The sequence below is a fragment of the Aotus nancymaae genome, unplaced genomic scaffold, assembly GCF_030222135.1.
Source record: "Aotus nancymaae isolate 86718 unplaced genomic scaffold, 86718_ANA_hifiasm-v0.15.2.pri h1tg000019l, whole genome shotgun sequence".
Classification (NCBI taxonomy): domain Eukaryota; kingdom Metazoa; phylum Chordata; class Mammalia; order Primates; family Aotidae; genus Aotus; species Aotus nancymaae.
In genome coordinates, this window is record NW_026988431.1 from 39,077,416 (window position 1) to 39,149,504 (window position 72,089).

The window sequence follows — 72,089 nt, forward strand, 5'->3', positions numbered from 1 at the left end:
TTTTCTAGAACTTTATGTTGTATATATTTAGGTCTATTTTGAATTTGAGGTAATTTTTGTATAACATGTGACGTGTCCAGATTGATTTTTTTGCATACAAATGTTTACATGTCCCAAAAACATTTGTTGAAAACCTATTCTTTCTTTCAATTTCTTTTGCATATTCATTAAAAACATTATTTGGTTATTATTGAGTGTGTGTGTTTCTGAACTCTGTATTGTAATTCATTTATTTCTGCGTAAAATTTGAAATCAGGTACTGGAATTCACCAACTTCATTCTTATTTTTCAAAATTACATTGATTATTTTAGTTGCTTTTGCTTTCCCATAATAATTTTAGGATCTTCTTGTTAATACAGGTAAAACACTACTATGTGATGATTGAGACTGTTGAATCTATAGATCAAACTAGATAGACTTTACCTCTTGATAATAGCTTCAAGTTCATCAACAGAGTATCTTTCTTTATTAATGTAGCTGTTCTTTAATGTCCTCCTCGGTGTGTTGTCACTATTATTCTATAGATAATTTGTTGGAGTTATTTCTTTTTCCTTTCTGTTCTTTTACTCCTTCTCTTTGTGTTTGTTTGCTAAGGCCATCTTAACAAAATACCACAGACTAGGTGGCTCAACATTATGAATTATTTTTTCCCAGTTCTGGAAACTAGAAGTACACGATCAGAGTGTCAGCAGGTTTCTTCTGAGGCCTCTCTCCTTGGCTTGTAGGTGGCTGCCTTCTTGCCGTGCCTTCACATGGTCATTCCTCTGTATAAGCCCTGTTTCCTGTTTAGGGGTACATAAAACACATTTAGAAGATTATGAAGAGTTATTTTTGTTGTCTACTTTTTGTTAGTTTTATATTGTCTTACATCATACTGTAATATAGAAGTTCTTTTGCTCAATGTGAAACAATTTTTAATCCTTAATTAAAAGTTTAGAAAATTCAAATCATTTGTGTTTATTTTTCATCTGTTTCTTTTATCCCACATCTACTTTTTGTTATTTACTTGCTTTTGTTGTGTTTGTTTTGCTACAACATACCTTCAAATGTTTTTGTTTTACCTGAAAGGGGAGTGAATCTTTAAGTTATTCTACTTCTAAGGTAGAATATTTTGCGTTTAAAATTAATTGATGCTTTGCCTAGATAAATAATTTTACATGAAATGAATCTCTCAGAACTTTATGAATACCACTATCAATATAATAAATACTTGAAGACAAAGTTGAACATTATACTTACTCTCTTTGTTTTAAATGTCTTCTGTCTTCTGGCCTCATTTTTTACTTCTTTGAGATGCTCCATTAGTAAACTATATTCTAGTAAGATTTGACACAATCTACTCCAAATTATCTATTAATATTGTCTGTCAGGTAGAAGAGTAAGTTAAATGTCTTCTGCCCATAGACTTTTATAAGCGATGAATATTAAAAAATAAAAAACAAGCGTATATACTTTACAATTTATCTAGCAGAGACTCTTTCCTTTTTTCAGAAATCTATTAGCATTCAATATTTAACAAGGGAACATTTTGTTAAAGCAATATTACGTATTTCCATGTGCTACATTTTCCACTCTAGTTTCTAGTTATTTTTAGAGTGGAGCAAAATTTTACTTTTATTGTATCAAAGATTGCAAGAATTCCATGCTATTAATACTTTATAATTCTATTGAGGTTTTATTTCAAGCCAATGGAATATTCCACTATGCACCCATTTGTATACGCTGGTAGGTTTTCAACAACTGACAAATTCTGTCTATTCAATTCAAAATAAGTTCTAAAGTTACACAAAACATAGGAGAAATAAATTCTATTTTTATTCTTTGTTGCTTCATTTGTTTTTTAAGATCTCATAAGGTGTCTATTATCAGACATACATGATAATATTAATACAAAAGCATAATAACACAGCATTTTGATGAATATTTGAATTCAGAAGTAGCAGTTGTCCATGTTTGTTACTAATTAGTAGTGAAGTGTCATTGTTAATTCTCTATAATGTACTTTAGAGCTCTCAATTCCATTGCATTTCTTAGGATTAAGTATATAGTTTGACTTGTATTTCATGAAAACTACTTGAAACTTCAAAGATGCTGAAATAAATAATAAATTACTATCTTCATATTATATATATTATTTTAAGTATTGTATGTATATTATATATAATATATATAATTTATTAGTATATACTATAAAATACTTTATAAATACAAATATATTTAGAAATATATTTTAATTCTTTTAATCAGTTCATGGTTACTGTGATCAGAGTTTTTAGAAATTTTTTTTAATGCTCTGATGTTCTCTAATGAATTCTTCTTATATCCCTTAACTGATTTTTAAATCAATATATTAATAGAAAAGAAGCAAAAGTGTAGTTTGCTTTTACATGAGTATAGTAAGGAAACTCAGAATAATAAAAATATGCTAAAGATTTTACATGGCATTATTCTGAAAATTTTGGAGGGTTGATTACATGAACTGAAAATAGCTGTAGAAAAATGCCAGCAGTGTTTGGTGGTTGACAATGAGATATTTAGAGTGGTTAGCCATATGGATGCCTTGCCCTTTGATCTAATAGAAAGATGTGTAAACATTTGGCTTCCAAAGTCAGAATGCAAACTTCCAGTTTAGAATTTAAAATAAAATCACTTTGGTCAAGAAAATAAGTTTATCTCAGAGTATGTTTTCTTCTTGGCAGCACATCTCTACAGTTAAAGCCACTTGGGGGACTTCTATTTAGTGCCATACATTTTGCTAGAAGTGTTATATTTGTGATTTTATTTTATTTTCATAACCCTGAAAGAAAGGCATTATTATTCCTATTTTTTAGCCAAGGAAATTGATGCTCAGAGACAATGGGGTAACTTACCCATTTTCCTCGTAGATTTCACTTGTTGGAGTCAGTTATGCAAACCTATGTCTTTCAGTCAGTAAAATCCTTTTTTTTTTTTCTGCTACATGGTGCATATCTTTCATAAGAATGAGAGAAATTCAGAGCAGTATTGATTTATTTTGCTGGAGAATTCTCTGCCTGAGGAGGGCTCTTCTGTGTATTTTGTGTGTTTCAAAATGCTCAGCAGTGTGACTATCCTCTTAGATGCTATTAGCACCTCCACAGTGTGATAACCAAAAATGTGTCCAATAATTTCCAAATTCTCCTGGGATGAACCATCTTGGGTTGCAAACCATTGACAGGGAGAAGGCTGACATAGCACAGATCTGTTTGCTAACATGGCATTCCCTTTCCCTTATTTAAAATACTCTGAAAGCATTTTTAAATACATAGAATACACACTTTCTTAAGGTATTTTGAAGAAGTAATAAAAGTGAGAAAAGTAAAGGAAATATGATTGTGCAAGATATGTTATTTTTACTTACATAGATTGTCTTTTATAACCAAACAATGCCGTGAGATGTGAGTTAAATTATCAACATGTTACAGATAATATGTTACATACATGGCCCAATCAAACAGATAGTAAATGGTAGTAAATGATAGACCGGTAATTTGAAATTTAAAAAATCTTTTTCACTAACAATGCCACATTCTTAGTGATTTAAATCTCTTTATGAATACATTTATAGAAAAAAATTTGATTATATTCAATTTGAACAGTCTCATTTGTTGAACTGTTGAACAATCTCATTTCAAGAACTACCTAATTCTGAGAGTTGTTTTCTCACATTGATATCCTCAATATTTGTGTATATCACTTATCAAAAATCTTGTTTTTCATTTGTTTTCAGTGATTTTTTTTAACTTGGCATATGTATTTCTTGTTTAAATTCTTTTAAAAAGTCCAAATTCTCTAAACTAGCAATAATTGCTTTTAATATTCATTTTATTTCTACAGTATGTCTCAAGATGATATTCATAATTTGGGGAAATTATTTAGATGATATATAACAATGAACAGAAATAGTTTTTCTTAAAACATTGTATACTTTTCAACAGTTATCAATGAAAATATTATTCAGACATATCCTAATGCTTTTTAAGATGGTAGATTTGGTAAATGTTAAGTGTAATTGGCCAATTATTTACTTTGTATATAACTAAGGTACATTTTTCTCTTTGGATTGGTATAATAGAGAACAGTCTGATAAAGAAATAATAAACATCTGTCCTCAACTAAACAGATTTTAAAATAGCTTCAGTCAGTTGTTTCTGAAAAAAACATGCATTTGTTGTAGTGTCCTCATTGGGAGACAAACAAACTGCACATCCTTACATTTAGTTGCAGTGTTTGATTTAGCCATGATTCACTGTCTGCTTCATGGAAAGTGGTATCAGCCCTGCAGCTGAGATAAGCAGTTTATGATATCAAATAGATAAATGTAGGGAAACCATCGTTCTTTGTCAGAAAGTAAGATTATGCAAACTAATTTCCATATATTACATTTCCCAGTAGCATTTTCATGTTTTCTAGCTTCTAACTTACACTGAAGCACTGACATTGAATGCATTTTTCCTCTGCTTATCTCTAGCTTGCATTGAAGAAGACCAAAGCCCACAACTATATTTCTCTTTGACACTTGCTGAACATTGACATATGATACCCATATAGAGTGACATTGAGGCACAAAAGAAACAACAATTTACTTAGGAAAATCTTTAGCTATTCTGCTTTTTAATGACCTGAAATAATTTACTAGATTTTTTATTATTTTTAGAATAATTATCCAAAATAATTGCATTTGTTATTCAGTTATTTGCACGAATGAGTTATTATTCTGACATATCTTCTGACATTATTCAGTCATATATAGGACTTACTTAGCTGAAAGTGTCAAACTGCCTAATCATTGGTATCAGTTTAGGGAATCATAGGAACAGACAACCTCAACATAGTTATTTGTATTTGTGATTTTTTTACTAGTTATAATTCAGTGAATACAATGAGCATAGTAACTTCACTGATATGCTGACAACTTAAAAATCTGAATACTAAAGCTTAATAAATTATGTCTGCATTAGGGTTCTGCAGAGAAGTAGAATCAATAGAATATACGTGGATATGTAAGAGGAGATATATAATGGCAATTAGCTTATGCACTTATGGAGGCTGAAAATTCCCAGGATCTGGAAAAGGACGTAGTAAAGACAATAGTACGATTCAGTCTGAGGTGAAAGGCCTATAAAGCAAGGGTGGGAGGGTTGGAGGGGGAAGGAATCCCCTAGGGGTACCAAGGCTCAATGGCTGTGGGCAGAAGAAGATGGATGTCACAGCTCAAGAAAGGTGACAATTCTCCTTTCTTCTGCCTTTTTGTTCTATTTGGGCCCTCAGTGGAATTGGAGGATGCCTGTCCATTGGTAAGGGTGGCTCTTTTTAATCAGTCTGTGATTCAAATGCTAATCTCTTCTGATACCCTCTTCACAGACACATCTAGGAATAATGTTTTACTGGTATTTGAGTGTCTATTAGCTCAAGCAAATTGATACATACAGTTAACCAGCACAATATTTATCTTTTTGTATGTAGCAGTTGTCAGGAAGAGTGGGGGATGTTTTCAGTGGATCATTTCATTAAATCCTCATCCCAGTTCTGTGACCCTTCTTTACAAATGAGGAAACTAAGGTTTAAGAAACTAAGTAACCGTCTTCTCTGCCTCAATCCTCAGCAGATACCTACTTTTAGAGTTAAATATATTTTGTATTTTTATCTTACTCTTCTGATATTTTAAATTCCTGTATCTAGGTGACATAGCTTTTCTGATCCTTTTTTTATTTTAAATTGTAAATATTTTCTATTGATTTTCTTTGTAAAATATAAGAATAACTGTCTTTATTATTACCTTAGAAAATGTAGATGTCTCTCATAATTCTAATATACCATAATTTTTGCCTTTATAAATATTCAGTGTTTGCATTAAGTATGTAAACATTGTTCACAGCTCAGTCTCCTGTGTACTAAAATTGAGTTTTATAATTTTAAACTAGTACAGGTTTTTTTTATTTCGAAGTCAATTCTTGCTAAATTTTTATTTAAATAGCAGTATAATTATCCATTGTGTGTGTGTGTGTGTGTGTGTGTGTATATATGTATTTCCCTATTCCCTGCCACAATTATTGTGTCTGCCTAGTCTAATATGATTAAACGGAATTCTCCACCCTCCTCCAAACTGGACTTGTCTTCCAGGCCTGCTTCAGAGCACTTCTCCTGGGACATCCCTTTGCCATCCCAGAAAGAATTCTTCTTTCTCTTCCATATTGGTTCTCATGTTTCTCGGACCCCATGGCATCATTATTTTCATTGTATTCCCTCATTTTGTGGAGCATATTCTCCTGTATCTTCTCAAGAACTGATCGATGGAAATTAAATATTTGAGTCATTGGGTAAATTAATGTATGTGTATTTGATCATCATAAACTCAGTCATTGCCACCTCCAAGTCCACTGTGAAAACCAAAAGGTTGCAATGTGACAATTTAAATGATCTCCTCTAGCTTCCAGGCAAACGACACTGAAAATCAGATTAATAACCTGATTTTAAGGGTAGAAAAAGCCACAGAAGAGAATTATTAGCAGTATCTATATCTCATTTGCCAAAATTACAGACCTGACAGGAAAGGCTGATTCCTTATGATCTTCTAGGCCTTTTTATTGATGAGTTTGAGAATCTCTAGTATGTGAACAGTTCAGGCAGGTAGAAAACCTTCCTTCCTTCAGCTAGTGAAAAGTAATCTTCTCTTAGCTTGAAACATTGGAGACTTCAATGCAGAAAGTTTTCTTATAAAGTGGCGCTCTCCCTCTTCACTGCATGTGCCTCCCACCCCTCATTGACTCCCAGTAAACACCTAGAGAGAAGTCGTAGCACAACTTTAGCAGAGAAATGTAGACTCTTCTCTGGAAATAGTTTTCAGTCAGAAAGAATTATATGATCTCACTGCACATATGCTAGTAACTTGGAAATAAAGTATGGGTGGCTATTGTGGATACTAGATAGGAAGGGACTTAATAAAAGGCTATCAGTGAGAAAAAAATTTTGACATGAGAGCACTGTACCATGAGTCAGAGTTGAAATTCCTGTCATGGACTTCTGTCACCAGTTGTAATATGCTGCTGGAATCACTCCTTGAAGCTCGACTATATCAATGGCCTATAGCAGAGATACCAGAACAAATTTGACCCAGAACTGGGGCAAAGTCTGAAGATTCGCTGAGTCATATGTTATAACGATTTTGTTATTGTAGACCAGAGAATCCACACTTTGCATAAACTTGCCAGAAAAAAGTCAGAAGAAACCCTATTCAATAAAAGTGAACCCCATATTTAGGAATATTAATGGAGGCATGGACCATAGATCAGGGTTGAAAGGTGCTGATATAGAACTAGATTCCTTAGCATCAATGAGGTTGGTGAAATTTTATAATACAAGAGACTGTCTTTTGTTTTGTTTTGTTTTTTTGTTTGTTTAGATAGAGTTTCACTGTGTCACCCAGGCTGGAGTACAGTGGTACAATCTTGGCTCACTGCAACTTCTGCCTTCTGGGCTCAAGCAAGCCTCCCACCTCAGCCTCCCAAGTAGCTGGGACAAAAGGCACGTAGCACCATGTCCGGCTACTTTTTTTGTTTTTGTTTTTGGTAAAGACAAGGTTTGCCATGTTGCCCAGCTGTTCTCAAACTCCTGAGCTCAAGTGATATGACTGCTTCAACCTCCCAAGTTATTGGGATTATAGGAGTGAGCCATCATGCCCGACCTGAAGACTGGTATAGACTGAATTTTTATATATGCCCCAAATTTAAATGTTATAAACTACTCCCCATTGTGATGGTATTTGGAGGTGAGGCCTTTCAGAGTTCAGTGGGTCATGACTGGGATTACTGCCATTATAAAAGAGAGCCCAGAGAGCTTTTTCACCCCTTTTATCATATGAAGACATAGAAAAAAGACTGCCATCTGTGAACCAGGAAGCAATCATCAGGCACTAAAAAGTCCAGGCCAGACGTGGTGGCTCATGCCTGTAATTCCAGCACTTTGGGAGGCAGAGGCAGATGGATCACTGAGGTCGGGAGTTTGAGACCAGCCTGACCAGTAGGGTGAAATTCTTTCTACTAAAAATACAAAAATTAGCCGGAGGATGGTGATGCACACCTGTAACCCTAGCAACTTGGGAGGCTGAAGCAGGAGAATTGCTTGAACCTAGGAGGCAGATGTTGCAGTGATCCAAGATCACAGCACTGCACTCCAGCCTGGGTAACAGAGCAAGACTCTGTCTCAAAAATAAATAAATAAAAATAAAAAAAATAAAAAAAATATAATTTTATTATAATTATATACATATATAATTATAATAATAATTATATAGATATATATTCCAGCACCTTGATTTTGTGTTTTCAACTTCCAGAACTGTGATAAATCTTTCTGTCATTTATAAGCTACCCACTTTATTGTATTTTGTTACGGTAGCCCGAGATGACTAAGACAGAAGTCAGGTGGAGTCGATTAAACATCAATGACAAAGAAGATATAATTACTCTAGTGGGCAGCAAACTTAGTGTTGCCTCCAATCTCCTTTAACCTGCTGGGGTCTGTATCATGGCTGAAACACCATAGTACTCTTAGAAACAAGGTGGATGAGGAGACAGACTCTGTTTATTTAACTATGGCACCAGAAAAGATGAGTTGGCAAGCAGAAGGCCAGTATCGGCCATCACAGTGGAAAATACTGCTCTCCTCTTCCATCTCCAGATGTGATCTAATTTCCACTCTCAGAATCCATCAATTTAACTTTTTAAGAAAGGACTCCTTAAGGAAGAACCCTTCAAATAGTTAAATAAGAACAGATTTATATATAAGATAATCACTACTCAAATAATTATCCAATTGGCAAATGAAATGACAAAGTTACCTATGGCCAATTTCCAGTCTAACAGTACAACCCTTGAAGAGCTGATGAATACAGAGTATGGCTTAATATTCATACCAGAAAACTCAAAATGCTACTTTGGGTCCTGGTAGGAGTAAAGTCTTAAGGAGGCTGTGTGATAGATGGATTCCTGCACAATAGGTACTATTGTACCAGTTTCACGCATAAGCATAAAGAGATCTCATAGATTCCACTTTTACTGCTCTTGGTACTCCATGATTGACACATGGACAAGTCTAGAATAAAAGACACTACATGCGGTGAAGCCCCTGTTCCAGGTGAGTCTGTCATATTCCAACTAGTTACGGTCAATTTGCAGGCTAATGGATATGTGGGTCCAGCTGACTATTAGTCTGCTGCAGGCTAGAAGCATCATCTAGCTTTTCAGCTGTTAGCCATTCAATCTCTCCAGGGAAAAGTCACTAAGATGTTTGACAGCTGACTACAGATACATGAATGATCCAAGCTGGACTTAACAGGCTCAGATTAGCTGAATGTATCCCAAATTGCAGATTCAAAAAATCATGGGGCACATAAATGACTGTTACATAAATCACTAAATTTTGGAATAGTTTGTTATACGGAAAAGCTAACTGATACAGACATTGGTCCTTAGAGTAGGGTGCTGCCATTACAAAAGCCTAGAATATGTGGCACTGTCTTTAGGAGACAGGAAAAATGGTGAATAAATTATAATAAAGTCTTTAAAATTACAATATGAACTGAAAAGCATCCTTAAGAGTAAGACATCTAGAGTATAAAATCTATGGATGTAATACAAGCACAACATTGTGTGTGATTACCTGTCTTAAATTTTTCACCATAGGTGTCTTGCTTGATTTATCTTAGTTCTGGCCAGAGCTAGTAGTGGAAGCTGTAACAGCAGAGATGAAGTTGCTATAGTAGGTTGAAAAAATGGCAACCCATGTTTTGAGATAGAACAAAAATTGCCTGCAGTAAATTAGAAGAAAATAAACCTACTGCATTTGGTAGTGAAGATGATTTCCAGGCATAATGTTTAAAATGTCAGTTGGATTCTTTTAGCTGTGTGTGATAAAAAACAAGAAGAGAGATGAGCTAAAGAAAGAACAGTTTAATTTGCATGCAGAATCTAGAGGGACTACAGAGGGACCAAAATTTGCTGTGTTAGAAAATAAAACTGCTCTTCAATTCCAGACTCTCAGCCATGAAAAGATTCTTAAAAAAAATGACCTCGGAATAAAAATTAACTCAACTACATAGCTGATGCTCCTTTTGTTAAATATAACAATTTGTTAAATATAAGTCCTTTTGTTAAAATCTCTGAAAGAATTAAAACAATGCCTACTATACCTTCTCAGTTTGATAAAACTGCTTCTATGGATCTTAAGGTCATTATCATCCCACTAAAGCTATATGCCCAAATTATAGAAAGGCCTGTTTCATTATTTTAAAAAATAGAAAAAAGAAAGAAAAACTATGGTTGCTTTTTTGGGGGCATGAAGAGAACACATATAAGATGCATAAAAACTCAGAATAGTATTTAAGAGAGTTTTATTGGCAAATACACTGCTAGCGTGCACTAAAATTTACAGAGATTGCTCAAAATGAAAAGAGACTCTGGATACCCAGACTCTTATGGCCAGGGACAAGATTCTGAAGCTATCAGATGCAAACATGGGATAATTTTTATGGAAGGTGAAGAATGTCCAAGAGAGCAGAGCTAAGGTCCCAGAAGTCAAGAGCCAAGAGTCATGGAGAACGATGATGAATGAAGAAGCCACTCCAGGAGAGCATTAGAGGGCGCTATAGTGATAATTTACTCCTAGGGAGCAGAACATAGTCCTAATAGAAAAATATGCTCTGTCCTTGAAGTAAGGGCATCTGCACTTGCTGTCTGGATTTCAAAATTGCCGTGAACGGTAATTGCAATGTGCCTCCCATTCTTACTTATTTTTAATAGGTGCGTATATTATATCTATTCTCCTAAAATATAGTGGTAATGTGGAAGAGAATAATTGCAATAGACCCACTTTGGGCTGAACAATGAGACAAGATCAAATGTGATGCAAACAAAGACCTGTAAAGTGCTGTCAATTGCAGATCTTGGAAATCCTCCACCATCCTATGAACAAGCCAGGACAGCTTGTTGGATAATGGTGGCGTATGGTTCAGTTGCTACCATTACACAAACAGACGGTCAATCAATTCATAATAGCAGCATTGTCTGATCTATTGGCAGCTAACTGCATGTGCAGAAGTAACCCACCTGGAAGAAACCACAGTCTCAAGAGCTAAGTAGTCATTTTATAAGCCATTAAGCTTTTATGCATTTTTTTTAACACAGGAAAACCTAAGTCATACAACCTACACATAAAATTGCACTTATTTATAAAACAACCTTGATTTATACATTATTACTTCTTATACTCTGACATAGTGTGATTATTACATCAAATGCTATTTTCTACAACACATATATGTTTCTTAACTTATACTTTCCATGGTTCAACACTATGTTGTTAAATGCATGAAGGTTCATGATTTGTTTTATCATTTAATGCTCTTCCTATTTAAATGCTCTTTAACTTAAATTATTTTCATTTAAAACTTTCACGTATTTAATTTGTTTCTTTAGCTTTTGTCAGATGTGACCTTTGTTTATATGTTATTTTTGAGAAAAATTGACAATTATACTTACTACATTGATTCATAAGTTTAAACGTCTGGCCATTTTTACTTACTTATTTTACATATTACTTATTTTACTTTTCACTCAAATATGAATTGTTCAGAAATAATTGGGACTTCTCATGAAAAATAATTGTAATTTTTAATTTTATTTTTAATCAAGTATGTTGTAAGATATATGTAATATATATAATATAGGTGTATAATTTTATTGTTTTAGGAGCTAATGCTAATTTTTTATGTCTACATATTCAGGTTTTTTACTGTCAATGTCTTTATATACACCATAGTTTTATAATATAAAACTGCAACATATTTTCACATCCCCTTTCAGATTCCCAACCAAATCTCTCATTAAGTGTTTATCTAGGGTTTTATTTGTTGTTTGTTCTAATAATTTTTTGCTACCATTAAATATTTGCTTTTGGTTATAAGTTTTACTGATTTCTGTCTTCATTAAAAAATTCTGTAATGCCTGAAAATTATTTGTTCTTCATTCTCACTTTCTCTTTAGTTAACTGGGTTTAAAGTTAGTAGGAAATATGGTAGATTCGAGTTGGCTGTCTAGCTGCCAGTCTCTCCTTCTTAACTGACCACACTCAGCTTTAGTAGGGAAAACCAAGTATCAAGTTACAAAGTTACTTTTCTCAATCTTCCTTAATGCAAGGAATGTCTATTAGATATAGTCTGGTCGCTGTACGGCCATTATAAATTGTTTAGTATTATTTTCATGAAAGCTTTCAGGAAAGAGAAAATCAGCTAGTAAATGATATTTAGTCCACTGTTCTTCCTCCTGCAAGGAGCTCATTGGTGATTTTTGAGTCAGCCATTTTGCATTTACTAGAGAAGGTCTAGACAATCAAAGATGCTCAGGCTTTTATATTTTGGACACATTGTACCTATGCTCATTTTAAGCTATTCAATGCATGAAAAAGATAAAATCTTCTTAGGGTAAATTTGATTTCTTTTTTTTTTCTTTTTTCTTCTTTTTCTTTTTTTTTTTGGAGACAGAGTCTTGCTCTGTCACCCAGATTGGAGTGCAGTGGCAAAATCTCAGCTCACTGCAACCTCCACCTCCTGGGTTCAAGCAATTCTTTTGCCTCAGCCTCCCAAGTAGCTGGGACTACAGCCACATGCCACCACGCCCAGATAATTTTTCGTGTTTTAGTAGAGATGGGGTTTCATTGTGTTGTCCAGGCTGGTCTCAAACTCCTGAGCTCAGGCAATCCACCCACCTCAGCCTTCCAGAGTGCTAGAATTACAGGCATGAGCCACTGCACTCAGCTGATTTCTTTTTTGTTATATATATTACTAACTATTACAGAGAATAATTTTGAATCATATGTATTTAGTTCTTAAAGTAGGCAAAATTCAATGGTTTTCCTCCATATATAGATTAACATAACTACATTCTTTTTCTTGGAGATTATACAATGAAAAATAAGTATCCATACAATAATTGACTATGAGATACAAATTTTACTATAAAAGACTCCAGAAAATCAGATTTATTAATACAATTGATTGAACTTTTCCATATAGATATTTTCATTGTGTAGGAAGAAAGTAAAAGTGACTAATATGATTACTTCCAAATTCACCTTCTGCTGTCAAAAGTGAAGAGAAATAACTGGCTTCTTCCATTTAAAATGTTGGAACTGGTCTTTGTGAAATTGGTAGGGTAATATTCTTCTCAGTGGCATTTCTCCCCCAAAAAGCTGGCTACATAAAACATTAGTCGCAATTTTGAAAGAGGCTGTGTATATAAATAGGAGAAGATAAATGTAAAATAAAGTGGCATCATAATTCCAATAAGTCTGTCTGCTTATCTATCAATCTATTCATTTATCTATTATCTGTTATCTGTTTGCTTGTTTGTTCGAAATAGAAAACACTTGCAATATTACTATTAACTGCATAGTGTTAAGATCACAGTAGAAAAATAAATTATTTGAGGAAGAGTTTTATTTATCAAGAAATACTTTAACAAAATCATCGAAAAATCAGTTTCTATTGTAAAAGATAGAAAAAAATTAAATATATTTTTTCACTGATCCTTCAGTTTATAAAATCACGCTGTTTAGAAATCTCTGTGGTTGAAGTTATACCTGTATTCTAAGTCCTTTCTGCCCTGAAAAGGTGTAAGACCTTCTGACCATGTCGAACTATGGATTTCCTCATATGGAAGAATCAGGGTTGCTAAGGCCTAATGTTCTTTTCCAACAATAAATTGTCCATTATTTTCCCATTAATTTGTCAGAAGGTTGAATTTCAGGATTGTTTTGCTCAGGCATCCTAAATCAAACAGGAAATCTATGTCGATATTTTCAAAGGAAGAGAAGATGAAAGGAGTACTACCTTGCAGTCAAAAAGTCCTTCTTAGCAAAAAAAAAAAACAAACAAAAAACGAGATGTTTCAGGAGGTAGACCTTGTTGGAGACAAGAAGAGGGAGAAAAATAATGTTAATTTTTTTATTTTGTCTACAGTTTTGAGTCATTATGCAAATGACTAAGGCTGAGGGAAAAGCAGGCACGGGAAGTAGTCTGGGTTGTGCATTGCACATTTTTTAGACTCAAAAATCTTAAGACAAAATAATTGATTTAATGCTGTGAATAGGGAATAAAAAGCTATTGATTTCTCAGTGTGTGTCTTTTCGTGACTGTGAACTGCACACTAAGTGTTGATATTATTTGTGTATCTTCCCTTCCCCTAGTTTAAAGATAAATTATTGTGGGAAGAAAAGTCAAAAAGGAGATCTTGTAAGCATTTAATGCATTCACGATATGATCAGTAGAGCCATTAAGGCTCACGCCAGGGCACTTTCTAAAAATGTCCAAAGGCAGTGTGAGACAGTGTCCCACTGCAGGTGATTGAGAAATATATTTTACTTGTGGTAAATGACTTTTGAAATACAAAATCTGAAATCTAATTTGAAAATTTATTATTAGGTCATGAGTAAAAATTGTTTATTTAAGAAGATGCTTACACTTCACTCATAGCTCATGAAAAATGTTTATGTATTTTAAAAATTATAGTATCTAAAAATACAGTTAATGGAAGAATTTTTTTCTTGAGTATCTTCCAACATTTCAAAGCAAAGAAGTAAAATATCCATGTTTATCCAGCTAGTTGACCTGATTAGCATTTTTTAAGGCAAAATGCTAGTTACTACTAATAGCTTTTTTCAGGGTTATAAATAACAAAGCTTTTTTGTTTTACTGACAAAAGAAGTGAAAATGTTCTCCAAATTCCCATGGACAGTGTGATGTGGGGCTCTAAGTATATGTCATTTCAACACTTGTAGACGTGATTCTTTTGTTTTAATACTAAGGATGATGTTCGGTTTATTCAACATCAAGATGGCCTCTTAATATGATGTTTGTCATAGTGAAAGAGCCTTCACTTGTTGATAAATAAAATAGTTTCCTACTGAAGAATTTTGGGCTCAAGCAAGGCCAGGTGACTTGAGGAAGTGCTCATGCATAGGTGCTTGATAACTTTTTGGTTCTATGTATTCAGTTCATAGTTTTCTGTTTAACTACATAATGAAACCATTATTTATTTAAAAGTTATTTTCAGAAGGCATCTATTTTCATTTTACTTTTACATATTTTTTCCCAATCATACTGTATTCTTCAAAGCTTAATTAATAGCTATTTTTCTAAACTACATTTTTGAGTCTTACTGATTTTTTAATAAAGGACTTCTGTGCTTTTTGTGAAAAAATGTTCTTATGAAACCACAAAGAAAATCGACTTTAAACTTGCCTTTTCTGTTACTGTTGATTTTAATAAAAACTTTATTGGGTTTTCTAATGAGAAGCTCAGCAGGAGATGCTTCCTTCATTAGAAAATTTGAAGTGCTTAAGGGAGTAGAATATGTTAGTCTCTTGTTTTCAAATTTATTATACTTTTTTTCTTAAATTTCAGTAGTGGGATTTTGGGGGAAAAATTCTCTTGCTTTTTCCTACACTTGATAATCCGTATTTCTATAGAGTTATCTTTGTACAATCTGATCTTAGAAATTTTATGCAATGCATAATAATTGAGAGATGTATAAAATATTAAATTCCTGTCCCAAGATAAGGAAAATAATAAACACATACACAATAGATATCTTATCTAAATTGCATTTTACCTGGTGACATTTTCACATTTCTGCAGCAGGTGCTGCACATATGAATTCACAGAGCTTATTAGATCTATAATCTGATTTTGGCTTCTGGGATTTTGTTTTTTTTGTTTTTGTTTTTCCTGAAGTTTTTATATGAGTACACTTTTATTTGCATAATATTCACAGTGTCTGGAGCTAAGGAAAGGATTCTTATGTAAATGAAATACTTAAAATTCTGAATAGCAACTTCAGACAAATGGAGAAGAAATGACAGGGAATTAAAACATTAGAAGAATATTTTCAATATGGTAATTGGATTCAAATGGTTTATTTTTCTACAGAACATCAAAGATCTACTCACAAGCCTGTGCCCAGATTAAGTGAAAGTTTAAAAAAAAACATACATTTAAATATATTTAAACTTTAAAAAGTTTTTACCCATTTACAAATATAACCCCTGCATTTATTATGCCCTCGTCTTCACTATGTCAGTCTTGTGAGCAGAGGTGATAATAAAAATGTTTATCAAATCCTTCTGACGTGGGCATTGATCATTCAGCAGAGACAGTTGGCAACACAATATGGGAAGTGACCAAATCCATCAGTTCAGATACGCCAGTACCTACTGAATTAAGCCTCAATCTTGGTTCTTACTAATCTTTTATTCATGTTTCATCATGGGTCACCATAAGGAATCTATGGCTCTTATGATACCTTCGGACCTAAGACTTTTTTTTTTTTTTTTTTTTAAATCTGTGCACTATTTGGATCTTAAGATATGTGGCTAAAATTTCTCTTTTTATCTCTTTGAATTTGTTTAGCAGCGAGAAGAAAAAAGCTAAGCAGACATCATTTTTTTTTTTTTTTTAAAAAGAACAAAATAGAGTTGTCAATAGTCTCCAAATCTGTTTTTTTTTTTTTTTCAAAAAGGGGGAAAAAAAAAAACATTAGTAAAGTACATACAGTTTTAACAAGTGTGGACAAAAATATAAAGTAAAAATGTTTAAATAAGCAATATATAAATCTGAAACTTGAGTTTGATTAGAGGTAAGGATGAAATTGAAATTTCTGTGAATACATATACGTTTAAAACATCACCTATGAAAACAAGATAAAATGAACAAACTTACAGAAAAATATTATTAGAAATGCACTCCAAGAACTAGAAAATCTAAAGTCACCGATAACCACACATTTTAAAATTGGTATTTAATTTCACAATTAGAAGCCAATCCCAGATTTTATTGACAAATTCTACTGACTTTCAAAGGATAGATATTTCTCAAATTATAAAATTATTACAATCTAATAAAAAACTGAAAAACCACTAAATGTACTTTAAGAAATAATAGTAGGATGCAACAAAGGGAAAATCTTAAAAAGACAAAAATACTTTGTATAAATATTACAAAATGTATTTAGCATTGGATAAAAATACATAGTAACCAACTAGAAATTAAAAGATTTTGCAACATTAAACAAATCTATTAATGTACTTCACATTATAAAAAATATTGAAGAAAACAAAATTCTACACATATATTTTATTCTATAAATTCTATTCTACACATATATTTTAATCTATAAATTCTACATTTTCTATCAGAAATATATATTTCTGATAATATATCTTAGCAAACAATGAAGAAATGTGAAGTTTGATTAAAACTTTTAAATATAGACTTACAGTGATCACACTTAAAAATTAATCCTAGAGAAATATTAAAAGCAAGTATAAAGCAAAATTTCAAAATATTTGCAGAGTTTCTAGTCAGCCCAAAAATATTTTAAAAATAGGAAAAGAAAGAGAGGTCTATCATTATTTTTTAGCAGTAATAATGTGTCTCCAGAAAATCAAAGGAAGTTAATGGCTAAATTATTATAATTAGTAAGAAGCTTTAGCAACATGGCTAGATGCAGCATCAATCCACATAAAATATATTTGCAGTAATTTAAAAAATAATACAAAATATTTATAACAGAAACAAAAATTAGTAGCAAAAAATAAACCTAAAAAAAGAATGAAACTTTGATAAAGTTATGTGTTAAAATAAACCAGATTAAATGGAGAAGTATATCATGTATTTGAATTAGTAAAACAACAGTTCTCCCAAAATTATTTATAAATTCAATATGATAAAAATCACCATCTCTATAGATTATTTCTAAAACTTGGCCAGGTGTTTCTGATGACTACAGGAAAATATAAATCTAAACAAAGCTTAAAATACAAAACAAAGCTTAAAAATACAAGCAAAAGAAAGAAGAATACTTATCAGATCTCAAAATATAATTATACTATTGTTATAATACAAATATATGTCATATATCATATTCATATATAAATTATAACTTTTAAATTAAACCATATGTTTTGCAGTCATGAATTTTAAAAACATACACCAATGGCATTTATTAAGCATCCCAGAAATAAGCTCATGAATATATGAGTAATTGGCATGTGATAATGTTGACATAGCAACACAGTTAATGAAACCGGGTTTGAGTTTAACAGTACTGGCCATCTATTTTGGGGAGAGAAAACAGAGTCTAATCTCTAGGCATTCTTGAATTTCAAACAGATTTAAGATCTAAGAGTTAAAAAAGCCTCATCACTAAAAATATCTACCTCATGCAAGTGATTGTTCAAATATTATGTTTTCAGTGAGCTCTACCATGACCACTCTATTTAAAATTGCAAACATCCCTTACTTCATTTCTATAGCACTCATCTTGCAATTACATTAAAATGAAAATGTTTAAACATTTCTGATTATTTCAGTAGCATACATGCATGTAATAAAATAGTTAATATAAAAGTTTAATTTTATTTATCTCTTCATACAGATTAAAGCATTTCTACACTCTTCCATATTACTTTACACATCCCTTGGTTTATTTTAGCAATTTATTTCTATATAAATACAGGAAATAATATTTATATACATACATATATATTAGGAAATAATAATAACATCACTCAATTCATTCTCACCAGAATTGAATACTTTTCATATTTATTTACCTTATAGGCATAAACTTTTATTTTATTATTTCTATTTTAAATTAGATATTCTGGTCATTATATTTCAACTCTTAATCTAAATTGATTTTGAAGAAGTATTATACCTTCTTTCTCTAACCATCTTTGTGAAAACATGCCTAAGAGTTTCGTTCTCACATATACAATTGTATTTGTGTAGATCGAAGAAATATCAATATAATTATTCACAAAAGCCTGCATATTATATGAATTTTGATATTTAATATATGAGTGCAGGTCATGATATATTATCTAATTCAATTACCACATAAAGCAAAAAAGAATGACAGACTATGTTTAGCATGTAAAAAAGTTATTTCTGTCACAACTATTGTTAATACATGTGACTACTTCTAACATGGTTGCGCTTATTCTAATATTTTAATTATAAAGTGTACTATTTAGCAAAGCATATTCAGAGGAGGGTTCATAAAGCACTCATTATGATATGAAGATCAATTATCAAAGCTATATTTACACTAATAAGATCAGCAAATTTTATGTTAGCAAGCTAAAATCAAAATCAAATAAATACAAAAGGCTCTCGACAATTTATATTAAAAAGACTAGAAGTGATTTTAAATGATGATATATATCTCTTAATATAACAACTATTTTCAACCCTATTTCAAATACATGGCAATTTTGCTTGTATTATTAACCCAACTTTCTGTGTTGTTTTTTTCATTAACACCTGGTTGTAGCTCAGGCATCCACTGGGAAACACCTGTCCACAGTTAACAAGGTGTTAACCATAAAAACAATAACTTGTTGAGTCAGGAAATTAGTTCACAAGTTCTTAAAACAAATTTTAAGAAATTCAGAAGAGTACAGAATAAAAAATAAAAATATATTATTTTGTAAGAATAAAAGGTTTATGGTGATTCCAGCTTTGTAATTGAGCAAATTATTAAACCTCTCATGGTCTTGCTTTACTTGAGATTGGGAATAATGATTATATTCATTTCATATAATTTTTGTAGAGATCAATATAGTTAATACAGGTAAATGTCTGGCACATGGCAAGCACTAAAACATATTAGCCATCCTCCTTATCCTTATTATTATCCACATATTACACATATATATTTCAATCAACATGTGGATAATAATAAGGATAAGGAAGATGGCTGATACCACACTGATCTCTCCAAAGTTCTATGAAACGAATATAATCATTGTTCCCATCTATATTATATATGGTATGTGTATATATATATATATATATATACACATATATACATACATGCATCCCAAAGGACAAGCTTAGAGAGAATGGGGGAGAAACAAATTTGAAAAGGTCATACTTAAAAATTTCCTAATATTGGTGAAAAATATGAGACTTAGCAAATTCCTAAGCAGAATAAAATCAAAGACACACCTTAACAGATTACAGTCACATTGCTCAATAATAAAGATTAGGAGAAATCTTACAAATAGCAAGAAAAAAACACAACATATTAAATATTAGGAATAAAACGTACAAATGATGACTGACTTTTAATTACCACCGATGGAAAAGGTAATACAATGGAATACCAATAAAATGTTAAAAAGTAAAAATGTTCCTCAAACATGCAGGTGCATTCAAGACATTTCAGATTTCAAAATAATGGAGATAAAATATTATTAGCATATCAAAGAAATTTAAATGAAGTTCTTTAGGAAAATTATGGCAGATGGAAGCTTTATTTTCAAAAAACATGAAGAATAACAAGTGCTGAATGTGTGGATAAATGTAGAAGATAATCTTTCATATACATAAATATATATATGTATATACATACATAATAGTTTCACATAATGAGAAGATAAAATAATTTTACTGATCTCAGGTTCTTACATGTTACCTGAAGTAGTACAATATTGTCCTTAAGTCAACAGTGATAACGTGTTATTACAAATTTTACTCCTTAGAGCACTTATTCTAAACAAGGTGTGGTTGTTTTCTTTCATAGGATATTTGAAAATATCCGGAAACATTTTTGGTTGTCACAACTGGAGGAGAAGTCCTGGCATCTAGAGAACAGAGGCCAAGGATGCTGATAAACATACTGCAATACACAGGACAGCCCCTCACAAAAAAGAATTATTCAGGCTTAAATGGCGACAGTGAAAACATTGAGAATGCTTTCCTAGAACACCCATTTAAAGAGTTATACAAAGAGGTTCTAAAAAGCTAGCATAAAGGAATTTAAATTAGCATGTGAAAGCTAATGAGCTTAGCCAAAAGAAGGCTTAAATGGAGAGGCAGAAGAAAAAAAACTGAAAATATGTGGCAACTGGAAAGCAAATAATAAGAGGACAGAATTAAACTTCACTGTATAAATAATGATATTAAATGTAAATAAATTAAGTACTCCATTTAATAGGCAGAGATTGTCAGTGGGATAAAAAATAAACTGTATGGTATATATAGGATACATAATTTAAATTAAAATAAGGAAGGATATAAAATGAATGTAAAATGATAAAAATAATAACATCAAACATAATTCTGGAGCATCTATATTAATATAATACCAAAAAGAGTGTTAGATAAAGAATATTAACATTTAGAAATTGAGATATATTATGATGATTAAGGGGCATTTGGAAGGAGGACATAAAATACGTATATTCACCTAATTGAGTTTCAAAATATATGAAGCATAGAGTGATCAACCTATAAGGAGATATCAGCAGATATCTCTGTAATCTCTGTAATCACATTTAGAGCACTTTATCATTATTCACACAGTAATATTTAGAATAATTAAATACAAATGTCACAAAATACAGAGCATATCCAAACACTATCAACCAACCTCACTTAATTGACCTATTAAACACTGCAATCTACTACAAAAAAAAATTAACTTTCCTTTCCAGTACACATGTGATACGGTTTGGCTCTGCATCCCCACCCAAATCTCACCTTGAAATGTAATAATCCTCATGTGTCAAGGGTGGGACCAAGTGGAGAAAACTGAATCACGGGGGCAGTTTGCCCATGCTGTTCTTGTGACAGTAAGTTCCCATGAGATGTGATGGTTTTTATAAAGGGCGCTCCCATTTGCTTGGCACTTTTTTTCTCTCCTGCTGCCCTGTGAGGAGGTGCCTTCTGCCATGATTCTAAGTTTCCTGAGGCCTCCCCAGCATACAGAACTGTGAGTCAATTAAACCTCTTTTCTTTATAAATTACCCAGCCTTGGGTATTTCATCATAGCAACCTAATACAGACTAATACAATATATAAGGATTGAACATTCAGATTATGTTCTTTAACCACAGTGAAAAAAATTAGGACTTTGTAGCAACACAACTATTAGAAAATTGCTGCATTTTTACAATTAAAAAAACACATTTCTAAAGAGCCGCTGGGTCAAAAACAAAATGATAAATTATATAAAACTGACTGCTTTTGGGGGTGTAGCTAAGCAGTGTTTAGAAGGAAATTTAAAACTTTGAAAGACTATATTTGAATAAAAATATTTAAAAATCCATCACCTAAATTTTTCCATAAAATTCAGAAGACACAGAACAGGTGTAATCAAAAGTAAACAGAAGGAAAATAATTAAGACCAGAGGAGATTCAATGAGATAATAAAAAAAGAGATAAGATATGGCAAGTTAACAAAGTGGACATCAGAAAAATGAATTTTAAAAATCAGTTTACAGTGAAAAACATTTTTCAAAAGTGAACAAAGTAAATTTTTAGGAATGAATAAAAAATGTTCAAGATTTCTACACTGAAAAGTGGAAAAAGACCAGTCATTATGATTCATGCCTGTAATCCCAGCACTTTGTGAGGCCTAGATGGGGAGATTGCTTGAGCCCAGGAGTTTGAGAACACCCTGACAGCCTGAGCAATATAGTGAAATCTTATCTGGACAATAAGTAAATAAACAAACAAACAAACAAACTAGCCAAACATGGTGGCATACACCTGTAATCCCAGCTACTTGGGAGGCTGAAGTGGGAGGATTGTTTGAGCCTGAAAGGCAGAGGCTGCCATGAGCCCAGATCACACCACTGCACTACAGTCTGGGAGACAGAGCTAGACTTTGTCTCAAAAAAATAAATAAATAAAAATTGCCAAATATTATGATGACCTAGATAAATGGAGAAAGAAACCATCTTCATTAATTTGAAAATTCAACATTGTCAAAGTGTCAATTTTTGTACATTGTTCCTTGTATTTTATGCAAATTTAGTAAAAATGCCAATGGGCTTCCTTGGAAAACATTGATATTTTTTTACAAGTACTCATGAAAATGCAAAGAACTTGAAATAGTCAAAACTGTCTCCAACAAAGGTCATTGTTATAGGACACATATGAACTATTATCACAACTTACCACAAACTTATAATAATCAATATAATATGCTAATGGACAAGAATAGAAAAGCAGATCAAAAGCATAATAGCACAGATAATCAAGTAGTAGATTCTCACTTATAAATTCAATTGATGTTTGAAAAAGTGCTGTGAAAAAAATGATAAAGAAGTTTTTCTACAGCAAATGGAGCTAGAAAAACTGGAGAAACATATTAAAAACATAATATTTGCCCTATCTCTTAAAGATAAAATATAGACATAAAGAGAAAGCTAACTTTACAGTTATTAAAAGACAATTTAGTGAAAATTTATTGCTTTGAAGTAGGCAAATATTTTTGAAAGAAAATGGAAAAAAAGGTTTACTATATACCATTAAGGAAATAAATGTCATGAACTGAGAAAAGCATTTATATTACATATGATAAACAAGGGATTTATATACAGAATATATCAGAAATTCTTATAAATTGGATAGTAAAAACATGACAACCCTTTAAAAACTGGTCAAACTATATAAATAAACACTTCTCAAGAAGGCATATAGATGGCCATTGTGTAAGAAAGTCATTAATATCACTTCTTATCAGAGAAATGCAAATTAAAACCGCAATGTGGTACATCTACTGCGATAGCTAACATTAAAATGAGAACAATAAATATTGGCAAGGATGTAAAGCAATTGGAACTCTTCTACAGTTCTGAGGAAGTATAAGATTATATACTTGTTTCAATGACATGTTATAAAATGAGAAGATAAAAATCAGTAGGCAAGTAAAAAATAGGACAAGTTTTCTTTTTGGCATTAAAAAGAGTATAGTAAATAATTACTCTCTTCCATCCTTAAAGAGTTGACCAATACTTGTATGAATGAAGACTAGAATAAAGTGAGCCTCAGCATATTTATGAAGTGTGAAATTTGAGGAAAACTGAGGCTAATTGTAAATATATAAAACCAAGAAATAGGATTTTACAAATCTCCATATAATGCTATTGGAAAAAATATTTAAAAAAAATATATTTTCCAAAGATAAGTGCTGAATGGGACATTGTTATATAATGCAATGGACTTAATATTTTTGTTTCCTTTCCTCCGAAATTCATATGTTGAAATCCTAGTCCCCAATGTGATGATATTAGGAAGTAGGGATTTTGGAAGGTAATTAGATCATTAGGATGGAGCCCTCACAAATAGGATTAGTACTCTTATAAAGGGGACTCCAAGAGTTCTCTTACCCTCTTTCTTCCATATACGGATACGATATAAGACTGCTGTCTGCCAAAAGCATCTGCACCAGAACTGCACCGTGCGGGCACCCTAATCTCGATTGGGACTTCCAGCCACCAGAATTGAGAGAAATGCATTTCTGTTTATAAGCCATCTAGTCTGTGCTACTTAGCTACAGTAGCTCAAAATGACTAAGACACATGGTGATTATGCATTCTGCTTTGTTTTTTGGGTTGTTATTTTAATTGGGTCAGAAGAGTAAGTAGGCAAACTCATGTGCTCTGCCCAGCATTAAGAACCAGAACTAGAACTCCTGTTTTAAATGCAAGTCTCCCTACTCTACTCTTTGCTTAAATTCTGGAAGATAAAGAGAAATAAGAAAGAAGAGGCCAAGGCAATGGTTTAAATAAGTAATGATTTTCCATACAATACAAATGGTCACAATAATGCTATTACACAAATACAAGAATAAAACTGGAAGCCAGTCTGAGATCTCTGCTGTTATATCTAAGTGTTTTCATTTGAAAGCATTTTATTTTGAAAGAATTTTGAAAATTCTCTATGCCCTCACACATTTTAAACTTGACAGCAATATTGTCATAATTTAAAACAGTCATTTTTACAGTTAATTTTAAAGGCTTTAGCATGTTTTTTTTTAATCCTACTTTTAACAGAAAATAAAACCCATTGATAGCACAAATTCGATAAAGTGTCATTGGTTTCCATACTTCACAGCAGCTTCACTGTGGTCATTTAATTAAGTTTACCATAATTCAGCTTTGGCTTTAGTAGAGTTTAAACATTTGAACTTCACTTAGTGTTACATTCAATGTTGAACCTCACTTACATTTTTTATTGAGACCAAGAATCTTCAGATGTAGTCTTTTCAAATTATGAGAAATGTCGATCATATGACCTAAATGGCAAAGGCAGTTCTTATCAGCCAAAATCAGACTGAATTTTCATGAAAATGTCTGCCTTCATTTTTAATTTATAGTTAAACATAATTGTTTTTTATTGCCGTGACTGAAATCTCACTACTGAATTCCAAGATAAATATATGTTAGATAATTTATAGAAAGCCCCACCCTTCTTTTTCATATGAATAAATTAGGGTGCTCCTTCTTAAATATTGTTCTCTTTATTTTGCCCTTACATTGTTCTTCTCAAAAGCAATGTATCTAGAATAATTGTTTGGTGTTTGACTGTATTTTTACCCTGTGCGAACATACTACATTAAGTAGGATGAATGAGATGCACTCTCTTCTTTTGTATAGTGAGTGGTAAAAGGACAATTTTGAAAGGAGAGACAGAAAAAATGATTTAGCAGATTACAGATGTTCCATGGCAGATTTTTTTTTTTTTTAGGAAAAGACACATAGTGAAGTTGTAGATCTGGAACTTGATTTTTAAAAAAGCTGTTTATGTGTATGCCCAGGTACCTCCTAGAAACTTTATGTATCCTCAGATGCTTAGGTAACCAATTTTGAAGACTACTGATTTATAAATTAATAGTTCAAAAATTTTGTCTTAGTGACATTTTTTTCACAATTTCTTTTCAACAGTAAGACCTTATGGGTTTTTCCAGAAAAAATTACAAAATAGAATGATTCAAAATAAAAACAGCAAGGCTGCAATTATGGATTTATTCTTTTTTAGTTCTCTAGTTAGTCTTTTCGTCTCTCTTGTATGTAAACACACACACAAACACATGTACCTAAACAGAAATGTTTCATTTCTGTTTAACATTCAGTTATTAAATAGAGTAATAAATAAAGTTATTTATACACCAGTCTCTTTGCTAGCCTGTGTGGATATAAATATTTACAACGTGTAACACTTAACCCAAAGGATGTACAGTCTATAGAGGAAGAAGCAATGACAGTTGTCACTTTGCCATATTCTGGATTGTCTCATTATGTAACAGTGATGTGTACATGTGTGGCTGCCACCAATGCTGATGGGAGCTACCAGGCTGCAGTGTCCTGCCCACCCAGCACAGCATGTGCTGCCATATTCATAGCTGCCCTTAAGGTCCAGGATGATGCTTTCTAGTAGTAACCCAATGCAAACAAAATGTTGATGTGCCTGGAAAAAATAGTTGTAATGCCTTTTTGTGTGTTCTGTATTATTTATTTAATCTTAATGGTAGCCCTAAACTCGAAAAGAACCAATCCCCACCCTAGACTAACCCCTTATGGAAGCATTGCCCTTTGAGTGCAGAAGCGCTGTGGAAGGTCTCTCCTCCAGATGTGTTCTTTATGAGGGCTGCTTTGTGTTATAAACATGAAAAGAAGCTATATAGTCTTAACTATGAAAGTTAAATTACGTATTTGAATGTCTGTAAGGCTATAATTCTAGTGATATCCATATAAATTAAGCCTCTAAAACTTCTTAGGGATTTACTTATTTCTTCTAATAATACATTTTTAAAAGCACATCTGACCTAAAAAGAATTGTTTGATTTTTTAAAACCTGTTCCTGTCATCAAAATTTATTGTCTTTAACTTTATTTTGAATATGCTTCATGGCCATTAAATGAAGCTATGTGTAGAAGAAAAGAAATGCTAGTAGGACATAAAAACTGCAACTTAAAAACAAAAAATAAACCTAAGTAGAGTTTGTATTTCATAGATTTTCTGGTGCTTTACTATGATTTAAAGGTTTTTTCCTTTCAGTCACTAAACATGTGGCAATGAGGTTCACTTTCTTGCCAAACAATAATTTTTATTTACCAAAGTGAGTCTTAAATAGCTGCATTTAAGACCTCCACACTTGAAGGTACTTAACTAGAAAAAAAATATTGTGTAAAAGGCATTTAAAAATACTAATAGCAGCAAAGAGTAGCTAGTGAAACTTTAATGAGATTTTATGTTTAGAAAAATGTTAGCATTCCTACAGAAAAAGATAAATATTGACTTATTTTATGTAGATATTTTGGAAGATTTCATAGCAGTGGTATTTTCATCATAGACTCTAAGGAACGCTTACAGTATATGGCAAAGGGGTCTAATAAAGACTGCCCAGTGCATACTAAAATTGACCATATTCAAAATATTGGCATGTATTCTTCCTAAATTTGATCTATAATGGTAAGAGTTTTCTGGACCAACCATATGAAGTGTTAGACTTGATGAAAATCATAAAGGAAAGATACCAATAAAATTCCAAAAAGATGCATAACAACACAAAATTCCAAATATTGTACCTGTTTGAATGTGCACATTTCTCAAAAGGATGCCTGCTTTTTAAATAAGAAACTTTCCTTTCTATTATAAAGTTATCTTTCCAGTAGATCAATTTTGAAGTTTTTAGATTAATGAACGTAAGTTATATTGTAGGGGCCTGGTAGACCCCAAGGACAATTTCATTGTAATTATTAATACTGTTAATATTGTTTTTATTCTTATTTATATATGTACTCTGTGAATTCTGTGTGCTAGATAATATCTTCCATACAAGTATAGATTATCTCAAAAACATCTGGGTTTTTGAGATATCTGGGTTCTCTAACATAGCTGCGAGAAGGTATTTTTATCTTTATAATTTTACAGATAGGTACACTAGGCTCGAAAGAAGTAAGTTATCCACTGCTGAACTATGAATAAGTATTTGATTCAAGATCTAACTCCAAATAACACTGGTGCCAAATCCTCTGTTATTACCACTGCTAGACGCTTGCAAGAGCTTCCAAATGAGATTTCAGTACTAGAACAGTTAAAACCCTCTAGAAATTCGTGAAGAAAAAAGTTATGAAATAATGTCTCCTATTTTCAAGAGTGGTATGCAGGTCCTTAGGATTCACAAACTGCAACTGTCATAATCCCTTAATAAATTTTAAATATTTGATTATGAGAGTCCTGGTAGAATTAAACTGTGATATTTCATTGGTTTACTCATCACTATGTGTTTTTTGGATGCTCTATTTCTTTTTGTTGTTGTTTCCTTTCCAATTTTTGTTTGAGGTTAATGGGGTTCATGTGTAGGTTTGTTACACGGGTAAATTCTGCATCATGGGTGGTTGGTGTATGGATAATTTTGTCACCCAGGTCATCAGCATCATCACCGATAGATAGTTGTTTATTCCCAACCATCTTCCTACCTTCCACCCTCAAGTAGGCTCCAGTATCTATTGTTCTCTCCTTTATTTCCATGAGTACTCTATTTTCAGCTTCTACTTATATATGAAAGCATGCAAGTATTTGATTTTCTGTTCAAACATTAATTCACTTAGGATAATGGCCTCTAGCTTTATCCATGTGGCTGCAAAGGACATAATCTTTTTCATGGCTGTGTAGCATTCCGTGGTATGTCTGTACCATATTTCCTTTATCCAGTCCACCATTAATGGACATGTAGGTTGATTCCATGTCTTTGCTATTGTGAATAGTACTGAGATAAATGCACATGTGCATGTGTCTTTATGGTAGAACAATTTATATTCCTTTGCGTATATACCCAGTAATGGAATTACTGGGTTGAATGGTAGTTCTATTTTAAGTTCTTTGAGAAATCTCCAGATTGCTTTCCACAGTGGCTGAACTAATTTGCATTCTCATCAGCAGTGTATGAAATTTCCTTTTCTCTGAAAGCTCACAGTATCTATTATTATTTTTTACTTTTTCATAATAATCATTCTGAGTGGTATGAGATGCTGTCTTATTGTGGTTTTGGTTAGTATTCCCTAATAATTAGTGATATTGAGCAGTTTTTCTTATGCTTGTTGGCTACACGTATGCCTTCTTTTTAGAAGTGTCATGTCCTTTGCCCATTTTTCAATAGCGTTGTTTGGTTTCTGCTCACATACTTGTTCAATTTCCCTATAGGTTCTGGATATTAGACCTTTATCAGATGCATAATTTGCAAATACTTTCTCCCATTTTTTTTGTAGGTTGTTTACTTTGTTGATAGTTTATTTTGCTGTGCAGAAGTTTTTTAGTTTCATTAGGTCCCACTTATCTATGTTTTTCTTGCAATTGTTTCTGAAGTCTTCCTTACAAAATTTTTGGCATGTCTGATGTCCAGAATGCTATTTTCTATATTTTCTTCTAGGGTTTTTATAGATATAGGTTTTATAGTTAAGTCTTTAATCCATCTTGAGTTCATTTTTATATATGCCGAAAGGTAGTGGTCCAGTTTCTACTTCTGCATGTGGCTAGTCAGTTATTCCAGCACCATTTATTGAATAGGAAGTCCTTCCCTCAATACTCGTTATTACTGGCTTTGTCAAAGATCAGATTACTTCAGGTGTGTGGGTGTGTGTCTTTCTTTCTGGGTTCTCTAACATGCTCCATTGGTCTATGTGTTGTTTTTATACTAGTATCATGTTGTTTTAATTACTATAGCCTTGTAGTATAACTTGAGTAGTGTAATGTCTCCAGGTTTGGTGTTTTTGTTTGTTTTTTGCTTAAAAGTTATTGGGCTATTTGGGCTCTTTTTGTTTACAAATGTATTTTAGAATAATTTTTTTCCTAATTCTGTGAAAAATTTCATTGGTAGTTTGATAGGAATAGCATTGAATGTGTAAATTGCTTTGGGTATTATGAGCATTTTAACACTATTGATTTTTCTATCCATGCAATGCTCCATGCTAATATTTAAACACATCAATTTGGTGATATGGAAAGAGACACTTTTCATGTACCTTAGAATAGGAAAGATACTGGTCATTGATCCAAATAGCAAATATAATTTCATTTCTTTTCAGTTGACTAATATTTAATTTTTGTCTATGACATTAAGTTTCTACTACTACTTACAATTAAAATCTACATCCTTGCTCATCAGTAGTCTCTTGGCTAACCCTATGCTAAGTAATTTTATTACACAATTTTAAAGCTGCAAGTGATACAATAGAAGCAACTGATGGAATATACTCCCTGCATATTTCCTGAAAATTTAAATTACATCCGTATACAATATTCAGATGAAAATTGTGCAATATATTGTGTTGGTGAATACTCTGAAGCACATTAAACTTTTTTCTTTTTTTTGCTAAATAAAAGTCTAACAGAGAGAATAACATTATTTGTGGAACCTATTAAAATTCAATTTGATTTACTAGTGTTGGTGGAGCTAAGACTTTAAGATTTTATTTCCTTAGTGAAAAGGTCCTTCAATATTCTCACATAATATTGGTTTGATTTAGAAGAGATGGGAGATTAATGAGATTCAGTGGATTCTTCTTGTAACAATCTAGATAGTATATGACAAAAGATAACTGTGTAACTATAAAGGAAATGTCCAACAGCACGTGTTTAATCCATGAAAGAACTGTTATTTTTGTCACAGAATAGTAACTTTTTGTAGAAATTCTGCTAAGCTTAGCTAGTATGTTTTCGTCACTTCCTAGAAGAAAAGCTTACATTATCTTTACAAAATATATTGATAATAATGAATAGTTATTAGTATTTAATAAAACAGTTTAGGTATAACAAAACAATATTTTAAGGTATTTGCCTTTAATATTGAATCAACAACTTTAATGTTGGCATACTCTGATGGTTTTCAACACTAATTTTTCATAGGAATTACCTGTGGATGTCTGGGCCTCACTCTAAAAATTGTTTTCATTTTGTCTAGATTTGAGTCCAAGCAGAAACACTTTAAAAAATCTCCCTAGTTATTTCTTATGTGCAATGGGGGTGAGAACTACTGTTTTAAATTAAAATCAAGAGATGAATTAAGAACAGCTCCTGAATCTTGGCAGAAAATGTAAAGTGATTATTTATTTATTTATTCATTTATTGAGATGGAGTCTCGCTCTGTCTCCAGACTGGAGTGCAGTGCAATGGCATGATCTCGGCTCACTGCAACCTCTGCCTCCTGGGTTCAAGCGATTCTCCTGCCTCAGCTTCCAGAATAGCTGGGATTACAGGCACGTGCCACCATGACAACTAATTTTTTGTATTTTTAGTAGAGACGAGGTTTGCCATGTTGGCCAGTCTGGTCTCTATCTCCTGACCTCAAGTGATCGCCTGCCTCAGCCTCCCAAAGTGCTGGGCTTACAGGCATGAGCCACCTCATCCAGCTGGAAAGTAATTTTTAAGAGAAATGTTCTCTTGATAAAACAAGGTTATTTACTGCCAATTTCAAATACCTGGTGATTTCCATTTTCATAGTAACCCAACTTTCATATTTTTCTTTATTAATAATTAATTTCTACAGGGAAATATATGTTTACTAAGAAGATGTTTATTTTAGAAACACTTAACAGAGGGTTCGCAGCACCAGTTCATTGATTTTGAAGAGAGAAACATTTTGGAGTAATGGCACAATGTCTATAAGTCCACCTTTATTCCTCAGAAGCCATGCTAATGAATTAACAAAAACCTGTTAATTCTTATTGAATTTTACAAATATGTGAAGCAAGCTGAACAGATACCCCCTATTTTATCTCTGGTGATGAGGTGGTAGTAAAATAGTTACAGGAGAGAAACAGAGGAAGCAAATGCTCTCTCACAAAAAGAAAAGTTTCTCAAGACAGTAAAAATTGGAATTCCAAAAATGTCTTTCCATTGTAATGGAACTTCACAAACTAGATGTTGGGAGCATAATGCTGGCCATTTTTTTTTCTTTTTTTTTTTTTTTTGGAGACAGTCTCCCTCTGTTGCCCAGTCTGGAGTGCAATGGTGTGTTCTTGGCTTACTGCAACCTCTGCCTCCCAGGTTCAAGCAATTTTTCTGCCCCAGCCTCCCAACTAGCTGGGGTTACAGGCGCCCACCACCACACCTGGCTAATTTTTTTTTTGTATTTTTAGTAGAGATGGGGTTTCACCATGTCAGCCAGACTGGCCTCAAACTCCTGACCTCAGGTGATCTGTCCACCTCGTCCTCACTAAGTGCTGGGATTACAGGCGTGAGCTACCATGCCCAGCCAATGCAGGACATTTACCAGTCTGTGACATGAAATAGGAGGCAAGCTACAGTCGAGGACACTGTCTGCCTTGACTGGGCTCCCCTTCACCTTCCATGGTGGTGGACGGAGAAAATGGGAAAGAAGAGGAGACAGAGAATCACAGGTCTTCAAACTGTGTCTTGGTTGTGGGGAGCTAGTCTGTAATTCTGTGATAAAGAACAGAAGAATTCACTGACTATATCAGATAAAAGAAATAAATGAACAAGATTATTTAAAATGTCAAGATTTTTTAAAAATGAAAGAAATCTATATTATCATAAAGCAAAAAATCCACCTCAAAAACATAAAAATACAAAAAAATAAATTTTTCAGACATTTTGGGATGTGGAATGAAATATGAATATGAATTCAATAGAAAAAAACACGAAAAACATATAGCTAAAATAGAAATAGAAGAAAATACATATTTAAAATATAAGAAAACACATTTATGACCAAAGTACATTATTACAAAAATGCTGAAAAAATTGAAATGACTAACATTGAAATCTGAAAATTAAATTACTTATATTGAAAAAGACTCAAGATAATATTGATTATACATAAAAAACACAGAGATTAAAGCTATCAGCAGGAAGCAGAATCATAAGGAAGAAAAAAAAATCTATACAACAGAAGCATCATTGAATTCCCAAGAATAGAAACCAAAAGACATGTATCAAAAAAATAGAAATATAAGCAAATTTCTCTTCAGTAAAGAACTCACCTGTAGTTTAGAAAAGCATTTCTAGTTCTAGAAAAAATTCTTATATGTAACATATTTTATAAAAATTTTTTAAAATTTATTTATGAAGAAACAATATTTTGGATATTTATGTAGAGAAAATAATTATTTGAAAATAGTAAAACCAGAAATAACATTCAATGCCCAATGCATTAGAGTAACAATCTTTCTTTCACAAGAAAGAAATAATGCTATACTTAGCTAGTATGCATTCTTCATTTCCTAGAAGAAAAGCTTACACGAGAAAGAAAAAATGATATCTAGCAAACAGAATACAGTTCAATTATAAGGTAAAAGTGAAAGAATTCAGAGTAGTCATGCTTTGTTGAGAAAGGAAAATACCTTATTAAAAAATCTAGGGCCGGGCGTGGTGGCTCACGCCTGTAATCCCAGCACTTTGGGAGGCGGAGGCAGAAGGATCACGAGGTCCAGAGAGCGAGGCCATCCTGGCCAATATGGTGAAACCCTGTCTCTACTAAAAACACAAAAACTAGCTGGGTGTGGTGGCGTGCGCCTGTAGTCCCAGCAGCCTCAGGAGGCTGAGACAGGAGAATCGCTTGAACCTGGGAGATGGAAGTTGCAGTGAGCCGAGATTGTGACACTGCACTCTGGTCTGGTGACAGAGCAAGAATCCGTCAAACACCGCATGTTCTCACTCATAGGCGGGTGTTGAACAATGAGAACACATGGACACAGGGAGGGGAGCACTACACACTGGGGTCTGTTGGGGGGAAACAGGGGAAGGACAGCGGGGGGTGGAGAGTTGGGGAGAGATAGCATGGGGAGAAATGCCACATATAGGTGAAGGGGAGGAAGGCAGCAAATCACACTGCCACGTATGCACCTAGGCAACAATCTTGCATGTTCTTCACATGTACCCCAAAACCTAAAATGCAATAAAAAAAATTGGAAAAAAAAAAAAGAATCCGTCTCAAAAAAAAGAAAACCTGAAAAATGATGATGTGATTATTATGCATTGTATACCTGTATCACAGTATCTCACATACCCCATACATATATACACCTACTATGTACCCACAAAACTTAAAAATAAAAAAAGAAATACTATGTTAAAAAAGTGTGTATAGACTATTTAATTTTCTAGGATGTAGAAGAAATTTTGATTAGTCCTGTGAATCCTGGGTCACCATAGGATGTAAATATTATAAACTGAATTTTATAAAGTCATAGTATAACAAAAAGTAAGCTACGCTTTCACAGGAGGAAGTTAACAATTACTATCTATAATTAAAATTAATACTTCAAACCTAATGACTTCAATATATTAATATAAAATATATTTTCTCAATTTTATAAATGTCTTTTAAGAATTATATCTGTTGAAGAAATATTTAAATACTAGCAATTTCTTCAGTTTTTAATTTTATTAATATCGAATAAAAATACTTTTTCATCTGATAAAAGTTGTATCTTCCCTGTGTAGGCATGCAAAAAAAGAATGACTGTTATAATGTTATTTTAGGTTTGCAGGATTTTGGATTGCTTACATTCCTTAAAAAGGAATGAAAATTTATTAGTTTTATTTCTTTTTCGAAAATATTTTTTAAAATATTGGTCTTGGACTTTTTTATTCATAAATTTTGGCACCATTTGATTACTTATATATCTGTGGATTACTCTAATAAGATAAACATAAAGAGTATGTCTCATAGATATTTTAGAATTCTAGGAAATAATAATTAGCAATATAGAAGGTACATTTATCATTATATATACTTATGCCGAACATAGCAAATCTTAGGAAAACACAGCACACATATTATTCACACTAACAAAAATCACACATAAGCATGTGGCATTCTCATTGGAGCCAAGGAAGTTCAACTGCATTAGTAAGATCAGCAGCTGCCTCTTGACCAGGTAGTTCCTGCTATGACAGAGTTGAGGCACTCCCTTATTTTTTTCCCCCTTGTTCATCTGGTTTATATAAAATCATATCAATTTCCTACTAATTCTGAGCCTGGTCTGCTAAATTCTTATAAAGGCTATGAGCCTCCAAAATTGTTCCAAACATTTCTCCCTCACTTCAATTAACTACAGCTGCTTTTACTTTTTGCAGTCATGGACACCGAATCAACTGTAGTCCAATACTCTTTTTCTTCCCAGTCTGAGAAGAGCGATCTCACTGAATTCAAAACTGTTTCCACAAAAAATCAATTTCTCTTCCTTCTCCATCTCTAGGAGTAGCTTCTTATTTCTTTTGTGAGGCAAAGTGCTCCTAGAAAGATCTGGGAGAAAGTTTTTCTTCAGCTTAGTACTTTCAATATTAGCTGAATCTTTTTTTCTACAACATCAAGAACAAGACTGTAAATCACTTTTCTACAGGTCATACACTTCTTCAACAGAAGTATGTTCATAACGCTTTTCAATTTTAGGTCAATAGATTGATATATATACACATGGATTATGGAAAGAGAGGTGGTGACAAGTAGAATGAAGAGCGGGTACTCTGAAGAAGAGGCAGATTCAAGAATAGGTCTTTGTGTAGAACAAGAATGGGAAAACAGAGCTTTTGAGTGAGCCGCTATAAATAGTTTCTCCCAACAGCTGATATAAGAACTCACTACTATTAATTGTCCTTTTAACTAAAATAGAAACATTGGATGACATATTTGCTTAGGTAAAAGTTAAGCCAATTTATCTGCAGTAATAGATTGCATATCTTAAATAGCTTCACAATATTTTACTATGACTAAATTTGGGTTCTAATGTAACAGAAATGGGCAAGTAAGTTATCAATTACATGACATAGAACATGGTTAAAATAGTGTTACTTTGAAGTTGAAGCCAAATGTTCATTTTTGTAATTAACCAAAATCTCAGGGTGGCATTTATGACGCATAACATCTCATAACCTATTCGCTTCTGCTCCTGTTCCATCCACACTGGCTTTCTACTAGTTTTTTAAGCATGCACATCAACTCTCCTCTTTGTCTTGCATGTTCATTGGTCTCAAATGTTTCTCCACTTTATTTTCTCATGGTGAATTTCCTTTCATAACTCAGCTTTCATGGTCAACTTAACTTCTTCAGAGAGATATTAGCTTGACCTCCTATCCTAGAAAGCTCCTCAATCACTAGCATATAAAACTTTCTCTGCAAAGCACTTGTCACCACAGAAATTTTCTTGCTTATTTATATACAAATGTATTTACTTACAATCTGACTCCCTCTACTTCAGTGTAAGAGGTTTGAAAGTATGGGATTTTGACTGTCAGATTCTTAGAATTTAGAGAGATGTAATAAATATTTGGTGCATCAATGAATAAAATTAACTTTCAGCTATGTAATACAAGTCCTCCCTTTAAGACAAATTCATTAGGAAATAACCCCCCTAGAAACAAGAATATATCCACTTTTTGCATAAAGTCTTTAGATATGAACCAGTTAAATCTTTAAAGATATCTGCCAAAAATATAGTTATATATTGTTTAGAGTAGTTGATTTCTGGACTTTTGCATCATATTTAATAGACTCTTGTTACTTTGGATAAGGTCATATAGTTCTGACTTATGAGAGTAACACTATTTAAGTATATGAAGAGGATTGTTTTTTCTCATATTTCCTATAAAGAGGATGTGATTATAAATCCAGGGCATCAAGTGTTCAGCTATTCCTACAAAATGCTGTCAGTATCCTATTAGATAGTGTTAAGATTCTGATTTCTCCAAATTGGTTTTGTGAAACAAGTTCAAGATGAGCACCTATAACCAGAGATTATAGTGAATTCATTCAATATGGCACATATTAGGTCTTGGCCACAGAGTCCACATTTTAGAAAGACCCAGTAAAGGCCACAAGTCCCCTTTGTTGCTTTCAGAATAATCTCAGAGTTATTATTAATAATAATCACCAGAACAGCGTTATGATTAAATAGTTATGCCTAACTATGTCACCTGCTTCTTTTGTGGAACATTGGCCTTAGAAGCCCAGTATTGCAATTTATCTAGTGGAAAACGTGCATAATGAGCTAATTGGTTATAACAAAGGAACAAATAATTGCCTTATTAAAAAAGTATGATATTGTGTTGGATAAAACAGATATAACTAAAACAGATTGAAATGATAATTATTGAGTCCACTGTCAATGCTGTCCATAAATATTTCCAGAGGCAAAAAATATTTCTCAAGTGGTATGTTGAGTTTGAAAATTTCTAATGATTCATACACTATTATAGGGTACAATAGAACTTATGTATGCATATTTTAAACTGTTCAATTACATGGTACATAAACTCAGCAGAAGGGATGGTGCGTAATAAAATACTGATTATGTACTTTTCCCAAGTAAGAAAAAACATCTAAAAGTTGGAAAGAGGGCAAAAAGGTAGATGTCACGTATTTCCTATCTATACTGGAGGATGGGCCCACCCAAGGTTTAGGAAAATATAATTTTCATTTGTCTGCATACTATTGATTAAAACACTTACTCTGATTTAGTAAAGTTAAATGGTTCTTTATTGATTTTTCTGAAATAGATATCGAAATAATTTGTATCTGAAAGAAGTATATCAAAGTTAGTTTACTACTCTTTTGGAAATGAACCAGTTTTTAAGCTAATCTAGCAATCTTAACATTCTTTTATTGTATTGTCTATTGCTTATACATAACTAGTGGCTCAAATGTTAATGTTTTCTACATAAATTACTTAGGTGAATAAAATATATTTTTAATTTCATTTTATGTTTTTACATGAGTTTTATAATTTTTCACTTGAAAAATTATACTTTAACAGCCCTAAATCCACACAGCAAATTAGTAATAGCTTCTTAATGTTCTACCTCCTTAAACAGCTTCCTCTACAACCAAATCCTGGTGCTTTATCCATGTTGCTATTGCCTTAAATCCTTTTTGCCTACTGCATAAAACACAAACAATTCCAGTCCAGAAAATGTAACTTCTGCCTACCTCACCATCATTTTATTTTACTGCATCTACCCTCGTATTCTATGCTCAAACCTACTGAGTTGTTAGCTATTACTCTGACCATGCCCAGCTGTTTTCTGGAAACCTTCTGCTTTTGCTATTGTATTATTTTTGTCTGAAGCAATCTTCTTCTGAACAGTTGACCCACCCTTTGCCATTTTTACAAAAATCTCAAATATAATTTTCTCAAAATACAATATTTCTGGACTAATCATTTCACTGCCCCAGGTAAAACTGGATTTCTTCCACATTTCCCTAATTCTAATTTAATAGCTCTCCGAGTACACCTGAAATGTTATGTGGCTTAACATAATGGGGTGAAAGCTGGGATAGATTTTATCCATCAGCTGGCTTAGAATTTGTAAAGAAATTATGGTTTGTATGAGTAAGTCATGTAAATTACGCATTTTAGACATAAACAAAAGAAGATAAAAAATCTGTTTGCTTGTTGAGAAACACTCAGTGATGCCAATCTCTCATTTTCTATGAAGCTGAGGCCCCCCAAATAAGCAAATTGTCCGTGTCTATACAAATCGATTTACTAACTTGGAATTAGCCCCTTTGTCTTGAATCCCAAAGTATTCTTATAACGAGTACTCAGGACCTGAAGTATTTTTTAAAAGGTCCTTTTTGGTTCTGATAATGAATTAGCCTTGCCTTTAGGGAACTGCATTTATAAGCAAAGTGAAGCCTGAGTAGAGGAATATGATGACTCCCTTACACCACATTGCTTTTTTCACTATCCCCAAAGACATTCTGACCTTTCCATTTCTGTTTCTTCACTCTTTGATACACTACATCCTCCTCGGAGTGATATCATAGGGCCATTTCAGTTTTCTTCTGAGACAAAGTAACATTACACAGCACGACTTTTGCTAATAACTTGACCTTTTCATTCAGTGATGCTCATATTAATAGCATAAGATATTTCCTTAACAAAGAAAGAAAAAAAAGAAAACATCAAGAGGTTTATGTTCTTCATTTAGAAATTCTGGCTAATTTACTACCATGGCATACAGTTACAAAGCCTAACAAAGTTCATTTTCCTTTTTGTATTCAATACTACAAAGCATATCTTGTTTATTTTAGGCAAATAATGACTAAATTAAAAAATAAAAATATTTGCCAGGTGTGGTGGCTCACGTCTATAATCCCAGCACTATGGGAGGCAGAGGCGGGTGGATCATCTGAGGTCAAGAGTTTGAGACCAGCCTGACCAACACAGAGAAACCCTGTATCTACTAAAAATACAAAATTAGCTGAGTGTGGTGCTGTATGCCTGTAGTCTCAGCTACTCAGGAGGCTGAGGCAGGAGAATCGCTTGAACTCTGGAGGCGAAGGTTGTGGTGAGCCGAGATCATGCCACTGCACTCCAGCCTGGGCAACAAGAGTGAAACTCTGTCTCAAAAAAAAAAAAAAAAAAAAAAAATTGTTCAAAGCAAATCAATTTTTTAAATAATAGAGTAGGGAAGACATGGTTGGAATAATCTTAACAAATGATATGGGGGAAAATGACCATCATTATTTACACAATAATAACCTAATGTTTACAGACCTGAAAGCTATTTGTGATGAAATCATTTTTTAAATAATAAAATACTTTTTCAAAATATTTTATACTAATATTTAAAATGTTTGTCTAATTCTTGGAAAGAAAGTTTCTTGGGAACTAAACAAGACAATATGCAGATTTTTTTTTTTCCTTTTCAGAAACAAATAATGGAAGGTAATGTGTTTAAAAGAAAGAGACATGTTTACCAACAGGCAGTGCAATTTGCCATTCTTAAAATGCAAAATATTAGTGATTTATTTTTCTTCTTTTCTCTCTTCCTTTTTTAATCCAACCTCTTTTCTATACTCCTAATTATTTAACTGTTCAAGAATGGTGTATTTGCTGCTAGTACATTTCCAGAGCAAACGAAAGGAGAAGGGAATAAAGAAACAATAATTATTTTTATTTAAGAAAATAATGAAAGATTTCATGGTTGCAAATATATTCATCTGTAAACTATTCTGTTGGCAACATACTAACTAAAATCGAGTCATACACCACTGAGAATATAGCATTCATACACTGTGATGTAAGTGGATTTGTAAACAAGATTATTTTTAAAGTTGTATTGACTTCATTGATTTTCATAAGGATATACACTGTTCTGTGTAATGGAGTTTTTATTGCAATTTACAGGTAAACAGCTGAAATACCTCAGGGCATTTTTTTTCCTTTCTGTAATAGTAGAAGCTAAAAGTAGAATGTGTCACCATTAACCTTGAGACTATTGGGTTTTACTGGCTTGTATTTCAACCATCCATTATTTAAATATGTCTGTGTGGTTATAATATTTACTCAGCACACATAAGACATTATGAATCCTCTATTTCAGGATTTATTTCAAGAGTCCTTTAAAACAAAAGATAAATACTTTTTATGTGTTTTAATAATAAATGTTACTTTTTGTCCTGTAACATGTCCTGTTTAAAATTCTATCATTGATTTAACATGCACGTATCAACATCCACAAATTTACACGCATACATTCCAGCTGCAAAATTCCCAGCAAATATTGAATTATTTCACTATTCTTGCCTTCTATGGTCACAGCCTCTTGAAAAAGAGTGATTACTAGGAGGTTTCTACAACTTTAAGCTGACATCTAGTTGCTGAAAGTTGATTCTCCTCACTCAGGCTCCTCCATGATTAAATATCTCAATATTTAAAGAGCTTTGGAATGAGACAAAGTGGTGGTTTTTAGGTAATAATGGAGAATCTGCTTGAAGATATGAAATGACAAAACCTCACTTGTTTTATGGGAACAGAACATATGTAAGAATCTGAACTAGTAAGTCCCACTTTGATTTCAGCCAAGATACTGGGATGAATTATTATATAAGTAGTTTAATACCTTCTACTTCAACTGCTTCTACCTAAAGCTATGGCTTGACTCCCTGTAAGGCAAGGCCAAAAATAAAAGGGACAGATCTATTTTGGGGCTTGGATAGCTAGATTTGAATACTAGGCTTAGAACTGTATGTTTATTTAACTTTCTAGATGAGTGCATTTCATTTGGCAAGTTAAATTATGTCCCTGCCTCATTTTCCTCTTATATAAAATGGAGACAATAATAATATCTTCCTCATAGTTAATGCAAGGATTATATTAATTCACATATGTAAAATACTTTAAAAGTTGCTAGTATATAGCAAGTGTTTAAATAGTATTTTCTATTATTATTGCCATGAAAGGCAGAATAATGATCCTTCAAAGAGGTCCATATCCTAATCTCCAGAAACCAAAAAATGTTACCTTACTTGGTAAAGGGGACTTTGTGATATGATTAAGGTTACAAACCTTCAGATGGGGGTATTATCCTGGAATCTCCGGGTGGGTCCAATCTAATCACAAAAACTCTTAAAAGCCAAGAGAGAAGCAGAGGAACTGATACATACAGATAAGGTCTTTTCAAATGATACAAATGATTAAAACTGACCTTCCTTGTTGCTTAGAGAGCTTTGGTGTCAAATAAGTAAATAAATTTTGATTGCTATAATCAACCTCATTCCCTTTCCTGCTATGTTTTCTCCCATTTTCAAGAACAGATATCTTTACAAAAGCCATCTCAAATGCTCCTTGACCAGTCACTGTTTAAAAGGGCTTCTGGTAGTGATTAGGTAATAAAGAACTTAGAATCTTTACGAAAATCCAAGGACACATAAAAATATAAATGGCAATAAGTACTTGAGATTGATAGAAATAATGGTTTAATCAGATTAACAATAATGCTTGAGAACTTTATTGAGGCCATAACAATCTCTTGCTATGATATGTATAGACTTTATTACACAAATTAAATAATAAAATAATATTATACACCATTATTGAGTAACATGACACTGTTTAGCATTATGCTGAACAACTACTCTATGAGGTGGCTCCCATTATTTCAATTTTACTCTTAGGAAAATCAAGTAACTTGTATATGAGATATGTGACTGATAAGTTTTAGAGTTGAATTTGAAATTAAGATTCTCAATTTTAACTCACTGATTCTAAATTTTAAGCTCTTTTTCTTGTACCGTGCTGACTGCCAATATCACCTTAAACTCAATTTGTCTTACTGAAACAAAGTAGTCTTATTTGGGAAATAATACAACCTTTCAGGAATAAAAGCTTGCGACAAAAGAGACCAAAAAAAAAAAAAAATAGTTTAGGATGAAGATCTCAAGTTTCCAGGCATACTGTTAGAGCCACTGCTTAGATGACCTATTTTTCACTGAACACTGGTCAGCTCTGGACAGAATGGAATCGGCTTAGAATTGCATTTGGCCCTTAACAAAAAGGCCAGAAATAACTATGACTTAAACATGACAGAGGTTTACATCTCTCTCTCATACAGAAAAAAAATAGAAAAATGCATCCATAGCTATTTTGACTGTTATGTAATGACATCAATCAAAAATGCAGATTGCTTCTATTTTTTCATTTTACTGTTCTTTGTGTGGTTCTTGCATCTTTAGGATCACTTCCAGATCCTAAATGGCTGATAGAACTCCAGTCATCGTATCTGTGCTTCAGAGAGGAAACAGGAATTAGGGGCCAGGCGTAAGCCAGATCTCTGCTTGCTTTTAAATGAACTTTCTTCAAATCCTATGTATCTGTTTGACTTTTTAATTATGTGAGTGATTCTGGTGTACAGCTAGGCCTGAGGACCTCCTTAGTATGATACATATAAGAAATATCTGCCTTTCACTTGTTTTTGATTAGCCACCTCTGGTAGCATGGAGATTGGAAAATGTAGTTATTTATGCACATTTCTAACTATAGAGGAATCTGGGTTTTGTTACAAGGAAGAAGGGAAAGGTAAGTACTAAGTAGCTATCTGGGACCCAAACACTAAATCGCCAAGCCAATGAACATTTCCAGGCATGCATTACCCATGCAATTTCAGAATCTTGGCTCTCTTATTAAGGTTAATTGGAAGTTAGTGGAATCTCCGTTGGGAGAGTCTCTAACGGCGTGATCTAGGAATTTACGCAGTCTAATCAGGTGAAAAATTCAGTTACACTCTTATGAAGTGCTCCGTGTCACAAAGCTGCCTCTGCTTACGTTTTCTTCTCAGCCCATCAAAAGGAATTAACTTCATCAACAGAGTAAGATCAAACTATATGCAATTTAATATTCTGAACTTTCCATCAATCTAGATGCCATATTCATGATAAATTCAAAATCAAATTTATATTTTTAAGGTCCACTTTTATGTTCATAATTTACATTTATAACTATATATTATCTAATAGTAACATGTTCTCATGATGTTCAGATATCATGTCCCACAGGAAACATTTCAAATGACACAATTTCCAATATGGAAAAAAAATCTGACAAGTTTACAGTCACTTCTGTTTTCTTTTTTTCATCTAAAGTATATGTAATCCTTAGTAGGAAAAAAAATGTTACAAAGAAGTAGTATAGCACCATTGAAAAAGCATGGACTTGAAACCTAAATAAATTCCAGTTTAAATTCCTTCTCAAACTATTATTTCTTGTTGTGTGACTTTGCAGAAATTATGTAAACTCCCTTGGCATCATTTTTAACTGTAATCTTTAATTGTATAATTATGATCTAATTGTGTAAATATCAACTTGTTACATAAAAAGATATATATGCATATATATATGTATATAAATATATGTATATTGAGACAAAGTTTCACTCTTGTTGCCCAGGCTGGAGTGCAATGGTGCAATCTCGGCTAAGCGCAACCTCCACCTCCCAGGTTCAAGCAATTCTCCTACCTGAGCCTCCAGAATAGCTGGGATTACAGGCATCTGCCACCACTCCTGGCTAATTTTGTAATTTTAGTAGAGACAGGGTTTCTCTATGTTGGTTGTAAAATTGTGATAAAAATGACCCTTATTTCTTAATTTATATTAAAAATTTTAAACTGTCTGTGAAACCTTAAGTCAAGATCCAAAATTATAATGGGATTTTCATATAGTTATTTTATGATGGGAAATTATACGTATTACAAAGTAATGTTACTTGTGCTTTAATCACACTCAATTTTAGATACATTTATAATAACCTTTGCCCCACAAATTAACCTTTGATTTTCTTCTTCCATGAAATATACAAAAATAACTTGTTTCATTTCTGAAGAACAGAAAGTAAATAATGTATATTCCATAGGAAGTTAATAACATTAAAATTTTTACTAAAAACCAGTGATGACCACCATGAAACGAGTATCTTTGTAGGTTAATGACATAGAGTGGACAATGGCATAAATTTTCCATCAAAAGTTATTGAAAATGTTTCTTTGTAGTAGCTTTGATACGTTTTCAAATTCTGAGTTGTGAATAAACGAACACCCAACTAACATTTTACATCCGCTCTATTTCCCTGATGACCTCAATCCATATTAGCCTAAATCTTCACCCTTAACCTGAACACAAGCCTTGGATGGGGTTCATTTGCTTATGTATACATAAAGGATTTTTTGCCCCCAACAAGTCTACAAATTCCTTAAAGTCAGTCCTAATGCAGACTTACAGTCTTTCAGAACAAGAAAAATTGTCTTGTTTAGAATGTATTTACTAAAAGTAAATTTGGACAATAACGAATATTCATAACTGAAAAGACCAAGAAATGTTATCAATGATCTAAATAGCCTCCTTTCTACAAGTCACTTCAGTGCCCTATATGCTGACCTGTATATATGACCCTTTATGTTGGCCTCATCAGACTCTGGCTCCCATGTTTGACTGTTTAATTATGTGGATGATTCTGGTGTATAACTAACTGGGCCTGAAGAGCTCCTTAGTATGATACATACAAGAAATATCTGCCTGTTTACTCAAATCATCAGCCTACCAACATGGCAACCTTCCTGTGTTACAAGGTAACCCACTTTCCAGGAATTGGGCACCTGCTTTCTCAAGCCACCAGTTAAGAGATTCAGAGAATGAGTAGCCAATGTGTGGCTTTGCCTGATTGAGCACATTCTGCAGTTCGGAGTCAGCACATTGAGTTTTTCTAACTAATTCTCATTTTCCTGAGAGGACTGGGAATCCTGGACATAGCACGGTGCCTATAAACCGATCTTGTTCTCAGGCTAGTCCTTCAAGTAGTAGGAAAGGAACAGGCTGTAAAAATAAAAAAAATGAAAACAGCAAAGAAGCAACGAAAAACTCGGTTGCTCCCTCTTGGAACATGGCAACTCCTGCTTTAGAACCTGTTGAAAATTCTGTAACCTAATGGGGAGAAATACATTATCTGTTTTATCATAAATTACAGTTTCCTATTTTACCTCCCAAATTCTTGTTTGAATATCTGGAAACTTGTGGAACAACTACTATACTCTCCATAAAATGTAGAACAACTGAACAAAACCGTATAGCAGAATGGCACAGTATAATGGATATGCCCACCATGATCAGCTCAAATGGCATGGCTCCTGGCGGAAAAGTATTCAGTGGACTATTTGGGAAGAGCTTCAATACGTGATACATGAGTGTAGGTACCTTTGGGAGTTAAATACCCTAAAGTCATCCTTCGAGAGCCTCCCAGAAAAATATACAGAGAACAGAAAATGCAAGGCATTCAGAATCCTGAAGTGAAATCAGTGGCTATTATAAGCCAGTGAAATTTGTTTATGTATGTCATGGTAACTAACTCATTTATATTTAGGCTTCTATTCGAAGTCTAGAAACCTATTGTCTGTCATATGTGAACTTTTTGTTAGTGAGCAGGAGTTGGGTGAAGATAAACCCTGGTTACTTTGTAATCCAGGAGAGCAAATAAAGCAAATTTCCTCTAAGAAGCAGCAGGGCTATGTTGATGTGTTAGGGCTCAGGATCAGACATCGCAAGGCTGAACTAAGGAATCTAGAGTATGAGTTAGGCAGCACACAAAAAGAACAGGTTGCCAAATACAGTGTGGTCACTGGAGAGGCTAAAATGATCAGGAAATCAAACTTGAATTTATAAATGCCAGAGTTATTTCTTGTAAACAAGAGAAACTACACTCTAGGTAGAAAGCAAGAAGTTGAAAGGTTGCCAGTGTGGTCAACAAGCAGAAAAATTAAGGAACAAGTTGTGAGGCAGCAGATATATGAATAGATACGACCATGTTTTATTCATTTTTTCTGACCACAGATAGAAACAAATATTGAAAGGTTTGGCTGGATTTTGTAAACAATGCTGAGCATGAACCTTGTCTTGAACCTATCTGTAATTTCAGTTCTTTTAAGTTGAGGCTACATGGCTATTGCCAGTTCCTCAGGAGGTTAGAATTATAGGACCTGGGCTCCAGTGACATTTATCCCAATAATTAACTGCAATAGCTTTCTTTAATGGCAACCATTTCCCAACTGCCCAATATTTCCTTCTTCCAGATTCTACTTTAATTTTTTACCATCTAATGACACTCACAAATAACCCTTGCTAAAATTCTCTGAAGATATCATAGTCTTGCCTGAATTTCGTGCTTTAGATATGTCCTACCTGCTTACTTGACAAATATTAATAGTGCTGGAACTGCCTTCAAGTATCTGTTCCCCTATATCATCTAGGTTCTATATCAGACTCTTCACTGCCTGTTATAATGATGTAGACTTTACAGAGAAAATGTCATTTGAAATGAACTTTATGTCTTAAAGGACTGGAAAATAAAACAAAAAAATACACCGAAATGTAAGTTTGCAAAACAACAAAAGTCTTGAGACTTAGATTTTCACCTCAAGGTAACCATTTGCTTTAATGAAGTGGTAGGGAATCTGCCATCAGGCCAATTTTCTGTGCATATGACATTGATTGGACAGCGATGTGCTCAGCCACATGGCAGGGTCTTTCCTCCAATCTTTGTCTGGAGTTGAACGATGATCTAGGACTTTTCACCTCCTGGAGAGTTTCTTCAGGATGTGGTCTCTCTCTCTATTGCATACTACTGTGTTCTTGAATTTGCAACCAAGCCTGTCCTTTTCTTTCTTACTTGATTTTGTCCATCACATCTCCTCTTGAAATAAGAGCTGGTCTGGAGTTCAATTTGAAAGTCATTAATCTCCTTTAAACTTGCTTGTTTTGGGTTTACCGTCACTTCTATTCAATAGAAGGAATATCTTTTTAGCTAGTATTTTTGTTATAACTGCCACTTCCTCTTCTGTGTTTCAAAATACAGTATTGACTATTTTCTATACAAGACTTCATCTGAAATCCCACTAAGCCAGGAACCAGGAACAGATGAGCTGGTTCAGCTAGGATCTTCTACCAATAATTATGGGGGATCAACATGGTCCAGGATCTGGTCCTCATTTTTTCAGGTTGAGAAAAATAATTATGTCATTTTTATAGAATTTTTCAGATTCTGGAAAATGAACTTATAGTAATATAATGAACAAAAATGACATTATTAGGTTATCTTGCTTAAGAAGTACATCTACAAAGAGTGGTTCACTCTGCCACTCAGGAGACTAAAGAACAAATCTGAAGGTAGTGATATGACCATAAAATAGAACAAGGACTGCTGGGTGTGCCAAAATATTTCATCAAATTACAGGATATGGATAACTCATCCTGATTTATAATGAAAGTGTTCTTGATGAATAACTGCAATTAGTATTTTAGGTCAAGCCATTATAATTATCCTGTGAGCAACATCAGGAATTTCGTTTTCCTTCTTTTTAGCTTCTCATTCTGAATTCCATTAAACTGATTCAAAAATGCCATAAACAGCACAATTCTTAATTCATGCATTTGAATATGTAGTGTCACACCCTTGTCCTCTTGGTTAGATAAAGGAGATATTTGGATGCCAATATAGTTATAAACCTCCCCTTTGGATATGTAATTGTTGTCCATTATGCTTTCAGGAGGTTAGATGTGTCAGAAATTATTCCCAATTCCTGAAGATAAACATAATAACCCCTATTGCACAGATAACATAGTTCACTCTCTAAATAAGACAAAATGATATGCAATGACCACTTTCACAGTAATTTATTCTTTTCTCATGTATCTAGTTTTTATTTCCAAAAGTAGCTTGCCTTGAAGTTTAAAGTGTATTGGCCTTAATTCTTAAAAATAAAATGTAGTGCTCTGGCAGATTTAGAAATGTCCTTGCCTCTGTGGCTTATTGTCACTTGGTAAACTCTTGAAGCTGATTATTCTAATTCAAGCCCTCAGTCATTCTTTCAAAAGTATGTAATATATGCAGTCCCATGCTTTATTGTGAAAAAAAGAATAATTTTTTAAAATTCTCAGACAATAAAATACTAGACTAAGAAGCACCCCTATAAATAACAATGTGAGCCTGACTTACCGAAGGATGCATCATTGTACATAATGGCACTCTGCAAAATGCTGTGTACTCATAATGGTTCCAATTGTATTGCAGAGACTTAAAATCTATCTTACTCAATAAAATACATTTTGAAAAATAGATCTATTTTTTCAATCCATGGGTAATTATTTAGATGCATTTTAAGCAATTACATTTTTTCTACTTAGGTCTATTTTCATTGAGATTAAAATGTTGGTAGTTTATAAACACACAATTTAGATCTGCCAGGTACACTTGTATTTTGTCATCAGGTAGAGAAGTTTGGTACCTTTGCTGCAATTAATTTTATGAGATTTGTAGAAAGATAAAGTATAAGTATTAAACAGAAATTAAATCTGAGCACTTTCTGTAATCTTTTTTATTCTTACACAGTTTTGGTTATTGGCCCTATTAAAATATTAACCACCTGGGGAATAGTATCATGTCTATGTTCTGACAAACAAAATCAGAAGGCTTATTTTATTAGCCCACCTGTCCTTAAGCACACAATTAATTTCCATTTACTGAAAACAATCTGAACTAATTTGCATGAGTTTTTTCCAAGGTGCCTTTTATATTTTTCTGTATTTGTTTTGTAATCCTGGTTATATTTCTAAATCAGAAAAAGGAACAGATAGTATTCATTTATGTAATTGATTATTTAGGCATTAATATTTAATGCTTGTCAAGAGCTGAATAATCTAATATTTTACCCTATATTTAAGCTAAGTTATCCTGCCACAGTTTCATGGATATTGATAGAAAACAACATATTCCGGAGTCAGACAGAGAACTTTTTTATAGAACAATGAAATAGTGCATGCTCCCTGTTGCTTTAGTTTCCTTTGCCTCTAAGTCTGAGAGGGAATATGGAATAACTCAGATGGACATTGCATACACAGCCATTTTGCATCATAGCTGATACAAACTTAAGCTTAGGCTACTGGAATGTTTCATAAAGCAAGCCTGCCCAAGCTTTTCCCTAGAGGGACACATTGTCTTTGTCATACTGTGCAGTAAACACACCTGCCCTTTTCTCAGGAAGGAACCACTATCTCTATCTTCCAAAGCTGTTCCCTGTACAGAAATCCTTGAAAAGGCATCTGGAGCAAAAGATACGCAGAAACATGAGAGAACCATGGAGAATTGTCTCCCAACAATATAGAGATATATTTTTATGGTGCCTAGTAGGGAAATATATTATTTACTAAGACAGTTTTATTATTTTTTAGATATAGTATTGAGAGACTGATTATATGAGTGGACAATGGCCAGATCATACATGAAAACAGAACTCTTTCTGATATACAACCTTTGCAGCAACCAGAATCAGAAGCTGAAATATCATCTCTGCGTAAATCAGCTCAAAACAGTTAGCATTTGTTCAATGACTGCCAGCTTATCCATTTTGCCTCCTGGCTTCTGACTAAGGATCCACTAGAGAAGCCAAATATGTTCCCCAAACTAATCACATGGGATGCCTTGGTTTAAGTTAGCCTACCCCCAGCTTCTTGCCAACAACCTCCAATTAGGCTTTAACTGAAGTTTTTCCTTCTATTTACTATGAAGCTTTCCCATTACTCTGACTGCCTTGAGTCTGTCAAATGCAAGTGATGAAGCTGTCTCCCTTGTTACAGTAGGCTCTAGATAGCCTCTATTTATTTTCATTACAGAAAGTGTTCATAATATACATACCTAAGAAATATAAAAATCATAACTGAATTCAAGAATAGCTTAACTTCTATAATAGAGACCAGATTAAGATATCATCACTGTGTGTATGTGTATATATACATGTTATTTAAAAATCTTTTTTCTAGAAATTAAAAAAAAAACTAATAACAGTAGAATCTTTGTGGACTTGTATATAGTTTTGATGTAGTATGGACACTCAACTTTAAAGAAAAAGCAAAATACTTCAGTTTTCTTATAGATTCAGTCACTAGATATTTATAAAATGGCACGTAGCTAGAGACACTCACTAGGAATAGCTTTTTAAAAAGCCCTGTACCATATCCATATAAATATTTAAAATCTATTAAAAGTTGTATTGCTTTTATAACCCTACTGCCCATGAAATGGTTTAGATAAGATAACCTTCTACACTGTTGTTCTTTAGTGCAAAAAAAGAAGCAATTTTTTCAAGCAGCAGCTGGCCTTATCAACATTGGTGACATTTTGCAGCAAACTGAAAGGTAAGAGGTAGAAAGATTTTAAAATATATTCTTGCTGTAAAGACCAAAGAAATGTAATACAGAATGTGCTGCTCTTTATAATTTTGGCTGTGTTTCACAGATACTAGGTTTTAAAACAATTTTATTTTAGTAGATGAGTGAGAATATTTTAGAGGTAGAGTAGTGAAGCCCACAACTTGCTCTTATGAAACTGAACATTAAAGGAGAAATGAAGAGGTGTACGTTTGGGATTAGCACCCATTCTGTAGTCCCCTAACTATGAAATGAAATTGCATGGAGATTCCATAATCAACATTATCATCTCTGTGAAGCACAAATTTGAAGCATTTGTATTTTTTTCCTCTGTTATCTATACTTTCCTATACTCCAAAAAATATCTCCATGGCAAATAACATTAATGAAATAATTGGGCTAATTATAGACTCAGAATAATGGATGTTCCAGCTACGCATTAACTAAAAGCAGAATAATGGAGAAGATTAGAATGGCTTCTGCTCATGCTTCAGAAAAAATCTTAAGAATGTATAGGGACCTTAGAAACAAGACTATTTCAAGACCCAGATCTGTAGCATTTCTGATATGTAATTGTCAGCCTCAAATTTCCTTTTCAAAAAACTTATTCATGGTAAAGAAATCCATTTTGTGTTTGAAAGGTTTAAATATTAAGAATATCTGCCTAATAATGAGGTAAAATAGGCTATCCATAATATCCACCCCTGTTCTTAACCTCCATGTAAATATGGCCACTCTTTAAAAACATTAAAAAACTATCTGACATGCCTTTTCCATATTATCCTTAGGTTCCAGAATAAGCATGCCTAATTAACTTGACCAGTCTACATGATGCCCTCTTTCCAATCTCTGAACATTCAAATTATCTTCTTTTGGATGCCATTATTTGTAGACGTTCTTTAAAAGGACGGTGTTGTGCCAGGAATTCTCCAGAGGGAACTATTTGATTCATAACTTAATAGGACCACTGACACTCGATACGAACATTCTGCCGAGTACGTATATATTGGCATTTTAAGCTATAAAGGAGTACTACTCCAGATTTATACTAAGCTAATTTGTTCCATATATATACAGCTAGCCGATTAAATCTTCATCTGGAAATTATGCTTTTTCAGGTCATTTCATTTTTCTCTGAATCCTGACTCTTTGGTCATTGTCTCTTGTCATTTAGTACGTGGATTTTCCCTCTTAATTTTTGTGTTAAGCTGTCACCAAATGACTTTATTTTCTTTGTTTTCTGTAACTTATTTAATAAGAATGTAGAAGATAGTAGAATGATGAGTATCAAACCATTCGGGAGCCAGCTGAACAGCTCTAAACTTTTCCCTGCCCAGCCCACTCCTACTCACACAGGCTGAGAGAACAGAGCCTGTAGTTGGAACCTCGTGGTTCAAGCAAGGAATGGTAAAGGTGATTTTCAAAAAAGGGGATAAATGCCTTTCCTAGAAGATTGGTGAGTTTGTTTGTTAATGCTTCTATTAAATATCATATACTGGGTGGCTTATAAACAACAGAAATGTGTATCTCACCGTTCTGAAGGCAGGCAAGCCCTAGATGAGGTTGCTAGCATATTCCGGGCCTGATGAAAACCCTTTTTCTCATTTTAACTTCAAAGAAGGGTGATGAATTTCTCTGGAGCCTCTTTTGTAAGGGCAATAAGCACTTAATGTCTTAATCATCTTCCAAAGGCCCCACCCCTAATATGACAACCTTGGGCATTAGACTGTCAACCTGGGAACTTGGAGGTGGGGTAACCATCCAGTTCATTGTAAAAGGACTTTTATACACCATGGAATATTATGCAGCCATCAAAAACTATGAGTTCACGTCCTTTGTAGGGACATGGACAAACCTGGAAACCATCATTCTCAGCAAACTGACACAAGAACACAAAATCAAACATCGCATGTTCTCACTCATAGACGAGTGTTAAACAATGGGAACACACGGACGCAGGGAGGGGAGCACTATACACTGGGGTCTGTTGAGGGGAGGGACAGCGGAGGTGGGAAGGTGGGGAGAGATAGCATGGGGAGAAATGCCACATATAGGTGAAGGGGAGGAAGGCAGCAAATCACACTGCCACGTATGCACCTATGCAACAATCTTGCATGTTTTTCACACGTACCCCAAACCTAAAATGCAATAAAAAAATAAAATAAAATAAAATAAAGAAATGAAGGAGAAGAGAAAGAGGATGTTGGAACAGAAATTTACCATTTAAGAGCAGAAATTTGCCCCTCAACTAAGTGCTGTATATAACACAGCATCCCAAAGCCCTATCTCAGGAAGAGCAGGGCTCACTGTGGTCAGAGGCATAAGTGGCATAATCACAAGGGAATCTAAGGCTACCTTCCAAAAACTGTGGCTTCATTATTTAGAAGACCTCAAAATTACCTGCTAAATAAGTAAATGAGACCTATGACAAAAAAAAAAAAAAAAAAAAAGTCAAAGAAAAGAAAGACGACATTTCTATATCAAGCTTAGGTTCAAAAAAGAATGGTGCTCTGCCAGAATGAGGTAGATGAAAAGAATTGACTTTGGGGAAATGAGTTTATTATAATACATGTTGAGTTTTATTAAAATTTTATATCTAAGTATTTTAGGCGGTTCTGTCTATAAATTGGCAATGTGTGTGAAACACTAAACCTAAAATTGTGTATTAACAGCCTATTATATGGAAATGATAGTTGATCCAAAGGTGTGAGTGAAATCAGAGAGAGGATATTAGTATAGAAAATAGGACAGAAGTTGTTTTATTTGAAAATTATCCTGAGAAGCAGTTCCTTGATGCTGATTATGGACAGCCACTGATGGAACTCTCATTAGCTGGAAAGAAAACCGCTAGATAATGCTTTCTTGTCCCACCTAAAATAACATCACAAAAGGTTCCAATTAGAAGCCAGGGCCTGTATTTCAAGGCAAATTCTTCTTTGTTTCTCTATTAAGCTAATTCTTGACAGTCACGTAAAACAAGCCTAAAGCGAATCGAGGTTTTTTTATACAGTTTTGTTTTTCCTGGTCTTCTACATTAGAGAATGTAAAAAATGAAACCAACCAAACAAAATCTTTCTTTCAAATAAACTACTATCTTGGATGTTGGATGTACATTTAGAAGATAAAAACCAAAACAAAGAGAACAATTTACTGATGTGCAGAATGAATAAAAGCATTTCTTTTTAAGCTTCTAGAATTCACTGCTGTTTCAAATATTTTTCTAGAATAATAAAGGTCCAAGTGGGCAGATAAAAATGCTAATTAAACTGGCTTTTAGCTCCAGCACTATGAGGTTTGTGATAATAATCAGCCAATCTCTGTCATACTAGACAGATGAGGCTTAACTTCAAAACTAGCAGGAGAAAATCAACATTCTTAGGAACCTGGTGCAGGTCCTCCTACTTTTTTTTTTTTTGATTAGTCATTTTCAAAGGATTTCTATTTGGCTTTTTGCAGGATACTCAAGTTTTCTGCAGTACAGTACCATTTGCCATTTAGTTACTGGGATGTGTGTGTGTGTGTGTGTGTGTGTGTGTGTGTGTGTTGTTGTTCTTTTAATTACATTGAGCTTATTAAATGAGGAGGGCAAAGACTTGTCAGTTATTTGAGATGCTATCTTTGGCTAAATTTAATTCATGTTATATCTGTGACTTTCTCAGGGTGAGAAAGAGTGAATATTTTAGTGAACTAAATGGTCAATTTGACTTGGTGAGAAGTTTGAAAAAAATTATAAAAAATTTTTACTGGATTGATAAAGTCAGATAATAATTTTGATGTCTTGGGAAAACAGATGAAGAGAGACTCAAGTAGTCTAAGAGAATCCCTGCTGAAACTATTTCCTTTCAGCAAGATTAATAACTTATTCTGAAAAAATGGAATCTTATTGTACCTCTATATTTGTGAAGAGTCTTGGACTAAACTATGTTTAAGATAGTTCTTATGGTTTATGTTTGTATATGAATTTTAAAATGAATCAAGTTTGTTATTAGGTTGTTACCCAAGAAAACCTTTGTTTGAATTATTTTCTAGCAGATATTACTGTTTGGTGTCAGATTTGAGTACTACTGAGAAAAAACATTAAGTTTTGTCAACTTCCTCAACATTTATTTCAGTTTTAATAATACACTGAACTTTGACTGTCTCAGATACCAATGTCCTCAAGCTGTTTTCCTGATTTTGCTGTTTTTACGACCTTTTGAAATGGCAACATCTTGCAAAAACTTAATCACAAAGGGCAGTCTACAACTTCAACCCTCAATTTTTATATAAATAGAAGCTTTTATCAAACTATAGTTTAGATTCTAGACCATAACTATTATTCTTAACTTTAGAATAAGACCTCAAACAGTCATAATACTGTGGTGAAACTGAATTATGTTTTTGCTTCACAACAAACTATATTTCAAATCAAATTTATAACTTACTTCATCCAAAAAAACTGTTTTTGAATGAGACCCAAACTTCCAAATCCCTGAAATCACTGTTTGATATTTCTAGGCCAGCTGCTTCTAGCCACCTTGCCTTGCCCGCAAACACACAGTCTTTACAACCTCTCTCTCTCTCTCACTCACACACACACACACACACACACACACACACACACAGTTGAGTGGTATTCTCACCTGTAAGGCATTCTCTGTGCTGTTTTTAAACTCTTTCACTTAAAAATGCACATCAGCATTAATATATGAGTCATGGTGTCCATAACAAAAGCTCAATGACTGCCTAACATATAAAGAGTAGAATTAGAGGTATTATTTGAAGATTGTAGCTTTTGTCTTTGGCAGCATTTCTCATGATTATGTAAACTTCCCTCGATGACAATGTTTCCCAGAGAGGGATGCATACATTTGCTGTAGCCCAGACCCCTGAAAACATCCTTAATTCCTCCCAGCCCATTGGCCAGGCTGTTAGCCCTATCTTCAACACTGAACTTGCCACCTCCAGGACCACCCTTCTCAGTTCTAGCCACTACATCTCTTGCCTAGGCCACTGTAACATTCTCCTCCCTGGGTTTCTTGCTTCCATTCTCAATTGGCTATGGTCCATTCTTCACCCAACGGTAAGAATGATCTTCTATAGGCAAATATCAGAGTGTGCATTGTTAAACAAAACCATAGAATTACACCCAGGTGTCTCTCCAAGTGTTGTAAGTCTTTGCATGGCCAGTTCCAGCACATCGCCCTGAGCCTTCTGTTCTTTGCTTGCTGGGCTCCAGCTGCACAGCTCTGTTCTGTAACAGTAAACACAGAGACTTTTTCTGACTTAGCACCTTCACCTGAATAGCCTATTTACCACCCCTGTCTCCAGTGATTCTCCTCATTACTTCCCATCACATAACCATGTTACTTCTTTCATAGACATTCAGCCAACACTGATGTTACTTTCTACTTACTGCGTGTTCATTTTCTTCCTGTGCCTGGTAAAATGCAAGTTTCTGAGGGTGACACCTTGCCTCTTTCCTTCACCATTTTACATATTGCATCTGAACTCATGTCTGATTAGGAAATGCTCAGTAATATTTATTGACTTGTGATCCATGTATTCATTCACTGAATAGTATCAAAAATCCAATTTCAGACACCAATTATTTACTTACAATATCAAGCATGTTTTATATATTCTGTTGTGATGCAATTTTGCACATTACAGAGCCCCCAACACATGTAAAGGATGATGATATCATGGAAAGAACATGGATTTCATCCATAGACAAAACTAGATTTAAATTTCAGCTTCTAGCACTTACTAACTCTGTGACTATCTGAGATGACTTTTTGGCCATTGGTGTAAGAAAAAGAATAAATATTGCCAACTTGAGAAGAGTGATCAGGCTGTGACTATAAAGAGCATGAATAAGGATTCCAAGATGTTTAAGTAATGTTTCATTTCTTAATCTGGGAAGTACACAAGTGTGTCCAATAATGATTCATTGATTTATACGTCTATAATAGATGTGATTTTCTGTGTGTGTTTATGTATGCATTATTCCTAAATTAAAATGTAAATAAAATAGTAAATTGTTGGGTCCAAGAGTCTGAAGCTCATAGGCTGTTATATTTAAATGTTAGACATTGAGTGTTTTAAGTTTCATTATGAGAGATTTTCCTGAAGATATCTATAGCTGAAATACTTGATAAATACATTTAAACTAATAATAAATGTTGAACAAAACTAATAGATTATTTTCCACCTCATCTTTAACATCTGAATAAAGTTTATTATGTACCACACCAGAAAGTAGTTATTAATTCTCTGTAGCTGAACATCTACCTTGCTGATATTTTTATGCTATATATGCATGCTGCAATGATAAAATATCATACTTTGTACCCAATAACATAAATACCTAGAAATAGAATGGCTATATATAAAGATATTTACATTTTAAGACTATTGACATCTAAAACAGTAATAGAATGTAACAGAATATCTTTTAGAAATAAATAAAATATTTAATGAAGGATCATTTATCCAGTAATTTAAATTTAGTCTCCTGGAAAAACATTCGTATCTAACAATTTTTTATCTGCTACATTCTATTTTTTCTTCCCATTTTTGTTGTTGAAAGTCAATAAGTTCAAAAGTAGAAAGAAAAATAAAGACTCAGTTATTAATGATAATTTATTTAAAACTTGTCACATTAAAGTCATGCTTACATTTTGAAACTATAATCTACCTTTTCTCATATCAGGTTATCTGCAACCCATCTATAAATCTTGAGTAGTTGGTATTGATTTTTTTTGGCATTATAATAGTGTTTTTGCATGTCTAACAGCTTAAAAGCAGAGGTTTGAGCATGGTTATGAATTATTATAATTATCATAAATTAAATGTCACTGCTTATCTTGCTTTATCATTAATTCATGCTAGGGATGGATAACTATAAATATAATTTGGGAACGCTTTTCTATATAACCTAATTTTATATCTAATTTTTAAGCATTGTTCAAGATTTAATAATTTTAAAAATTAAGTAATATTGTTAGATTACTAATTGACTCCTTAAAGCCTAGCCTCCTTTTCTTTCTTAATAAAAAGACCATAATATTATTTAGGATAAAAATGAGGCCTACTAAACGAATAGATTTCCATGGCTTTCCGGAAGCTAGTTGTAGTTACGTATGTAAGTTTTGCCCTATTAAATGCAGGAAAAGTACTGTCTGACACTTCCACTAATTCTCCTCTTCTCCTCATTTCTACAACTTGCTGCCTTGAGCTTAGGCAGTCATCTTTGACTGAAAGGGGCTGTTTTAAGTGGTGGCTACTTACAACAAAACCCAGGAACGAGTCCTTAAGTGTCTCTGTCTGGATTTGTTTCTACAAGTATTAGCCTTTGTGTTGGAGCAAAGTCTTTTGGTATATTTTGTGTATACAACCAAATTTAATTCTAAGTAAAACATTGATATTCACCTCAAATATCCAAACTTACTCAGAAACCAGATCAACAATTCAAGTGTCCGTTGCATCTATGAAATGTCTGTGATAATTGTTGAACTGTAAATTCTAAAGTAGAGGAGATAAGATGCATTTATTGTCCAAGACTGCAGACTGAAAGGTGCTCCTAAGGAAGTCAGTGCTTTCCTTCCACTCGCACCATTATAATAATGTCTTCTAAATACTCATTCTTTATTATCTATTACTTTAACTATCTGATAATATGTAAGAAATTACCAGAAACTGAGTGGCTTAAAACAACATATGTTTAGGCAGTTTCTTCAGATCAGGAGTCTGAGCATAGCTTTGGTGTGTTCCCTGCTTCGGGGTTTCCTCTGAAAGCAGCAGTCAAGACACCAGTATGGTTGCAGTCTTGTGTCGAAGATTAACTGCTTCCAAACTTACATGGCTGTTGTGGAATTCAATCTCTTATGGACATTGAGAGTGAGGTCTCAGCCTTTTCTGGGCTGTCAGCCAGAGGCTGCTCTCAGTTTCTGACTGGTTGTTGACCAGAGGCCACCTTCACTGCGTTGCCACATGGACTTACTGACTACTCACTTACAACATGACTGCTTACTTCATGCTAGACGGCAAGGAAGAAACCTCTACCGAGACAGTTGTGACAATCTTATGGTGTTCATCACAGGTTGAAATAATATATTTATCCCAATTGCTACAATGAACCTCAAAACATTTATAGAAACCAGAATTTGATTAAATACGCTCTTAGTTGCTTCTCCACATTGTGAAATTGTAATAACATTTTAGTCTTTGAAAACCCATTTCATAATGTACATTTATTTTTATCTTTTTAGTGCTCATTTGATTAAATACACTCTTAAAAGTTGTTTCTCCACATTGTGAAACTGTAATAAAATCTTTGTCCTTGAAAACCCATTCAATGATGTACATTTATTCTTATCTTTCTGGTCCTCACTTCTTATCAAGCATTTCATTAAAAAAATCATTTATAGTAGAATTAAATTATTCCTATACAACAGTATAATCTTTGAGTTTTATGGTTTTATATTAACTGTTAACTTCAGATATCAGCAAAAACCAGGACTGTGTTTATTTTGAATTTTAAAAATACTGGATGCTTTCCAGGATGCTTATTTTCTATCAGTGCATATGTAGAATATGCCTGAGAAGAAATTTACAGCCTGGATCCTGAGCTATGACAGAGATGTGCTAAGTATATGGTGACTATAAAATTAGCAATATCTGTTGCATAAAGTGGATATAGTAGCACATGACAACAATTATGTTAATTGCCTTGGTTATTTGGGTAACTGCACAAGAAAAATGAAAAATCTACTCTAACTAAATCTTGAAAAACGTTGAAAAAAATAAAACCATATATGATGAAATAATTAAGATAAGCAAGAGTTCTCCAGGCAATTACTGCATGGGGAAATTTCTCTAAATTTGTAGTCTAGTCATGTTATAGCTTTGATTGTCTAATAGCTAGCTGAGTTAAAGCAAGCAAGTCATTTAACATCTCCAAGTCACAATTTCTTTATTAGCAAAATAAGGATACTAATAATGACTACATATGGATGTTATAAAGCTTAAATTGGATAATGTGAAAGCCAATTGCAAATTGCTGGACAAATGTTACTCATTAAAACGTATATGATAATACTTTGTCTAATATGAAGCACCATTTATCCCCAAGGTATTTGAATTGAAATGAAGCATACAGATTTTTTCTATGTAGTATTATTAGTGTATATGTTGAAAGTTTGCTTATTCAGCAAATAGTATGGCTCATAAGCATGTATTTGTTATGGGGCTCTAAAAGGATACAAATAATTCTATTATTATCTGTATTAATTGTGATAGTCAGAATGTACCTGGCATAGTTGAGGTCTGCACAAATGCTGTTTCAGCAGGTAAACTGGCTGGAATTTGGTGAACTACAAATATGAAAAAATGCTGAGTTAACTGAGGTCTTCTCAAAAAGAGGGTTATACTTTTTGTTTGTTATTTAGGTAACTATTTCCTCTTGTTAAAACATTATTAGCTTGAGTTCACTTTGTTTTTGTCTTACTGGAATAATTCTTCCAGTAAGCCGGTATCTCAATTGCTGTCTTCAATATTCTTCCTTCTTCAGGAAACTTGGAGATAGCAGTTGGAAGAGTTCGTTTTCCTTAGTCTAATTATCAGTAGAAGAATTGTAGAACTTACTTTCATTTAGAAGTAGGCCGGGCGCGGTGGCTCAAGCCTGTAATCCCAGCACTTTGGGAGGCCGAGGTGGGTGGATCACGAGGTCAAGAGATCGAGACCATCCTGGTCAACATGGTGAAACCCCATCTCTACTAAAAATACAAAAAATTAGCTGGGCATGGTGGCGCGTGCCTGTAATCCCAGCTACTCAGGAGGCTGAGGCAGGAGAATTGCCTGAACCCAGGAGGCGGAGGTTGCGGTGAGCCGAGATCGCGCCATTGCACTCCAGCCTGGGTAACAAGAGCGAAACTCCGTCTCAAAAAAAAAAAAAAAAAAGAAGTAACCAGGTGAAGAAACAATATAAAAGATGTATAGAGAAGGAGGCAAAAAATATTACTCATATTTCTACATTGGCTGTGGGTGGATCACAGAGGACTGACCCACAGTCAACCTAGAAATATGAGTAATTTTTCCCATTGTGTTTTTTTTCTTCTAATTTTTAAAATCCATCTTTATTACTTGTGTAGAAAGTTTGTATGTGGAATACATTGAATGAAAGACTATGGATTCAAAAACTGATTTAGACACTAGATACAGAAACCCGAGCAAAACATATCTTTAAATCTTTGTTCTGCAACAATCAAATGGCAGGAAATAAAATTTGCTATAAAATTTGTTTAGAGTATTAATCAAAGTGTTCTTTACTGCATTTTAAATAAATTTCTTCAGCATTTTATCAAAACAGCACATGCTAAGGAGAATAATGATCTTTATGTCTGTATATCTAAAAGTATTTTAAAATCTTCTTCTGAAATTTGACCTCTTAGCAGTATTTGATTTTATTTCTTCCTTCACAAAACACTCTCTTCCATTAGCAAACATGACACCATACTTTTCCTATTTTTCCTCTGCTTCGTAAGTCACCCATCTCAGTCTCAAAAGAGTCATTATCATCCATCTAGGCAATAAATGGAGTTACCTGAGGCTCACCCTCCCTCCCTCCCTCCCTCCCTCCCTCCCTCCCTCCCTTCCTTCCTTCCCTCTTTCTTCCCCCTTCCTTCCTTCCTTTCTCTTTCTTCCTCTTTTTCTTTCTCTCATTCTTTTTTCTTTCTCTTATTCTCTTTCTTTTTCTTTCTCTCTTTTCTCTCTTTTGCTTTCTTTCTTTCTCTCTCTCTCTTTCTTTCTTTTCATTTTGTTCTCTCCTCTGTGGTAATTCATCTTTCTTTATATTATTATTTGTCATCCATATAATAATAGTTCAACTCATCAATGTACATAAGCAGATAAGATTTATTTCTTTGGAGCCTGATTCAGGGGTGTGTGTGTGTGTGTGTGTGTGTGTGCGCGTGTGTACATATATCACAAACTATGCTTGAATGTTTCTTTCTCATCTTAAATTTGATATACCCAAGACTAAACTGACATTACAAATAACTTTCTCCTAAAATAAAATAAATAACAAGTCATTATCCAGTATCATTCCTTGCTTTTACTCTAGAATGTCATGTCTTGATACGTTTCACCATATTCCATTGGGATATACAAGTCCAAAGCTTAGGAATTTTAATCAACACTGGCTACTGGCTTCTCTCTCCTCACATACTTATTCTATCATCAAGTTCTAAACATGTATGTCTTCAATACATTTCTTCTTTATCTACTTCTCTGCTACTAGCCCCCTAGGTCGAGCAACTATTTTCTCCCATCTAGACTACTACAACCATCCCCTGGTTCAATCTCCTAGAGTCCACTCTGGCTCCTTTTAGATCTGCTCTTCAGACTGTAATTATGTCTCAGGACACATTTCTGACATTGTCATGTCCCCCACCAAATTTATTGAAATTATTTAATTGGTTTCCCCTTGTTTTTAGAAGAAAGTCTAAAGTACTTAGTACAGGACACTTGTCTGGCCACTAGTCTCCTTTTGCAGCACTTTCCCTTGCTGTCTCAGCGTCTCAGGTTTGCTTTCAGTGTCCTCTGCCACAGGGAGCTTCACATGCTGCACTTTGCCTTAAGCATTCTCATCAACCTCTCCCATCCTGCCTATCTCTTATTCATTCCCTCAATGCTGGCTCAAACACATCTTCTGTAGGAAAGCTTGCTGTGGTGCTCCTGTGTATTTAGGTTTTCTAGTTAAAAACTCTCATCTGCAATGGTCCCTTCCTTTGTAACACTCTTCTCCGTCTTATTTTGTGTGTCTTTTTGGTGTGATTATCTGAATAATGTCTGTTTCTTTCTGTAGACTCCCTGAGAAGTGTGACTGTTTCCCTTTCACTCACCTGCAGTGCCCAGAGCATGGAAGCCTAAATAAATATTTTGTTCATACTTCTGTTAAGGTAAGGAGCTCCACGATATCTAGGCTTTATAATCCTATTCTTATTTAATGCCTGCATATCTGTTTATCTTTGTCCATATTCACTTTTTAAATTTGCATCAAGTTGATTGAGAAGTTATTTTATGAAGCATTTTTAGTAATAATGATAGTGAATTTATATAGCACTTCTTTGGAAAAGCAATCATGCACCTCAAGTAAAAATGATTTATATGTGTGATTTTTTTCTAAATCTTCAATTCACCTTTCTTTAAAATAAAGCATTAAAAGCAAAAGTACCTTGACTTGTATTATACTCCTAATGTTAAATGGAAATAAAATACTATTACACTGCCTTGTTCTTTAGGGTCTATTGGAGCATGAAATCAATATCACCATTAGCTCAAGTACAATCAAATATTCTTTCCAATTTCTGTCACTTGCTGTCACCTGCATTTTGAATTTCATGACACTTTTTTTCAAATACTGTGTTTCCACACACTTCTGAAAAGTTCTCACAACTGTCTAGAATTTTCAAAGGGTCACCATTGAGCTGAATAGGATTAAAATTTGAATATGAAATATAACTCATGTAATGGGAGCATGATTGTCTCACTTTCCTTTTAGACTCTGCCTGTAAATACTGTTTTCATAGAAAACAGGGAAGTGGAATAAAAAAATTCAAGTTTGTGCAGCAGATTTTGTAGTACAATGATTTAGTTATTGACAGCAGGGTGTGACACACTTGGAGAGGCTATAGTCACTAAAATATACCAACTTGCTGGAATGAGGCAAACAGTAAGCATAATAAATCATTAAGCAGCCTGATTTTAAAAGCTCAAAGGAATCATAAAAGAAAGAGCCTAGAAACATATTAGTAAGTTGAAATAATGAGCTCAGATGAGAAAAATAAAATAAAATTTAAATCGCAGAATAATAGAGAGGAATCATTATTTGTCAAAGAGAAGGTACTTAAAATAACCAAAAGAGCAAAGAGGGAAACATTAAAAAAAATAGTAACAACCTCTTAAAAACCTGAGAAAAAGCCAACATTCTTAGATTGAAATGATTTACCAAGCACTGAATAGAATAAATTTAAAAGAGAGTCACCTCTGGACATAGATTGGAGCAAATTTTAGAGTATTAAGTATTAAACATTCCCTCCTAACCCCTTCCAGTGAGACTTTATATATATTGACTCCTAGCTCTATTGGAAAGTTTTAGGAGTGAATGTCATTCATATATATATATATATATATATATGACAATCTAAAATTAGATTGTCATCATACATCTTATTGGCAACAGTAGATAAAACATAGCAAAACTTCTGAGAAAAAAATGTTACTGCTCACTTTTTCTAAAGGATATGCTTTAGCAAAATAAAAAAAAACAGGTAATGTGGTATAAATATAGAAGGAGTAATGCTATCTATATAAACCCTCTTAAATAAATTTCATTTAAAAATAACTATTCTAAAATATACTTTTATTCATTATATTAACAAGTTGAAACTTAATACTAATCTTAAAGTAAAATAGCAGAAGATCTAATAATAAGGTGTTTTATGGAACTGAACAGGGTTTACAACATTTGAGAAGAAGGAGAAAGCAGGTAAAAGAGTACTAATATTCTCATTTATTTTGGAGAGGTAACTCTAGGATAGAGAGAAGATGTGGGTCTAAGTTTTGTGTTAAAATTTTGAGAAACTTAATCTGCTTATTAGTATAACACATAGAATAAAATGAAAGATTAAGTCTGAGCAGATGAATAGTCACAATATATTAGAATGACAACCTATTGTTAGCTTCCTGGGACAGGTTGAAAACCATCACTGTTGTTTTCAAAGAGATGTTAAAAACAAACACAACATGTTTAAATCTTTAATCCATCTAGAGTTAATTTTTGTGTAAGGTGTAAGGAAGGGATCCAGTTTCAGCTTTCTGCATATGGCTAGACAGTTTTGCCAACACCATTTATTAAATATGGAATCCTTTCCCCATTGCTTGTTTTGTCAGATTTGTCAAAGATAAGATGGTTATAGTTGTGTGGTGTTCCTTCTGAGGCCTCAGTTCTGTTCCATTGGTCTATATCTCTGTTTTGGTACCAGTACCATGCTGTTTTGATTACTGTAGCCTTGTAATATAGCTTGAAATCAGGTAGTGTGATGCCTCCTGCTTGTTTTTTTTTTTTTTTTTTGTCTAGGCTATGTGGGCTCTTTTTTGGTTCTATATGAAGTTTAAGTTAGTTTTTTTTCCAATTCTGTGAAGAAAGTAATTGGTAGCTTGATGGGGATAGCATTGAATGTATAAATCATTTTAGGCAGTACAGCCATGAGGCCTAACACCATAAAAACTCTAGAAGAAAACCTAGGCAATACAATTTAGGACATAGGCATGGGCAAGGACTTCGTGACTAAAACACCAAAAGCAATGACAACAAAAGCCAAAATAGACAAATCAGATCTAATAAAACTTAAGAGCTTCTGCCCAGCAAAAGAAACTATCAATAGAGGAACCGGGAACCAACAGAATGGGAACAAATTTTTGCAAGCTACCCATCTGACAAAGGGCTACTATCCAGAATCTGTGGAGAACTTACACAAATTTACAAGAAAAAAGAAAATCAAAAAGTGGGCAAAGGATATGAGCAGACGCTTTTCAAAAGAAGGCATTTAAGCAGCCAACAAACATATGAAAAAAGCTCATCATCACTGGTCATTAGAGAAATGCAAATCAAAACTACATTGAGATACCATCTCACACCAGTTAGAATGGTGATGATTAAAAAATCAGGGGACAACAGATGCTAAAGAGGATATGGAGAAATAGGAACACTTATACACTGTTGGTGGGAGTTTAATTAATTCAACCATTGTGGAAGACAGCATGGCGATTCCTCAAAGATCTAGAAATAGAAATACCATTTGATCCAGCAATCCATTACTGGGTATATACCCAAAGAATTATAAATCATTCTATTATAAAGACATATGCACATGTATATTTATTGTGGCATTGTTCACAAGAAACAATAGAAATGACTCAGAACCAACCCAAATGTCCATCAATGATAGACTGGATAAAGAAAATGTAGCACATATACACTATGGAATAGTATGCAGCCATAAAAAGGATGAGTTCATGTCCTTTGCGGGGACATGGATGAATCTGGAAACCATCTTTCTCAGCAAACGGACACAAGAATAGAAAACCAAACACCACGTGTTCTCACTCATAAGTGGGTGTTGAAAAATGAGAACACATGGACACAGGGAGAGGAACATCACACACCAGGGTCTAGGGGGTGGGGGTGGGCTAGTGGAGGAATAGCAGGAAGTAGGGGGATTGGCGTGGGATAGCAGTAGGAGAAATACCTAATGTAGATGATGGGGCGGTGGATGCAGCAAACCACCACCATGGCACGTATATACCTTTGTAACAAACCTACATGATCTGCACATGTACCCCAGAACTTAAAGTATGATAATAAATAAAAACTTCATCCACCAAAAAAAAAAAAAAAAAAAAAAAAAACCACATACACACAACAAAAATTCTTTACTTAGGAAGTTTGGGAAAAGAGGAGGATTATGAGTGTGTGTGTGTGTGTGTGTGTGTGTGTGTGTGTGTGAAATAGACAACAGTTACCATCCAAAATAGAACTCAAGGCAAAACCAAATTGCTACAATGAGGGATATTTCATATCAACTTTCTACATTTAAGACATAATTATCAGGCTATGCTTTGTTTCATTATCAATTGCGATAAGGATTTCAGAAGATAAAGGAAATAACAGACTACTATATGTATCATTTGTAGTAAATTATCCTTTTATAAAAAAGTGATTAGATCACTAATTGAACATATTTTTAAAAATAAATTTCATATTGAATAAATCATAAGCATATTGAAATAAATCAGTAAGACTATAGAACTGGGAGTAAGTCTCAGGATTTTCAGAACCTTCTTAAATATGTAAAACCAATGCAAAATGAAAAAAATATTATCTCTATTGCATAAATTTGAAAATGATAGGATAAAATACAAAAGGTCATATAAGTATGTGAGAAGATAGTTGTAATACTTATGAGAACATTTATATTTGAATGTGTAAAATACTGTTATCGATTTATTAGAAATAAAAACATTATAATATAGAAAAACTGGCAATGTAAACAAAGATGTAAAACTTAAGACTATGTAAAAAGAGTATACAATATGTAAAGATTCTCAGATTTACTAGTAAACGGGAAAAGAAAAATTTAAACAACAGTATGGCAGGTGATAACATTGGAAAATGTTAAAAAGTGTGGGTGAGGTGGAAGATAAATATATTTTCATATACTGTCAAGTGGGATATTATAAACTGGTAAAGAATTCAAATGATAATCTGGAATATGTAAACATAAAATTTAATCATTTATGAAAATAATGGGACTATCTATTATACAGGAATGCTGTGCCACATCTGGCAGAGCCAACTGTGAAGTACTAAGCAGGAATGAAAAGAAAAATGATAGATCTTTGTGAACTGATAGGAAGAGTTCTAAGACGTTAAATAAAAAACAATCAAAGGTAGATTGATGTCTACAGTATGATATCATCCGTCTAAAATACACTAACAAACATAAACGTATTTTCTATGGGTACTATGTAGACATGTAAAACTTTTTTTTAAAATCTAGATTGATACACATAAAAATATATTAATGGTTGTATAGAAGAGACTGAATTGGAATAAAGTAGTAATTAATAATTTACTATTTCTGTATTGGTTAAATAATATTAGAGTACATGAATAAACAATATTATATAATTAAAAATTAAAGCAAAATGAGCAAGATTTAAAATAAAAGGCAAAAAAAGTGAAATTTAGAGGGTTGAGTCATCAGTTAGATTCAAGTCACTCTAACTCTAAGGAGAAACAATGTCCCTAATCCTTGCAATTAAGAATAAAAGGCATTGACATTATAGAACATTTAACTATCTGTTTAGACTTTTTAAAAAAAGGTTTGTATACAGCTAGGCAAAGAATAAATTAGCTATTTACACTTTTACATATAATTTTAATCACACTTGTATTTTCAAGATATTGCATTCTGTTTTGTTATTCTTGATATCAGTTGCTGTTATTATAGTCTTATAGGTGGTATTTGGTAAAAGGTATTTCTACATTCAGAATTTCAGATGCAGAATAGATGGATAAGAAAACTCTAATGTGGCCTCAATATGGAGCATTGTTACTTAGAAATAAAATTTCCAATATGAAGGTCAGTTTTTTAAAAAATATATATATATACTATCATTGAGAAGCATGCCTATACAAGCCATTTCATTTGGATTCATTTGCTTTATCTTTGAGAGCACAGACTTCTTTTGAACAAAGTGTTTTCCAAAAGACTGAATATGACATAAAAAACCTATCTTACATCTCTCAAAAAAACGCTGTAAGAACTAAATGAGTGTGCACATGAAAATGCATCCTAATATTAAGTATTTGAGCATTCAATCATTCATTTGTTCAACAAATATTTACAAAGTACCATACACTAGATTATAGGCTCATGATACAGGGATGACTGGGTAACAACCTCGGTCCTTTTGATGTTTGCAGCTTAATTACTAAATAAAATATGTTCTCAGGTAGATTGTAATATGACACAGTGTATAACAGAAATATATTACGATAGAAATATTTATTTGGCTTGGTGGTGTCTTTCTTTGAGGAGGTATTTATAAGCAAAGTCTTGGAGAATTAATAGGATGTGGAGAAAGATATCAAGTAGAAACTCCCAATCACAAAGGTTCCCCTATTTTTATACATATTGATGTCCTACTCTCCTCTAATTTTATGGCTTTGATCCTATTGTTTTCTTTGATCATGTCTTTGAAATGATCATCCTTTCACCTCGATCTCAACCCCTATCTGGCAGTTCCATCCAGCCACTCAGAGCCAGGTCACATGGAAATTCTGTATTATGACATCTCAGAATCATGATCTTTCCTAACCCTGTTCCATTACTTCTTTAAACAGTTTGTACTTGATAGGTAACCTGCACCTGTGTCACATTCTTTTTGGCTGAACATCTCTTTAAAAACAAGGCTTATGCTTAGTAGTTATTCCTCGTGTCATCAACAAATCTTTGCCCAGTTCTTTGCACAAGTTGGGGACTAAAAATATTCACTAATTTTTCCAAAATTAGGGGCTTATACTTTGAGTATGACTGGATCCAGTATGAGACATTTATGTGTAGTGATAAAAGGTACAAGTGTGTTTTGGGGGGTTGTCAAGTAAGATGGGCTCACTCTGTAAGTATATGGACATAGGTTTTAGCAAGTGCATAAAGAAAGGATGCTATACCAATTAGAAATAAAAAGTAAAATGTTGAGGGCTCTCTTATGTGGAATAGTCAGTGCTCTTCATGCACTTTACTAAGGGTTAGGAAAGATAAGATACAGAATAGTCAAAATGCCTTTTATTGGAATGTTACTTTCATTTCACAGTGCCATGGTAGTCATGCCATGTTTTACCAAGCCATCAGTTTTCCTGTTGCCATTCCCATTCAACACAGTTTAATTAGGAAGCAAACTGACTAGCTCATACTGGTATTACTTTTTTTAATTATGTAAATTATGTAGTCTTTGATTTAATAATCATCAACTATTTATTTGCACTATTTTAGAGTAAAATATTTTTAAGGAAATGCTATTCTTCAGAGTTAAGTGACATTTAATTTATTCAGGTTTCTCAAGTACAGAGTTAATATTTATTTATTTTATTTCTAATTTTGGAAAGGTAAACACTCAATAAAATTTTGTATTGCCTTGAGGCAAAATTATCTAATGTAATTATTCCCTGAGTAGAAAAAACTATCGGGACAAAATACACTTCTACTAAAATATGGGTGGAATTATCAAAGACATAAAATCATTCATTAATGCCAGGGCTACAACTTATCAAAATTTTTTAAATGCTCAAGGAAAAATTACCATGAAGCATGTAAGTATCTGAAATATACAAAGACTATATTAGGAACAAAAGCATCGACTTTATTCTCACTGGCTAAAGAACCATCTAGATAATTTGTTCTTCATAAACCTTTTGAACACCAAGAAAAAACACTCATGACATTTTCTCTTCAAAGGAATCTTAGGAAAGTAGGCTTTGAATCAATTTCTTTTTGAATGTTGAGCTAAATAAATTCTATTCTAAACTTCAGCTGTGCTGTGGGTGAAAAGGAAAAGCTGTTATCTGAAATGAGGTCAAGTTCATAGCTGGCCTATAGGCAACTGTTCTCAAGTATTCGAGAATTTTATTCCTGCACCTGCAATATGATAGTGCCAGAATTGCTAACTCGCCTGCCCAGCTGTCCTGTCTATCAGATGCCTAGGGTCTGCTTGTTATTATAGCACATCTAAAAAGTAGCCCAAGACAATGAAGAGAAGCCATTACCTATTTGATCTCGATTCACGTAATTGTTTGCCCACTGGTGCGATATACTATATTTAGATAGCTTTGGTATGTAAGAAGATGGTTCTGGATCATATAATGCAGCATAATTTATGATCAAATGGCTTGGTAATGCAATCCACATTAATCACCACTTAGCAGTACTTCAGAAGGATTTATACTATCTTTGACAATTTTTTGTGGTTTCTGATAAATAAATTTAGAAGACACTAAATGACTAAACCATTCATCTTGTGAAAACCAAATATGTTTCATTATTCAAATTACGGTTCAAGAAGTATTGAAATATGAGAGTGCTAGCAGTATCTGAATATGTCTGCATCACGAACATTCATAGGGTCTACTTGTCCAGGATAAATGACCAGTGTACCTTAGTGACCCCTGCTGTCCTAAAAGAGGCATGATACTCTATGAGTAAAAAGTCTCCTTTGGGTACTTGTGATGAAAATGTTTTGGTCAATCTGTGGCTGAATTAATCATTCACCCTCTGAGACCTACTACTTATCTAATTGTTTCTCAGCTGGCCTCCTTGCCTAGTCCTAGACATTGAGGTTATTTACATCTCAATGTACTTGAACTATCTTTTACATCTGACCTTACTGTCCTTATCAAAACTGACTTTTCTTGGTGTCGGAGACACAGGATCATCCTGGTTGATTTCCTACTTTATTGACTGCCCTGTTCTTTCTCCTTCAGTAAAATTTTTCCCTCTTTCTCCAAGAAGTGGGGGCATGCAAGAAGGGAGTGTAATCTTCAAGGTTCTGTAATATACTTCTTCCTTCATTTTTACTTCTTTCCTGATGATGTCTCTTATAAAATTGTTTAAAAAGTCCAAACCCTTCCATCCTTCATTCCCATGTGTGTCAAATGGCAGTTTCCTTGTATTGTTTTCTCCAGATTGCAAAGAACATTATTTTGACATGTAATTACTCACACATCTGAATTTAGTCAAGTGGAGATTCTTCAGCATTATTTTTGTCTGTTTTTTCTCATCCCTAATGACTCCGATACATGAGATGCTGGAATTCAAGAAGTTTCATTTTCCTCTGATACATGTTCCAAACAGTGTGTTTCCTGTGACCTAGGAAATGCCCTCTGTTTCTTCTGTGCTCAGCTTTCACTGTTGGTTTTGGCTACATCTCTCTTCTTGTCTGTACCTCACTGAGGTATAGAGGAGCAGAGAAGAGAAAGAGAAATGCTGTGGTAATAGGAGTGAAGGTAATGGTATAAAGTGAGATTGTACAAATCTGCACCTTGTGATAGCAAAACTATTTCCAGTTTGTACACTGAATAAAAACATTTTCACTGTATGTAATTCTAGCTTTCAGAAAAAGAGGCTGTCCAGTTTGAACACTGCTTGATAACTTGTTTTTCACTTTGCATAAATTTCTGAGCCTTTGAGTCTTTCTGTGCAGCATTTTTAAGCATATTCTCTTCATCTCCACCTAGAAGTGAAGGTTTTGCTGTTAGCCAGTTTCTTACCTACACATTTAGGACATACAGACACAAAATAAGTTCACAATAACTGTGCATAGAATAAATGACCAACAATAAATAAATCCATAATTATTCCCCTTCCTGGCTAATACTAAATAAGCCCCAATTTTTGCTGATTTCACTTATTCATAGAACCATATATGGACTTTGTACACTGTTGAAATTAGTACAAGTAGAAAGAAATGTTGTGGTTTGTTTTACTCATTGGAAAAAAATGAGAAACATAATACTAATGGAACTTGTTAAACAGAAATTGCCAGAGCAGCAGTTAATGACCTACTTTGCCTCCCATGGAGTGTCATATCACTGTATTATTTTACTTTGGGTTTACTAAAAAAATGTCATGTAAATTGTTCAGAGTGTTAGAGTGAATGATTAGTCAGTCTATCTTGGACAAAAGATTCCAAGAATAATCTTTTGCTAATTGCACACACACATGCATGCACACACACACACACAATACCTTCCCGAGATTTCTGCCAAAAATAGATGAGCAAAGAGCTTTTGTATAAAGTACAGTGAGTTTATTTATTTCCAAATCTCACTCTTCAATTTCAGTGTGTTTCATCAATCCTGCTAATTCTTTTTCTCTAGAGAAGACCTGTCAATATATACCTTAATGAATTGATACCATGTCAATAACGTGGCTTCTGGGACTTCTTTTTTTATCTGAAAAAATATAAAGATCTTTTGTAGCTGACTTGAACAATCAGATTTCTCCATATTCATCAACTATCTCACAAAAACATTTATTTTTATTAAATTTCAGATGATTAAATAGAATTCTAAATATACTCTGATTTATATAACCACTGAAATATTTAATACTTTAATCTTATTTCAA